This window comes from Aplidium turbinatum, chromosome 1, assembly GCF_918807975.1.
Source record: "Aplidium turbinatum chromosome 1, kaAplTurb1.1, whole genome shotgun sequence".
Taxonomy (NCBI): Eukaryota; Metazoa; Chordata; class Ascidiacea; order Aplousobranchia; family Polyclinidae; genus Aplidium; species Aplidium turbinatum.
Window position 1 is genome coordinate 22867295 of NC_137472.1, and position 72089 is coordinate 22939383.

Consider the following 72089-nt stretch of genomic DNA (forward strand, 5'->3'; position numbering starts at 1 on the left):
ATCAGCAATGTTGTACGCGTCAATGAAATTAATTGACGACGTCAGCGTTAGCACGAATTGCCTAAAAACTTCACGGTGTCAAGTACTGCGTAAGCTCTTAACCCTTTGCTTTTCAACGTTTTTTGGGAAGTTAACTGCTCAAGGGGGGGCCGTTTTTGGATCAAATTCAATCAGCTGTTACGAGTTATCCGCTGATGCTATTTCAACAGAAGTTGCACTGGTGTGAAAGCAAATCATTTGTCTATAAGTTTGAAAACTCATTATTTTAAAATTTTATATGTTAAACTTGATATTTCAATTTTTGCAAAGGTACCCAAAAACGACAATTTTGATTTAACTTGCCGCCTTCAATTAACCGTGCTAATCCGATTTCATGCAAACTTCTAAATAACAAAGAGCTCGATCGAACGCACGAAGTGTGTGTGCGGTGTGCCGAATCATTGCATTGATTAGAATTTACGACTTGCGAGCAAATCTTATTGTAAGCTACTCGCTGATTCTAAAATAGTTACAATCAGAGTAATATTGTTACACGAATTTGAAAAAAAACAAAACTGCGTTTGTTGTCTTACATTTTTATCCTAAACTAATGCATTCCGAAACTCATGGCTAGCTTCTCGTTTTATGGAACCAAATTTCTCATAAGTAACACCTTAGCCTGCTTGAATAGCTGTTTACATCTTCGTTTGTGTATTTTAGGTCTACAATTGAGTTTGTAGTATGAATATTTTTAGTAGAGAGAAGACAATTGAACAAGTTGTTGAAATAATCTGAAATTTCTAAATTCAAATTAGGTGCTTTTGAAATTGTGGATTTGTGTCAAGTCGCATCACAAATATCATGCAGGCCACATCATAAGTCATTTCGCTTACGGGTGTTTATAAACATGACTCATAAATTACATCCACAAAAAATACAGCATTTACATCAACAAAGCTAAGTTCGAAGCTCACTTTTTATTGAAGATTGTGTCAATCAATTTGAAAATACATTTTTAGTCAGCCAGCGTCGAAATAATGCAACAGCGAATTGAGGAACATGCGTAAACAAAGGAAATGTGAAATAACCCACAGTCAGCAAATCTACATAAATTTAACGTTTACAAATGTTGAATCAATGTAAAAGGACTGGATTGCTGACTGGGTCCTTATTGTTTGAAGCACTAAAAATACGCGTAAAAGCGACAACGTCAGCAAGGCAGTAATTATGTTTCTGGCCAAAAAAAAATAACGTTTGACTTCAAAGATAAAAATGATTATAACGAAGCTTCAAAGTTTGTCGTAAAACATTTTACTGAGATACAATAAACATAATCATTTTGTGCCAGATTGTGAGAAGACTTCCTAGATTCTTTCCAACCATTTGCATGATTGCAAATTATTTTCTATAACTTTACATTGCTAAAAAATGGCTTCTTTGTTGAAACAACGTGGTTACAGTTCTATAAAAAATTCTTAGGCCTACTACATTGAAGTAATGAAATTTTTTTTGTGATTTTGCTGATGACGTTTTACAATATCCGAGAAGTAAAAAATAATAATGATGAATTATTTTACAAAACCGTGGTTTGCAAGTGCTTCACAAAAAATTGTTGGGGGAAAATTTACTATTAGACGTAAAACGTTTGTAAAAGAAAAGTGTCGGTTTACGTATTTATAATGTTTATTGCGCTGTTATCGAATTATAAACTGCCTGTAGGCTATTGTCTACCTTTGTGGTTGCCGGCCAGCTTAGAGCAGCATGCAAACTAAGCGTTTATGGTATTTGCATCGTGTTATGATTCTCGAAAACTTCCCACAAGGTCTTTATTTTTATCGTGATATTTTGTGCCTCTTCTGTCCTAAACTTGAAGTTATTGTGCAGCACTATCCACATCGGTTTTTAGACTCAGTCTTCATTGAAAATCTTTTGTGTGGTGCATCATTTCAAGTAGTGTCTTCCCCTAAACTGTTACACAAATCGCCCAGAACCAGGTTGATTATTATGTATCTTACAGCAGTTGAGAGCCCGTTATTGTATGTGTGGAATTATTACTGTAGATGTCTGACTAAATTCATGCCAAAGTCGAGCAAATTCTGCTTTCGGGATCCTTGCCGTTATTTACTGTATTTTTTGTTGATAAGTTTAGGCAGCATTTTTCCAAGATAAATGAAGACATCGGTATTGTTCGTCACTTAGATTTAGTTTTCTCAGCATTATTTATTCATTCTTTGATCCACTAGTTTGTCCCACTTCTGGTATAATCGGATCGTTTATAAATGGCGGGTCTTCACAATAGCCGGCCTCTTATACATTGGCGCAACGTATTCAGATGTTGAATCAATGATGAAGAAAGCTGATTTGTTGTTTGTCTTATGTGACGCCTAAATTTATGCCTCGTCTACAGTACAAAATATTTTGTAATGTACATTGTGTACATTGTACATTTTGTTTGTAGGCCTACATTACAAAATATTTTGTAATGTAGATGAGGCATTATCATCTTTATTTTGCGCTCTTTGGAACAAAACACAGTGCACTGTGAAACAAAAATACAGGACATAACAACAAGTAGGCGACATAAAGCAGTGAAGGGACGCCATCGAGTTAGCTGCTACGTGTAAATGGAGCCTATCTCATAATTTTGAGTGTATCTCACAATTACTGTTTGCAAAAACGCTATTTCTCCGGCTTCTCCCAAAAGCATTTGCAGTGATACATTTCCTCAATTGCAAGTTTTGTCAATGAGAGCATTTCCATAGAACGTTTATTTCGAAACCAGGTTTTCGTGTCTTTATCCAAGAGAAGATTTCTTATTGTAACGTTTTTTATTCGTCAATGAATATTATCTGCTTGAAACAACTGTTTTGAATAGTTTGTGGCCTCCATAGCCTACTATTTTGATCGTGGATTGCTATTCTTCTTTGTAGAGCTGATAACGCAAAAAAGCTTGCTATTATTGTTTCTAATTAACAGCTTTGCAATCACTGGCTTTTCTTTGTAGCATAAGAAATAACGCGCTTTGTATTATTGAGGTCAAACCAAACAAAAGAAAGCAAGAGGATGCTTCTCTCTGCTCGCGCATATCGATGCACGAAGCAATTATGAGCTTATGGCTTGTCATCGCAATGTAATCCATTTCACGCTTTGCTGGAAGTTAGCTAGAAATAGCAAAAATTCACCAAAATCTTGAATTTACAAGAAAACTGCACAACTTTTAGCATCAAATTTAATATCATCAGATCCGCCTGGCAATTTTAGGAAAAGTCAAGAAAAACCAAGTGCATGGCGTTACTGTGCTTCAAATAATTAAAGGAAATATGAGGGGGGGGCCAAATCTGGCCTCCCTTTGAGGAGCAAAGTGTTAAAGAAATTGACGGCGTCAGCGCTAATTTCTAGCGCTATTTTAGCCAAGGTCTCACAAAACGGAAGTATTTGACTTCTAACGAGTTTGGTTTTTGAGACTGTTGCGAGCTTCGAAAGACAATTTCGTCTTTTCTCGACTCAGATTAACCCTTTGCTTTTCAACCTTTTTTTGGAAGTTAACTGCTCAAGGGGGGGCCGTTTTTGGATCAAATTCAATCAGTTGTTACGTCTTATCCGCTGGTGCTATTTCAACAGAAGTTGCACTGGTATGAAAAAAAATCATTTGTCTATAAGTTTGAAAAATCTTTATTTCAAAATTTTATATGTTAAACTTGATATTTCAATTTTTGCAAAGGTACCCAAAAACGACAATTTTGATTTATCTTGCCGCTGCTTAATTACCATGCTAATCCGATTTCATGCAAAGTTCTGAATAACAAAGAGCTCGATCAACCGCACGAAGTGTGTGTGCGGTGTGCCGAATCATTGCATTGATAAAGATTTACGCCTTGCAAGCAAATCTTATTGTAGGCTACTCATTGATTCTAAAATAGTTACAATCAGAGTAATATTGTTACACGAATTTGAAAAAAAAAAACTGCGTTTGTTCTTTTACATTTTTGTCCTAAACTAATGCTTTCCAAAACTCATGGCTAGCTTCTAGTTTTAGGGAACAAAACTTCTCATAAGTAACACCTTAGCCTGCTTGAATAGCTGTTTACATCTTCGTTTGTGTATTTTAGGTCTACAATTGAGTTTGTGGTATGAATATTTTTAGTAGAGAGAAGACAATTGAACAAGTTGTTGACCTTATCTGAAATTTCTAAGTTCAAATTAGGTGCTTTTGAAATTGTGGATTTGTGTCAAGTCGCATCACAAATATCATGCAGGCTGCATCATAAGTCATTTCGCTTACGGTTGTTTACAAACATGACTCATAAATTACATCCACAAAAAATACAGCATTTACATCAACAAAGCTAAGTTCGAAGCTCACTTTTTATTGAAGATTCTGTCAATCAATTTGAAAATACATTTTTAGTCCGCCAGCGTCGAAACAATGCAACAGCGAATTGAGGATCATGCGTAAACAAAAGAAATGTGAAATAACCCACAGTCAGCAAATCTACATAAATTTAACGTTTACAAATATTGAATCAATGTAAAAGGACTGGATTGCTGACTGGGTCCTTATTGTTTGAAGCATAAAAAATACGCGTAAAGCCGACAACATCAGCAAGGCAGCGAATATGTTTCTGGCCAAAAAAAAATTAACTTTTGACTTCAAAGATAAAAATGATTATAACGAAGCTTCAAAGTTTGTCGTAAAAAATATTGCAGAGATACAATAAACATAATCATTTTGTGCCAGATTGTGAGAAGACTTCCTAGATTCTTTCCAAACATTTGCATGATTGCAAATTATTTTCTATAACTTTATATTTCCCAAAAATGGCTTCTCTGTTGAAACAACGTGGCTACAATTCTATAAAAAATTCATAGGCCTACTACATTGAAGTAATGAAATGTTTTATAGTGATTTTGCTGATGACGTTTTACAACGTTCGAGAAGTAAAAAATAATAATAATGAATTATTTTACAAAACCGTGGTTTGCAAGCGCTTCACAAAAATTGTTGGGGAAAATTTATTATTAGACGTAAAACGTTTGTAAAAGAAATTGTCGGTCTATGTATTTATAATGTTTATTACGCTGTTATCGAATTATAAACTGCCTGTATTGTCTACCTTTGTAGTCACCGGCCAGCTTAGAGCAGCATGCAAACTACGCGTTTATGGTATTGGCATCGTGTTATGATTCTCGAAAATTTCCAACAAGGTCTTTATTTTTATCGTGATATTTTTGTGCTTTTTCTGTCCTAAACTTGAAGTCGTTGTGCAGCACAATCCACATCTGTTTTTAGACTCAGTCTTCATTGAAAATCTTTTGTGTGGTGCATCACTTCAAGTAGTGTCTTCCCCTAAACTGTTACACAAACCGCCCAGAACCAGGTTGATTATGTATCTTACAGCCGTTGAGAGCCCGTTATTGTATGTGTGGAATTATTAGATGTCTGACTAAATTCATGCCAAAGTCGAGCAAATTCTGCTTTCGGGTCCTTGCCGTTATTTACTGTATTTTTTGTTGATAAGTTTAGGCAGCATTTTTCCAAGATAAATGAAGACATCGGTATTGTTCGTCACTTAGATTTAGTTTTCTCAGCATTATTTATTCATTCTTTGATCCACTAGTTTGTCTCACTTTTGGTATAATCGGATCGTTTATAAATGACGGGTTTTCACAATAGCCGGCCTCTTATACATTGGCGTAACGTATTCAGATGTTGAATCAATGATCAAGAAAGCTGATTCGTTGTTTGTCTTATGTGACGCCTAGCTTTATGCCTCGTCTACATTACAAAATATTTTGTAATGTATATTTTGTAATGTAAGACAAGGCATTATCATGTTTATTTTGCGCTCTTTGGAACAACACACAGTGCACTGTGAAACAAAAATGCAAGACATAAGAACAAGTAGGCAACATAAAGCAGGGAAGGGACATGTAGCCATCGAGTTAGCTGCTACGTGTAGCCTAAATGGAGCCTATCTCATAATTTTGAGTATATCTTACAATTACTGTTTGCGAAAACGCTATTTCTCCGGCTTCTCCCAAAAGCATTTGCAGTGATACATTTCCTCAATTGCAAATTTTGCCAATGAGAGCATTTCCATAGAACGTTTATTTCGAAACCAGGTTTTTCGTGTCTTTACCCAAGGGAAGATTTCTTATTGCAACGTTTTTTATTCGTCAATGAATATTATCTGCTTGAAACATCTGTTTTGAATAGTTTGTGGCCTACATTGCCTACTATTTTGATCATGGATTGCTATTGTTCGTAGAGCTGATAACGCAAAAAAACGTTTGCTATTATTGTTTCTAATTAACAGCTTTGTGATCACTGGCTTTTCTTTTGTGGCATAAGAAATAACGCGCTTTGTATTATTGAGGTCAAACCAAACAAAGGAAAACAAGAGGACGTTTCTCTCTGCTCGCGCATATCGATGCACGAAGCAATTATGAGCTTATGGCTTGTAATCGCAATGTAATCCATTTCACGCTTTGCTGGAAGTTAGCTAGAAATAGCAAAAATTCACCAAAATCTTGAATTTACAAGAAAACTACACAACTTTTAGCATCAAATTTAATATCATCAGATCCGCCTGGCGATTTTAGGAAAAGTCAAGAAAAAGCAAGTGCATGGCGTTACTGTGCTTCAAATAATCAAAGGAAATATGAGGGGGGGCCAAATCTGGCCTCCCTTTGAGGAGCAAAGTGTTAACCCAGGATACGATAAACAAACTTCAAACTGCATAATTGGATAGACGAACAGCTGCCACAGAAAAAGATTGTTCTTTGCTATCAGTCTGAAAGTCAAAACGTCAAACAAAATTTAACTCTCATTGTGAATCGAGATTTTCCATGAAACGAAAAATAACGCATAGCGCGTGACGCTTAAAGTCGGCGAAATAGTTGACGGCGCTATCGCTTCCGTCAACTAAAAAATAAACTGATGGCGCTAGCCTCAGCGTCAACAAAAAGTTGACCGGGTACAACACTGCTTATCAGCAAGGCAAGAATTGTCGATTAACAACATATTGCAGTACTAGCCTAAACTAAATATTTTATAATACCAGAAAAAGTCTTTTAATTCATATATAATATTTTTCCAATTTATTATAAATTGAGTTGGCACACCGACCTACTTTGCCATCAAAAACTTGCATAAAGTGACACTGCTCTTGAAACCCAATAACGGTGAAACACTCACTAGTGTTTACAGGACATTTACAAACTTAAAATAGGCAACCCTATGCTACAGACATTTTCGAAATACGAAAACAGACGTTTTAATCAACCAATAGAGCAGTGTGGTTGGACATTGCATTGGAATAACTTTAAACGACCCCTACCTAGAACTACAATCTGATTGGTCGGTCGGTGGAATCGTATGCAAAGCGAAAATATGCTTCCAGGAAAGTATTTTTTGCCTTCATGCTCTTTAACTCCTCAAGAAAAGTATTTTTGGTTATATTTGTGCGCTGATACCTTCCGCGGGCCGTAGGCTACATAACAGCGTGGAGGGCCGCATGCGGCCCGCCAGTTAGTGACCCCTGTCTTAGCTGTTAACTAAACAAAACAATTCTAGTTAATTAAGCCTAGGTTGGAGCTCTGCAACGGGAAAGATGGGCAAAATCATTATAACTGTAGCTGTTGCTCGAGAATGTTGGGATTTTTCCAGGGGGGGCGAGGCCACCCTGGCTCCCGGCTGGCTACGGGCCTGCGTCGTTAAATTTTCAAAAAATTGCCGAATAGGGAACTCGCCGAAACGTGCCATTCCGCTGCTAGACAAGTTTGGATCAATCGCTTTTACATCGACAAAACTGCTTTTCTTGCTTTTATTTCAATGCGAAGTCTTTGATTCTTATTTAATTGAAATTATTTCTTATGCTTTATGTCAGTGGAAGAGTGACAGGTGCATTTACAGTAGATTGTCATTAATTGTTTTTTGGGCTGAAAGTTTGTAATGATACGTTACCTGGATTTGATTTGTTAAACTTCATTTGAAGAAAACATTATGTTATTCGCTTATACTCAATTATTTCTGGAACGACAATCGAGCCCTGGAACGGCAATCGAAAGGTCGCTGGTTCGACACCGCTCAAGAGCATGCGGCTGTGTCTTTGGCAGGACACTTTAAGGCATGCCTGAAGGTGGACACGAAGATTAGCTTCCTTGCCTTTCCGTCCACTTAATCTAAATCTTCAACTACCGGGTGTAAGCCTGGATACGACAAAAAAAAATTTTCTCATTTACATTTTATTTAATTTCTTTTTCAATTTACACGGTCATATTTAGCTAGTTTTATGCACAGGGCCGTAGCCAGACCGCAGAGTATGGGGGCCAACTTTTTGTTAGGGGGGGGGCGAAAAAATTTAAATGATTTTAGCATTTTAACCTCTTAAATACCGGTATCCACAAAAATTGCAATATATCAGATTAGTGTTAAGACCAACACTGGTCTCTTATTTTATCCGTTAGTTAAATCACGACAACCATATTACAATGACCAACATAACACAGCAATTGTTGACTTGTTGTATAAATAGCGGTAGCCTACTTGTTATGAGCAAAAACTTTAACTGGCTCGAAGCTAGTGCCGAGGATTTTGATATATATGATTACATTCCACCTATACACCCGTGAGCTAGTCTATTGCAATTGCAGTCGCAGATGTTTAGATGCAAACCGTCTCACAAACAAATCTAAATCGATAGATTTCGATATAGAATGTTTAAACGCCACAATAAGCACCAAGTTGAACGACAAAGTGTTAGAGCGTGCTAGAAGAGAGCGTGCCGAAGGCACGCGTATTCTAGGGGGGTCCGGGGACATGCTCCCCCGAAAAATATTTGCAAATTTACACTCAAATAATGGATTATAGCGCTTTCTGGAAACACTTTTAGGGTAATATTTGTATGAAATTTATTAGCAAATAAACAGCTATTAACTTATTAAAGGTAGCTCTTACACACAAACGGCTAAAACTGCGTCTAAAATTAGAGAACACCAAAAACTCAGCTACACAAAAACTCAATAACTATACAAAAACCCAACAGAGTAAACCATTCTAAAATTGCTCCACAAATTAGATGAAAGAAACGTAAATCGCGTAAATTTTGCGCGATTTACAATTTGCAAATTTATTGCTGTTTTTCTGTGTGTCTAAAACAAGTCCTTGGGAGTGTTAATAGCCAGATGTCTTGGAAAACGTTATAGCTTAAATTTCTACAAATTTTATTATATTTTCAACAAAGGGTTCAACTTCGGAATCCAAAATTTAAAAATTGGGGGGGGAGCATATGGCCCCTTTCGCTCCCTGGCTACGCCTATGGGTAGGGGGAGAAAAATTGTTTAATCATCTTAGCTGTCAACTAAACAAAACAATTCTAGTTAATTGGGCCTAGGTTGGAGTTCTGCAACGGGAAAGATAGGCAAAATCATTATAATTGTAGCTGTTGCTCGAGAATGTTGGGATTTTGCCAGGGGGGCGAAATTTTTTTCAGGGGGGCGAGGCCCCCTGTCTACGGGCCTGCTTGTGCAGCCAAACAGGTCACACTGAGAGTCACTCAGCCATTTTTTTTATGACAAAACAATAGGCCTAGACCTTTTTTAAATTGTGACTGTTTTTGTAATACTATACTGAAAATGTTTTTGCTTGTAGCCTAGGGTTGCCATTGGGCGCTTTTGTGCCTGTTGTATTTCCAGACGTTTAATATAAAATAAACAATAATAATTGTAGCGATAGCCAACCAAGTGAGAAAACCATTTACCTCTTGTTACTTACTGATTCAGTGTATAAAATCAACGCAATATATAGTAAGAAAGAAACGCAAAACAATCAACTGAGGAACGTGGTACAGAACGCTCAATTGATTACACGCGCAGTGCGGTGGTAATCAATTCCAAGGTCTGTACCAGAAAACGCTGAACTGTGATTATGTAGTGACGCTGGTCACGAGTTACATATATTCAACGTAAATAAAATGACGACTATAACAGTGCCCAATTGGGCTAGAGAGAGAGAAAACTTTTATTTTGTTTGTTGCAAGAATAGCACGGTACAATTATACAGAACATGAATGAACTTTTGATTTCTCCAGGCTACTTTTGATTTCTCCAGGCGCCAAAAATTCGCATTGGGTGATTTCTCCTGGCGCCCAATTGGGCTGCTTTTTTTTTAATACAATATAACTTTTTATGTAAAAATTGTATCATGTTTAGGATTTTTACCTGATTCGTAGTTATTTCATTGAGGAGCAGCGTTTTTGGAGGCCTTGGTCAGACAGGGTTACCAATTTGGTATAAAGAATAAAGATGCCAATTTTCAAATATGTGAATGTTTAGGCTTTAATATCTGGCAATCGAAGTGATCCAGGTTTCCTTGAAAATGTAGTCGACATCAGTTCAGTTTGTTTTCATTTCTTACCATCACAACGAAAAACAATAAAGGCTATGTCAAACATAGCAGGGGTCTAGAAAAAGGTAGAAGCGACAAAACACGGACGCTATAACGTGCATGATGCCAAAACAGGACAATCAGTTTAATATATGGCATGGTCGCAAGTTATAGTGGCTCTGGTCGCAACACCTTAATATACTTTTTACAAACTTAGAAAGGTGAGAAAAAAAGGCTAGTGAATTTTTTTTTATCAATTTATTTAAATAAAAAAAAAAACAATGCAAAAAGATAGTTGGTATGTTGATCGACCTTGGTGGGTTATCAAAACTATTGATGGTCTTGAGGGGAACACTCTTGATACGTTAGCTCATCACGAAAAGCAATTAAACCATTTTTTCTATTTAGGTACCGGTAGGCCTACTTGTTTGTAGTTATTTCAACAGTTGAGTGAATGCATGGTTGCCAATCTGTCTGAATTTGAAAAGGTTTGAAGAACTGTAAAAACACTTATAATTTGGGACTGATGATCAATCGCTCTGGAAGAATTTTGTATAATAGCCTATATCTTTGCTTGGGCTCTATTTTGGGCTCTATTTTAGAACCCCCAAAAAATTGGGCTACTTTTTGCATAAGCTTGGACTTGGGCTACAGGAGTGTATTCAATCAATCAATGTTTTATTTGTCAGTAACAGAAACATAGGTACATGTTTGAAATATGCAAATAATATACACAATGCAAAAGTTACACAAGTTCCCATACCGACGGGGAGACAACGAGACGACCATACGGTCTACTAGTCAGTTGCCACCTTACGGAAATGACGATTTTGCCATAATAAGCTTACAAGAGAAAAAAAATAAAACGTTGAAACGTTCCCGCTCTTCAACATACGCACCAAAAAAAAAAACGTAGGGGAGATGTGGGACCAATGAACACCTATTTTTCTGATCCGGGTTAAACCAAAGTCTCTATATTACTAGTCTGGAAGGTCAATGAGGTTGCTATGCAAGGCAGTGTCCTAGCATTTGAGACAGCGCCTCAAGTGGAAGTAGAGTACTTTTGCAAGTTGTAGCCAATAGTCTATAGGCACTAGGCAGGCTTAGCCGAGTAATGTCAACTGCAGGTTGTTAGGCTAAATTCTTATTTGCAGATTACCGCTAAATAGGCCTAGGCTATTTTTTCTTATTACCAGATTATCCTACTAAGTGAGTCTTAAGTTTTTAATATAGAGACCGTGGTCAAATCACAGAATCTGCTTGGAAGGTAGGCTATGCAAAAAAATACAGGCATATTGCCAACTATCAACGGTGAAACTGCATGATATTGTGGTTGCAGACTGTTTTTAACTAATGTAGGATGTTAGTTACAGCTAATATCTAGCATGACTACAAGTAGTTAAAATATGATGTGAGTTTTCAAATTACTAAGGTATTGATTACTTTATAGTTTGAAGTAGTGGTCTTTAAAGTTCATAAGTTTCAATGTACCAAGTATATACTGTTACGGCTGCGTGATCCTCCGCTCCTTGCGTATTTTTTAATGTTTGTGTTTTATCCGGCAACCCTGTTTTTCTTATCTTTCTAAAATGTGGCCAGTTTGAAATCACTTAAAAGAAAGCTTGGTATTAAGTTTAAGTCGTCATTAGTGAAAATGAATAGTTGTATGTTATCCTTATTAAGTCGATCGGAACTGCCACAAGGAAATCTGTACTTGAATTGGTATGTAACTTCACATTTATCTGTTGTATACTATCTGCATTGCTGTGTTACTTGTCCTGGTATCTAGTGTGTTGTGCTAAATCTGTGCTGTGCAAGTATACACATTTAATAGTAAACCTGGTCTAATCAAATACCATGCTGTTGGGCTCATATCCGGCATACCTTCTTTATGTTGTAGTTTGTATGTTATTTGATGTTTGATGCATAGGGTAGCCTATCATTGTTAACATGCCCTGATACAATTTGTCATCTGCCCTATGGTTACTTAGATTTGTTGAAGCCTGAGTTCATTGGTAAATGTTGTTGTAGATTGTTCGTTTGGAAGAAATTCAGTTTTCTCTTTGGGTCTTGGTTTCGCCAACGTCAGGTACATACTTTGTGCGATTTGGTTTACTGTATTTAGATGCAAATGATGCCGTAAGAATAAGACAACTGTAAGAATAGTAGCATACATTGTATGAATTGAACACTGTTTGGTTTATTATGTGCGAGTGTAAATATGTGTGTAGGTTAGGCACCTGTCTTATTCTCGTTTGTTTATTGCAGTTATCGTCAGTCTTCACCTTGACATCAAGCAGCGTGGGTCAGGTGTACGTCGGAAGGCGTACACCGATGCATAGCGCTCAAGTCCGCTTTCCCGCAATGCAGGGTAAACATATGAAAAACAAACAAAATCAATATACACAACAATTCAATTGGCGTGGTTGTACATTGGAGTCCAGAGGAGGCTGTCGCATTAAAAACCTATACTGACAGGCTGGTAAACTGCTGACGCCGTCAAAGCATCTGACGTCAGCCACAATAACTGACGCTGTTTATTATAAGCAGCCTAAACCTAGCTGACCCTAACTTGTTTATTGTTTATTTAACTTGGTATTTGAACATTACCTCTACACGATGGCCAAACATGAGCAGTTCGGTTCACTCTTAGACGAATTCAAGAAATGTTTAAAAACTATTAATAGGTTAAAAGTTACATCCAGTGACAGTGCAGATATTCGATGTGCTGTTGGGAAATTGTATTCGTCATTGGATGCCTTAGAAGAGTCTTTTGTGAGCGCAAGGGAAAGCAACCTGGATGAAGAAGGAAAATTCAAAGAAGAGTTTGAAAATTGTGAGAAGCTTGCCGATCAAGCCAACAAGAGTGTTGAAGAAGCGCTTCAAAGACTTGCAATCGAGTTTAGTTCCAGTGACTCAATGTCTCTTGTCTCTGGTGCCTCAAGAAAATCAAAGCAACCTGTAGGTCCCAAAAACCCATCCACAAAATCCCATCCTATTCCTGAAGGAAACAATGATGGACATGTACCCTTGAAAATTCCAAAAGAAGAAGCCAGATCCACGGCAATAAACCGTGGTCCACATGAATCAAGTTTAAATTCAATGCTGCACAATATTCCTGTAGAATCAGAACACCAGCAGCAACATCGGATCATGTCGTCTATGGAAAATCTGCACATGGAAAGAGAATACAACAATAGAGCTCCCTTATACGCTGAAAGGGCAACTGCAAGTTACCGCATCCCTGACATCAAGATTGATGTGTTCAAGGGCAACATCATTGAATTTCCAGCTTGGGAAACTGCCTTTGATGCCCTAATTGGAGATAGGGTCCATTGTCCTAAACACAAGCTGAATCTCCTTGGTCAATATTTGGATAAAGATGCAAAGGAGCTTATTACCGGTTTGCTTCTACACCAAAGCGAAAATGCGTACTTCATTGCAAGAAATCGCCTGAAAGAAAGGTATGGCAATCCAAGTGCGATTGGTCAGGCGTTTCTTCACAAGCTTTCCTCGTGGCCAAGGATCAGTCCTCGACAGACGGCGGAGCTTCAGCACCTGTCAGACTTTCTGATACAGGTTGCTGAAGTAAAACAGTCTGTTAATGGTCTTTAAATTCTGGACTTCCCACAAGAGTCCACCAAAATCATTCAAAAGCTTCCAGTTTACATGCAAAATAAATGGCGGGAAAGGGTTTTCTATTACAAAAGAACTGCAGGCCAGTACCCACCCTTTGAAGAATTAGTAAAGTTTGTCGAAGTTGGATCAGAAGAAGTGAATATTCCCGAACTGACAGGGCTAAATCCTGAAGTGCTGTCATTTAAAAATGCCATTAAAGACCCCAAACCAGCAAGGACATTTGCCACTACTAGCGAAGAAAGAAATTATAACTGTGTGGTACAGTGCACCTATTGCCAAGGAAGGCACGTCATCAATGATTGTTCTAAATTCCTGGAGATAGGGCGTGATCAACGGCTTCAATTTTTGAAGGACAATTGACTTTGCTTTGCTTGTGGGTGCTGTAGTGACCACCGGGCTCAACAATGCCTGCATAGAGCAGTGTGTCAAATTTGCCGGAGACGTCATCTCACTGGACTTCATTTCGAAAGGTCACCAGATAATCAGGCAACAACAAGGGAACAGTTGCATTCCAGGTGTGTAGAAGTTTGCGAGAGTGAAAATGAAGTCCAAGGATGTGACAACTCTATGATTGTTCCATTGTGGGTTTGTCGCAAGCATAATCCATCTAAAGAAATTCTATGCTACGCAATCCTCGATGATCAGTCCAATAGTTGCTTCATTTCTAATGAGCTGCGAGTGCAATTAGGCTTGGCTGGGTGTGAGACCAACTTGACCCTGTCCACAGTTTACAAAAGTAATGCCACAATTTCAACAAGAAAGTTAAATGACTTAGAAATCGTTAGATTTGACCGCACCACTAAAATCAACTTGCCTGCTGTTTTTACAAGAGATCACATCCCAGCCAGTCGATCCCAGATTCCCAAACCCGAAGTAGCTCGAAAGTGGAACCATCTACAGCCTATTGCCGAGAAAATAGCACCATACTTGCCACAAGTTCCAGTCAGTCTACTAATTGGTAACAACGTTCCGCAGGCTGTTAAACCAAGAGAGATTTTGTCTGGCGAAGACGACCAACCTTATGGCCAACGTTCGTTGCTTGGCTGGGGAATTGTTGGAGTAGTGTGCCATTCTACTAGGAACAGTGTATCAGTCGCTCACCGTGTCAACGTCGAGAATTTGGAACATCAGCAAAATACAAAGCTTAAAAGTATACCCAGCACATTTGTTTATCCCACCAATGCCAAAGAAGTAATCAATCCTTCTCAAATTCGAAAGGTAATGGAGTCTGATTTTATTGATCACAACCTAGACGGTACTATGTCTGTACATGACAGAACATTTCTCAACATTCTTTCTCATGACATCACACAACAAGAAGATGGTCATTATGTCATGCCCTTACCAGTAAAATCTGAACAAGTCATGTTGCCTGATAATAAAGCTCTAGCTCTAAAGAGAATTAATCAGCTTAAAAGGAGGTTTGACAGAAACTCCAGATTCGAATCGGACTATATAACCTTTATGAAAGACGTTGTTTCCACATGTGCAGAAAAGGTGATGGATGATGATCATGGTGCAGATAAAACTGGCAAAATTAATTACATCCCTCATACTGGAGTATACCACCCAAAGAAGCCTGGGAAAATTCGCGTGGTGTTTGATTGTTCAGCAGAATTTCAAGGTGTGTCTCTCAATGACCACTTGTTGCAAGGTCCCAACCTAACAAACAAACTAGTGGGTGTCCTTTGCAGATTTCGAAAAGAAAGGATTGCCTTAATGACCGATATCAAGTCTATGTTTCATCAGTTCTATGTTTCAGAGAAGCACAGAGATCTCTTGAGGTTTCTGTGGTGGGAGGATGGAAATACCAGCAAGCCTTTGCAAGTCTTCAGAATGAAAGTCCATCTATTCGGGGCTACCAGCTCACCAGGTTGTGCGAATTTCGGTTTGAAACAAGCAGCTGAAGATGGGGAAGCGGAATTTGGTAAGGATGTTTCTGACTTTATCAAACACGACTTTTATGTTGACGATGGCTTGACTTCAGTCCCTACCGCTGATGAGGCTGTTTCTCTTATAACAGGAAGTATAGCCCTTTGTGAAAGGGCTGGCTTAAAACTTCACAAATGCTTGTCAAATGATAGATCCGTCCTTGATGCAATACCAGAAGAAAAAAGAGCTGATGGTTTGAAAGCATTAGATCTTAACAAGGATCCTCTTCCTCTTGAGCATGCACTGGGAATTTTATGGTGCGTTGAAAATGATTCATTTCAGTTTAGAATTATACTAAAAGACCTTCCTTTCACCAGAAGAGGGATACTCTCCACTGTTAGTTCCATTTTTGATCCTATTGGGTTCGTTGCCCCTGTTGTTCTGGAGGGAAAGAAGATCTTGCAACAACTATGTCGAGAGGGTGCAAAATGGGATGACCCTATTCCTGAAATGTTAGCTTCCAGATGGCGTAAATGGAGATCTGAGATTAGTGCCTTAAGCACCCTTGAAGTTCAGAGATGCATTCAGCCTGAAGGTTTTGGAACAGTTCAAAAGGTAGAGCTCCATCACTTTTCAGACGCCTGTGAGCACGGTTATGGCCAATGCCCATATATTTGGCTTAAAAACAGTGCTGATCAAGTTCATTGCTCCTTTCTTATTGGTAGGCCTAAGACTAGAGTAGCTCCATTGAAACAATTTACCATCCCTCGGCTAGAGCTCACTGCCGCCTTGCTGTCAGCTAGAATGAGTAAATATGTTAGAGAAGAGATGGGGTATTCAGACGTGGTAGATCATTTTTGGACTGACAGCAAAATTGTACTTGGTTACATAAACAACGAAGCCAAAAGATTTCATGTTTATATGGCCAACCGAGTGCAACAGATTCGAGATCTTTGCAGTCCTGACTCCTGGTACCATGTAGAATCCAAGCAGGATTCATAGTCTAGATATCCCTGAATCCAAGGCCAATCCAAGCGATGAAGCCAGCAGAGGCATGAATACACAACGCTCTTTAAAAGGGTCTATGTGGCTTCAAGGCCCAGAAATTCTATGGGGTGCTTCTGACCTTTCTGCTACTGCAAGGTCCACGTTGGACGAAGCAACCGCAAGCGAAATGCAAAAGGAAATGCGCAAGGCTACTGTCCAAACAACACTGGCTGTCAACGAACGTTCAAAACCAACCAATCAATTTGAAACATCTCGTTTGGGCCGATTTTCTTCTTGGCTGAGCGCCAAAAGGGCTGTAGCAAACTGTCTACTTCTTAAGGCTAAGCTATTACACAAAATTAGGAAGAACACTTCTGTATTCGCTGAAGCAGTATCTGCAAACTGCTTGAGAACCGCAGAGATAGAGATAATCAAAGGCTTGCAACAGGAACATTTTAGTGAAGAAGCATCATTTCTCTCCAGTTTCCAACAGGAAGGTCGTTCTCATCTGACACTTACAACTGTGAAAAGGACTAGCAGTCTTTACAAATTAGACCCCTTTCTAGATGAAAATGGTATCTTGCGAGTCGGTGGTCGAATTAGAAATGCTTCCATTTCTGACCTTGCCAAACACCCGGCGGTTATTCCAAGAAAAACTCATGTAGCGCATCTGATAATTGACCATTGTCACAAGGAAGTCAGCCACATGGGTCGCGGAATCACCCACAATCATTTGCGACAGAGTGGTTTCTGGATAATTGGTGGATCTTCTGCAGTAGGTTACCACATCAGCAATTGTGTAGTTTGTAAGCGTTGGAGAGGTGCTCTTCAAACACAAAAAATGGCGGATCTTCCCAGTGAGCGATTGAGTGAGGAGCCCCCTTTTACGTTTTCCGGCGTTGACTTCTTTGGTCCATACTATCTCCGAGAAAAGCGATCGATCTTGAAAAGGTATGGTGTGGTATTTACCTGCATGTCGAGCCGAGCTGTCCACTTAGAGACCGCCAACACAATGGATACGAGCTCGTTTATTAACGCCCTTAGAAGGTTTCTTGCACGACGAGGCCCAATATATCAACTACGATCAGACTGTGGTTCTAACCTGATTGGCGCCAATAATGATTTAATGCAAGCTAAACGTGAAATGAACGAAAAACACATCGGTAACTTTCTCCTACAGCATCACTGTGACTTAATCACAAATAAATTTAATGTACCTCACTCCAGTCACATGAATGGAGCGGTCGAACGACAGATCCGCACCATTCGAAGTGCTCTTGACCCGATGCTTAAATCGTGTGGCAGTCAACTGGATGACGAGTTATTTCGGACCTTGATGACAGAAGTTGAAAACATTGTTAACTCCAGACCCCTTTCAACCGATCAGCTATGCGACCCAGAATATCCTGCTCCACTTACTCCTAATCATCTGTTAACCATGAAACCTAAGATACTACTTCCTCCCCCAGGAATATTTCAGCGGGCCGACCTTTATGCAAGAAAGAGATGGAAGAGAGTCCAACATCTTGCCAATGAGTTTTGGTTTCGTTGGAGGAAAGAATTTATTCACAATTTGCAGTCCAAAAGGAAATGGTGTTCCAGACGACGCAATCTAAAGACCGGCGACATCGTGATTGTCTCTGACGACGCCGCTCCACGCAATCACTGGCCACTTGCCAGAATTGACTCGGTTATTCCTAGCGATGACGGACTAGTACGCAAGGTCAAACTACGCATGGCTAATGCACATCTTGACAATCGCGGTAAACCGACTAAAACTGTTTCGTTTTTAAATAGACCCGTCCACAAGGTGATTCTTCTTCTACCCACGGATGAGGACTAAGTTCGAGGATGACAGAAGGAGAAGGAGCAACGTATGCTAAGAGAAACAATTGCAATAGGCCTATCTCGATATTCATTGTAAACTGCCGCAGTCGACGTTTAACTTGCGAAATCTGTAAAAAAAAACTGTATGGTGATAAAGCTGTTTTTTGGGGGGCGATGTTACGGCTGCGTGATCCTCCGCTCCTTGCGTATTTTTTAATGTTTGTGTTTTATCCGGCAACCCTGTTTTTCTTATCTTTCTAAAATGTGGCCAGTTTGAAATCACTTAAAAGAAAGCTTGGTATTAAGTTTAAGTCGTCATTAGTGAAAATGAATAGTTGTATGTTATCCTTATTAAGTCGATCGGAACTGCCACAAGGAAATCTGTACTTGAATTGGTATGTAACTTCACATTTATCTGTTGTATACTATCTGCATTCTGCATTGCTGTGTTACTTGTCCTGGTATCTAGTGTGTTGTGCTAAATCTGTGCTGTGCAAGTATACACATTTAATAGTAAACCTGGTCTAATCAAATACCATGCTGTTGGGCTCATATCCGGCATACCTTCTTTATGTTGTAGTTTGTATGTTATTTGATGTTTGATGCATAGGGTAGCCTATCATTGTTAACATGCCCTGATACAATTTGTCATCTGCCCTATGGTTACTTAGATTTGTTGAAGCCTGAGTTCATTGGTAAATGTTGTTGTAAATTGTTCGTTTGGAAGAAATTCAGTTTTCTCTTTGGGTCTTGGTTTCGCCAACGTCAAGTACATACTTTGTGCGATTTGGTTTACTGTATTTAGATGCAAATGATGCCGTAAGAATAAGACAACTGTAAGAATAGTAGCATACATTGTATGAATTGAACACTGTTTGGTTTATTATGTGCGAGTGTAAATATGTGTGTAGGTTAGGCACCTGTCTTAGTCTCGTTTGTTTATTGCAGTTATCGTCAGTCTTCACCTTGACATCAATCAATATACACAACAATTCAATTGGCGTGGTTGTACATTGGAGTCCAGAGGAGGCTGTCGCATTAAAAACCTATACTGACAGGCTGGTAAACTGCTGACGCCGTCAAAGCATCTGACGTCAGCCACATATACAGCAGCTTAATTGAAGGGTTTAATTACTGAATATTTGTGGAAGCTTTAAGCTGAAGTAGGCTTGAAATTAGTACCGTAATTGGCAGATGCCACTTAGCCAGCATCATTTCCAAAAACATTGATTGATCAAGTAATTCAGTTGACACTTATTTTAAAAAAGTGTATAAAGTTGTTTTATTTAGTGATACAACAAAAAGTTGATATGTTTCAATTTGTGGCACTCAAAATAGTCACTCCCAAAAATAATTTGTAAACAAAGAGCATTAGCAAGACAATTTTGAGTATGGTAGGCTACCGGTAAATATGCAGGTTCAGTAATTTAAAGCGACAAAGGTTACAAGTCCTGAGATTTAACTTGTGTATATAGCATCTTAATTGATTATTTATGTACAGACTGGAAATTTGATTGAATGGATCAGTTAAGGCCGTTATGCTGACAAAGGTTATGTTTTGTTTATTTCCTTTGTGTTGTAATTTTCTATTCTTGATTATCTTAAGCATGTCATTTTTTAAAGGTCAATTAGTCTACTTATTATCTTAGTTATGCTTATTTAAATTGATAATGTCACAAGTTAAGCGTAAATGTGGTGGAATAAACTGCTGTTTACCACAATGTAACACTACAAATATGGGATTTTGTTTGTACAAAGTTCCAAGTGGTGAAAACAAAAGGTTTTCTGTTTCAACAGCACAGTGGGAAAAACAGTTTCATCAGGTAAGATCAACATAATAAAATACAGTAGTGTAATTTTATGTTGTATGTCATGATGGTTGACATTAGTAAAAATTAAGAGCTTATGCCTAGTGAATCACATAATGTGTTACACATATAATGTTTTGTTTTTTTTAATTAAAGCAATAAGCATATGGTGCTCACTGCTAATGTTCTCGTATATTGAGAAGATTCACTAATCTGGCATGATCCCTGTGTATAGTTGATTAGTGATGAACACGTGTGCTAATTGTAACATACATTGTTAAATGTTATTTATGATATAGGTCATTGATTTTCAGATTTAGTTGGGGATGTCAATAGAGAGAAGATGCTACTAAGTAAAGTTTCAGATGCTTGTCCTTACCAGCAATAATTCGAGAAACGTTTGCTGCTGGCGCAGAACACTACTTCGGTCGACAACGTCAAAGAGTTGAATGTGATACCGCGCCTGCAGTTCGAATGTTTAGCAGTACCGCCAAAACTTTAGATATGGTAAAGTACTCTGCAGTGAAGGGATCTAATGTCGAGAGTGAACATTAGACTAACTACTCCAGCATACTGCACTTTATTTAAGTTACGGTGTTAATAGAAAGCCTATTTTATTCTTCAAATTAATGTGCTATGAAATCAGCTTGAAAAGCATACGATGAAAGTATGCTATGATGTTTATTGTACAAATCAAAAACGAATAACAACATACAACAGGAATTCTCCTTCAATGTTTGCTTTTAGAATTGCTTATACTTTTCAAAGTGCTACGTAGTGCACTGTTCAGCTTATGCGATTGTTTAGCTGTTTTGTTTCTACTATGTAAGAAGTCTTGTGGCAAAAATATGACTCCTCAATCCTCATACGCATACAGCACTTTAGTTAAGTTTTTTTTTATTTCTGACCATTACAGCGAAAACAATACACGTCAACATAGTAAGGGTCTAGAAAAGTTCTTCAAAAGCGCCTTCGTAGAGGGTTTCTGTATGGATTGCTGTATACCTTGCACAGTCCAAGTCCGGCAATAAGCTTTCTTCACAATATTCTAAATCTTCATTCAACTGTAAAATACAAATAAATTCAGTAATAAATAATCATCTTCAAGTGCCATTAATCTCTCCGAACTTGGGTGACCATTTGATGCCATAGTTCTTTAGCATACCAGCAATGTAATGCATATGTTTTGTGTAAAATAAGTCACGTTCAATTGCTATATTTAGTATGCAAAAAATGGCACCCAAAGAAGGTTCATTACCGGTACCTCAAAATGTAAATATAGCTACGGAATTATTGAATTAATGCACTTCTAAAGTAGCACCATCATAATAGTGTATATTGCATATTATGCTTTCGAAAGCTAACTTTTTCAACCTGCAGTTATGTATTTCATTGGCTACATTTCCAAATTTGATATTGATAATATTATTATTACTATTTATTTGCATCAGACCAATAAGTCCATATTAATTACCATACATGCAAAAAGACAAAAACAAAAAATACAAGAATAATCACAATAACCCGGTTAACAGATAATGCTGTTGCGGAGAATTGTTAACGAGTAAGCTGCAAAAGTATTAAGTGTAGTTAAACATACCCAGGGCCGGATTTAGACCATGAGAGGCCCTAGGCTATTCCATTTGTGAGGCCCCTCCCTATTTTTGAGCTCAGAATTTCTCTCTAAACAACATCACATGTCATTGCTTAATGTTAAAAATATGAGTGCATTAAACTCTTCGTTCTTTTCATTTTCCACATTCATGAGTACAAATTTTTAATTAAAAGAATAAAAATTTAGTTAAGGCAGTTTTGCTTTTAATTTCTTTGATCAAACAACCGTTATTGTACAGTTTATTTACGAGGACATAAGAAATAGTTACAGCCATCAAATAGAGTAAGACTAGGCTACCAATTTTTTTTTCTAGCTTTCGTCAAAGCAAAATCATGCAAAAGTTCATCAAAATTTATCTGTTTAAGTTTGTCACTCTTAATGCTCAGTGCGGACAACCTTTCTTGAGACATTGTCGATCTCAGTTTATTTTTTATGCTTTTGAGCCTTGAGAAAGATCTCTCTCCTGAGCAGTTAGTGACCATTAAGCTTAGAAACAGTCTTAATATTGCTTCCACATTAGGAAAGGCAGTGTTAATTTTTTCCTTGCACATAACTTCATAAAGGTCTCCATGAGACAAGGAAATTATAGATTGCTCTTGGTTTTGTGTTTGTCTCACGTACAAATGAAAATGTAGAAGTTCATCAGTAAGTTTCGGGTCAACATCTTCTAGATAGGGGAACTTGGGAAGGTCGGGTTAGTTGAGCCACTTTTTGCATTTTTTTTTTATGAGTTGCTTTTATTTCTTCATTCACAGTGCTCTACCTTCTGGGTATATTAAACAATATTTGTAGGAAATACAAGCCTTATCGAACGACGACAACCGGGTCCACAGGTGTTTAAAAACTAGTAGTCAAATGGCTCAACTAACACCACGGTAAGGGTTAGTTGAGCCACAGACTGGGGTTAGTTGAGCCTCATTTATTATTTTTGAAAACACAAATTTAACCACGTTTCTTTTCCAAGCCTTAGTTTATATTTAAAGTGATAATATCAATGTATGAAAACAGGTTAACAATATTATTGTTCCAAGAGTCGCTCGTAACTCAACGTATACATCAAATAATTAAGGTATTGCTACGGCATCCAAATAACACCATTTCATTAAAGCTTTTCAATAATCCAAATAATTTTAACGTGTGCTAGTTTGCACTAAAGGTCCTTCTTTAACAGAGACCACAAATAATGTCTCCTTCTCTTCAAATTAACACGTACTTTAAAGGGTAGACGTTAATATCTTAAAATTGATTCAAATATTTTTTCACTATATTTAGATGCTTTAAGTATCTGCTTTACGTGGATCCCTTGTGGACTTTACGCCCATTTAAGGTTAAAAAGTGTCGCAAACCCCCTCTTTTTTAATTTCATTAAAGCTTGACCGAGTTTATGTGCCTTTGTTGAGTTTTATGTAGTTCAAAGAGATTTATTGGACCGTAAACAGACTTATCCAACGGCTGCAATCTATGTAAGGTGTGTGGAGGTATCGTAAGCATTATAACGCCCTTTTTACACTGGCTCAACTAACACCGAAAGCAGTGGCTCAACTAACACCTTAACTATACCGCCATGAAAATGTTAAAATTACAGCAAAACTTCATGGCACACTATGCCGGTTTTTATTCAGTAAGTAGCTTGTTTGGTAAGCTACCAAACAAATTAAATGAAACTGTCTCAGTAACTAAGTATAAAAAAATATTATTGGACATACATCTATTTTAAAAATCTACTTTCCGAGGTCAAAACACAACTTTTTAACTTCAGCACCACATATAATATCAATCGTCAACTCAAACCAGACGGGAGACCACGCATTGTGAAACTTTAAGATCACGTGATGATAAAATGTGGTTACCACACCACATTTAAGAATTAAAAGGGGTGGATCAACTAACCCAGTGGCTCAACTAACCCGACCTTCCCCTACGCTTCCTTTAAAAGTTCTACGCCTCGTACTATTTCTACCTTAGTTGCTTTCAGATTAGCAAGAAAGAGGAACATTTCTGCAATGTCACTATACACATTAGCTATTCTTCTTACATTGGCTTCAAGTGCGTCGAGCATAGGGATAAAGGAATTTATTGGTTGTCCATTTCCATTTTTAGCCAAAACTCTGGTGGGCTAAGGTTATCACTATCATGGAGAGCATTGCATGCTTGAGGCAAAGCTCCCTATTCTTCTTGCAAATCATCTAAATCTTCTTTGTTAACAACAGAAGGAAAGTTGATGCTGCCACTCTCAAAATTAAAAAAAACACTAGATTCTCCAAGAAAACCACTAGATTATTTCAAAAACCACTAGGTCTAGTGGAAAACCACTAGGAGTGGCAGCCCTGATGTCAACTACCGATACTGTTTTTTGCAGAGAAGACTACGGTTCTTTAATATAGAAGCTTCCAGCAGAATGCGCGTAATAATTGCCTTTATTATGATGCAACGACGTAATAATGACTGTTTACAACGTGGTTGAAACCAGTTGTGTATAGAATTTTCTACTCTGAAAAGCTTGATATACTGTATACAGTATATACTTTAGGTAGGGTTTAAACTTGTCAAGTTTTTAAAAGAATTACAAACTTCGAAATCGAATTTCGAGGCCCCTGGACGTTGAGACCCTAGGCTTCAGCCTGCCTAGCCTATTGGTAAATCCGGCCCTGAACATACCTCATCAAAAATATTGTACGATAAGTTCTTCTTCACTCATGTCTTGAAGAGCCTCCAAACATTGTGACAACATTTTAATGACTTTTTAAAACAATATAAAACCTTTCTGTACACTTATTGCTGTATTGTAATAAACATATACTGTATTTATGAACATTCTCTATTTTTATTATGCATATAAATTGTTTTCTATATCATGAGTGGCACACGAGTAACATGCTAAATGTGACATATCTGAAATATAGAAGTGCTGTATTTCCTTTTCTATGAAGCTAGCTGTTATTTTTAGTGAAATTGGCTCAAAATCAACCATGGTTACGGTAGTGAATAAGAACTCATAATATTATATAGGCTACAAATATGTCATGACAAATGCACTTCTTCATTTTGGTGCAAAATATCTTAAGTGGAACAAGAAAGGAGATAACATACGTAACTTTATATTTTTATCAGTAGTAAACAAACAAGTTTTTTTTGCCAGTATATCTGCAGTCTGTAGTGTAAACTGACAAACAATAAATATTCAATGGCAAGTTAGAATAAACTTATTGGGCCTAACCTAGAAAACTAGCCACAAGAATGGGCAATTTTTTGACTGTAATTCACATATTCTTAATGAACAGCAAAATTGTTGATTGTGACAAGTATAGATTTGACCAGTGCATCATAATTTGCACATGTCTGATATAGCCTTATCTAGATTTACATAATGTAATTAATATCTATGTACATTTATAATAGACTTTGAATAGACAAAAGTAGCCTACTGTTTAATCTTGAGTCTAGGTCAATTTCCATTGGCAACAAGTGCCTTCCTTTAAACTAACCAGTGCCTAATATTCCTGGCAGAAAAGTTTATCAACTAACCAGCCTTTCAACAACCTATGTTTTGGTCTTCTGCTTGGTCACAGCGGTAAACCATAATCTTTTCGTGGGAAAATTGTAACATAAGATTCCCGAATCCGTTCGTCTGTATGTAATGACAGAAAAAGAAACACTCCTTCGAAACGTCTTTTCAAAATTGTATTTCTGTAAAAATAGCCTCAAAGCTGTCGAAATTGGATGCAACGCCGTACACCACTAAAACTTGTCACTACAGAACAGATTACTTAGATAAAAGACGGATTTTTTGTCCAGCTAGCAAGCACTAAGCCAACAGTTAAATGTGCGACTAACTCTCAAGCAACCATTTCACGAATGACCAAAATAGATAGCAATATCTCAAATGCACGTAGACAGTAACTGTGACGCAATAGTGAAAGACATTGTCACGCAATTCAAACAGGTGTTGAAAGGCAATGATGCAATATTTCATCAGGTCTTACGACCGATGGTGCAATATTTGGACATTTTCTAGCAATTTCCATGACGTAAGATGCCAGCTAGGTTAAGTAGACCATAACGGTTTTTATATGACGTTTGATTTGGTGAACAATTGGCTGGAACACTGCTGAAGAAGCCAAAATTCAATTCCTTATAATTTGAACTTACATCATCTTTTAACTACTTGTAGTCATGCTAACCCAAGCCTCAGAAAAGTAAACCAAACGAATTTTTCTAGATAAATACTGTAACTAACATCCTAAACATTCTACATTAGTTAAAAACAAGTCTGCAACCACAATACCTTGTACAATTTCACCATTGATAGTAGACAATATGCCTGTATTTGCATAACTTTGGTGCTTTGCTTTCATAATATACTGTACCGCCACTAGGAGCGCTGTTTCACCAGCGACGACAGCTGCCTTTTTCGTTAGCCTTCCAGACTAGTAATATAGAGACCAGTGTTGCCAGATTTTTTGAAAAAAAAAGAGCCCAAAAATGCGCCAAAGTGATTTAAAAGTAGCCCAACTTGCCGTCGCGACGTCGACGATCGAGCGACGAAGGCACAAGCTTTCTAGGGGGGTTTTGGGGCATACCCCCAAGAGTCATGGACAAAGCAACATCTTTGTCCATCATGCTGATTTTTTTTGCGATTGCTGATTGTGTAGATACAAAATGCATACACTGTTACCACATACAAGAAGTAGAATGTTCAATATTGAATCAAGCATTGTTCAATAGAAAAAAACTTAGACGGGACAATGCTATACAGACTTCGAACAAATTCCTATTTTCAAATTCAAGATACAAATGGTTCCATAGTAGATGCTAACGCATAGCATAAGCCCGTCAACTCAAATGAACTACTAAGAACCAAGAACCGACAAAATTCTATCATCAACTGCTGAAGCTTCATTTTCATAAATAGAGCTGTCATACTTCAGCACTGATGACCGGGGATCAAACAGCATTTTTCCAATTGTTGCAGCAGAGTTCTGATCCTCAAAATCGCTGACAAAAGTTGAAGTCCCATACGATTTCGTAGTTTGGTTTTGATCGCAGAAGCTCTCGAAAAGGCTCGCTCAACCAATGCATTGCTGATTGGTATACATTGTTAGTGCCAATTGAGCAACTTCTCTAAATTTATACTCCCCTGCACTGCAGCATTTCTAAACTCGTACACCTTGGTACAAAAAGTAGCCTACAAGCTACAACAATCTATCATTGTTTTTCATCATACAAGGAAGACCAGTTTACATTCATTAAATTTCTCCACTGACATTCAATTTTTCCAACTTTAATTTATAGCTTAGACACCAATAAAAGCTTCAAAAATTATGGCATTAAACGAAAATCATAACTATAATTTCCGATATTCGATACAAGTGCAATTTCGCTTTCGCCACTCGCCAGTCAGTCCTTCCATTTTCCCGGATGAAAATGAATACACCATTAATGTAACAACAGCCAAAGCTGCTCATGGTCAGCGGTAAAATCAATCCTCATGCCGAATCATAAAAATAATGTCATTTTTTCCATAATAAACCGAAACTTTACCAACATTTTCAAAGGCTCGTCGGATTCTACCAATTATTCATTTCTGCCAACTCAAACTTCACTGCCAAACAACTTAAAATTCTGCCAAATTTAAGAGCCGTATCGCGCCAAATAAGAGACTGAAAGTAGCCCAAAAAAGCGCAAGTGGCAAACCAACATTTTTTGGCGCCAAGCCCAACTAAAAGTAGCCCAATTGCAGATAAATCGCCCAATCTGACAACACTGATAGAGACTGTGGTTAAAGCTCACATTCTATTGAAAACTTATGTCCTCAATGTAAGTGACAAAGAAAAGTCTTTGGGATGCCTCAGGAGGCAAGAAAAGCTTTCCAACTATAGTGATAGACATTGTCTATTATGGTGTCATCTTGTTATGTTTTGTCAATTTGTGTATTATATTGTAATCATAGACTCCTTAGATAATAGCCATAGTGTTGAAAAATACATATGATGTTTATTTAATAGCATATTTCGTCACAGACTTCTTTCAAACAGTTTTGCTTTACGATTAAGACGTAAAAATGACCAAAATTCTGTAATTTAACCTTAAAATATAATATTTTGACCTTGAAAATGACCACAGATGGTTTTGAAAGTAACACTATTGAACTCGCGATCTCAAAAACCCAAATAGGGAATCCAAGATTGTGTTTCTAGCTTCTCTAGAAGTCATTTCAGTCCAGAACTCAAGTTAATCATTCAGACTAAAGTTACCAACCCCGAGATCCCAACATTCCAGTCCTTTACTTAAGGAGTCCATGGGTTCAGGTGTGCAAGGGATGAAAAAATACCGGTGAGCGGAGAGATGTTATTGTTAAAAACACAAGACTTTGCCCGTGCAAGTGGATATGAAAACTCGAAGCGGCTGGATATAAACTGGGTGAACAGATGGAAAGCAAGAGAGGAAGTCGTTTGGAAAAAGCTTCATGGCGAGGCAGCGTCGGTCGACCAAGATGGTGTGAATGAGTAGTCTGAAGGAACCACCGTGTTCCTGCTCTTTTAAAAGAGTTCAAACCAGAAGAAATATTCAATGCAGATGAAACGGGTCTATTTTATTGGTGTTTACCTGACAAGACGCACGTTTTAAAAGACGAAAAATGCGCAGGTGGTCAATTGTCGAAAGAAAGATTAACTGACTGTGTTGGTGACAGCTAGTATGACTGGAGAAAAATTACCGCCTCTTGTCATTGGACAAGTGGCAAACCCAAGATGTTTTGAAAACGTAAGAAAACTACCACTTCCCTATGAAGCCAGTTCCAAAGCTTGGATGACCGGTGTCCTGTTCGAAAAGTGGCTTAGTAAAGTAGATTTTCAAATGAGAAAAAGCGACAGAAAACTCGCCATGATCTTAGACAACTGTACAGCCCATCCTGATGTCAATGGATTAACCAATGTAAAACTTGCCTTCCAACACCACCACAAAGACACAACTTATGGACTCTGGCAGTAGCGTAGCCAGGAATTTTGAAAAGGGGGGGTTTTGACGAGCTAGTGGCGGGGGTCTGGGGGTCCTCCCCCAAAAAATTTTGAAAAATTACTTTGAATTTGGTGCAATCTGAGAGCATTTTCAACAAAAATGTGTGTACGAATATTCCCGTAAAATGGTGCTTTTCTTCGGCATTTTTCGGAAATAAAGCTAAGTTTCTATGTTTTCTTGTTGCTAATTCCTGGCTGGGATGTTTGAATGTTTGGTATTGGCAAAACTCGCTCTTTTAATGCAGTTTTGTTTAAAATTAGGCAATTTTTTTTTAGATTGGAAGCATCATTCTCAAGCATAAAGAGACTGAAAGCATCATTCTCAATATCGTGACGTCACAGTACGCGTGCCAAAGGGGGGGGGTTGTAACCCCCAAAACCCCCCCCCCCCCTTGGCTACGCCACTGGACTCTGGTGTCATACGCTGTTTGAAAGCACATTACAGAAAGATCCTTGCAAAACTGCGTCTCTTAGCATTTGAAGAAAAAAAAAAAAACTTCAAGGTTGATGTTCTAGAAGCTATGAGGCTTCTCAGTCAACCTTGGAATAGCGTCTCTGAGGTGACAATTAAAAACTGTTTCAAAAAAGTCAACTTTGTTCGAATGGAAGCTGAAGAAGACGTAGAAGAAACCGAAAACGTCGACAGGGACATTGCAGGAATTTGGGAAAGGCTCCAAGCGTGTGGCTTAATTCCAGAAACGTGTGATTTTACTGAGTATTCCGAAAGTGATGCAAACGTCATAACTCGTGAAACAGTAACAGAGAGTGACATTTTGCATGACATAACCTACATGTACAAACTGCCGCAAAAGATGTCGTACAAGAGGAGGCCGATGATAATGGTGATGGCGACGATCCTGTAAAAGCCGTTTCAACCCCAGCAGAAGCCCTGAAGTCAATCAGACAACTAGATCGATACTTCCGAAGTCACGACGATAGTGTAGCGATCCATTATTGCATGACTGCGTCATATAAGTTTCCCTTTCTTTAATTAAATTGAACCATTTTAACCCATGCGTAATTTCCTAAAGACTTGTATTTTTCCATCTAAACTGTTGAAATAGGAAAAGGGGAACAGGAAATAAAATGATTTGTTCGCATTTGGCGAGAGCTCAGTCAGACCAGCTCAGCTGAGAAAACATTAAATTGATTGTTTAGTGAAAATGTAATAATTCGTGATAATGTTTCACTGTCCTGTAGTTTCACTATTCTGTAATGTTTAAATTCAATTTGTGTTATAAACCCACATGAATACAATTTGCCACAAAAGACCCACAATATTATATGAACACCTTCTGATAACTAAAAATTATAATTCGAATACCGGTAGCCTAATAATTATGTGGAAATTAGTTTATGGAGTCAGATAGCCAAATTAGTTAGAATATACGTTAGACAGACCGAATTTCATTAGACAGTCAAATAACGGATAAATTAACATTTTAAAACATTCTTACAAGCAAAATAAACGTTACCACATTGGTTACCCCGCACGTAAGTAGGTTTTTAAAAGTAAGTTTAACAAGATAACCCAAAGATCAGTGACGATCGGTGAGAGAAAGTAAGGAAAGCAGTGCTTACCTGAGCGAAAACTATGCAAAATATAATGACTGAGTTCTAGGTTTAACTTATTATTTTTATCACGTCTATTTTAACTTGAAAATTACTGTGTTCGTGACTAGAATTACTCGTAACGCTTGTGAGTAGTCTAAGTCCTCACCAAACCGCATGTCTTGCCTATAAATGCCAATTAACGCAAACGCTTCTGTCAAAAACAACCACTGAGGCTTCAGGTAAATCAACTTGCAAAGTTGGTTTCCCCACGTCCAAAAACGTCAAAAAACGCCTTCGTTTTATCCAATCCTCAGTCGTTTTGCAAAACGTCACCACCTGCTCAGCCAATCAGATGTGTTATGGTTAGAGTTGCTTTCCCAGTGACGTCAATGCGTTCAATCGCTAGACTAACTGGTCATACGCACAGAATGGTCTCTCGTCACGTTACACAGCACAACATCGTCAAGGCAAAAAGATTGTTTCTGCTTTTTGATGTCTCCTCGCCATGTACTTTAGCCTACTAGCTTTCATAGTCATGCTTTTGCCATTTTTACAGCGTTGATATAACGTTACTTCGCCAATGAACGTTCAGGTGCGGGTGCAATATTTAGTTCGTTAAGCTTCTATACTCAGGAGGCAAACTTATCCAGCTTTTTGTACAAATTGCTTGCGGTTGTAATGTTTAGGCCTAAGTGTTAGTTTTTGTAGTGTAGGCCTAACTGAATATCTGAGAATGAACATTCACGACGAATTAAATATTTAGACAACTATTATTCCATGTCTAACACTGGATTTTAGTCCTGCAACGTTAAAATTAAGATTGTTCATGACTTCTAAACATTAAATGGATGTATGATCACGACATAGGTGAAGCACAATTTGACAGATTTTTATTTTTGATTTGTTTTGGAAATGCTCTCGGAGCGCACCAAATTGGAAGTGTTTTTCAAAAATTCTGGGGGATGCACCCCAGACCCCCTGCTGAAAGTGTTGCCTTCGGGCTTTGCCCGACGGTTATACCCTTCGTGCCTACTACCTTGCTGCAGAATATTTCCAAGTTGCTTTCCCAACGGTATAAGCCACCGAACGTCACTGCCAAAGATGAAGAATCTGGTAAGTAGATTATTTTGCAAAATAGGCCCTTCTCTAGTAAACAGCCTTAGGCCTACAGTACCCTTAATCCGCCCTGCTTATAGCATCACTTTTTTTTTAAATGCTTTTGATGACCCACAAAGCGAAAGTTCAGGAAACTTGTCACGTTTTGGATTTTTTTCTTTGTGTTAAAAAGTTTAATCGCCCTTGCACTTGTAATTGTAGGACTATTTTCTTTAAAAATAAATTTTTTTTTTCTATTTCGCTTCTAGGTTTTTGTGGCTGTGCAATTTTAAGATAGTGGTACCGTAACACTGTTTTATCGATGTATATTTTAAATTTTTGGGTTTTGCTATCTTTCCCTTTTGTTGGTGTCAAATTCGTATGTTTACTTTGCCGTTTTGCACGTTTTAACAAGGCCAATTGTCCGATTGTGACGTCACACACTGTGGATATAAATTGCTGAAGTACATGACCACAGTTAGGCTGTGCTGCTGCAAAAAAATGTTCAGGTGATACTCTATAAAACACAGAATGCGTTTAGGTAGCAACGCTTAGCGATTCGTGTTTTACACAACCAACCAACTCTACCTAGGCTACTGTGTAAATTCACGCTCGTCTGATCACATAGGCTACATTTCTTGGACCAACAAAATGAACGATTTTATGTAGATTTAACAGGACATTGATTGATTGAATCTTTATCCTCGGACTGAGAAAGCTTCTTGCAGAGCTTACTAATCCTGGAAGTTTCGCATACTTGCAGAGGCTTTGAATCACCGACGCAGGCCCGGTCACCGAGATTGACAGAGTGAAGTTTCCGATTGAATTGCTTTTCATAGCTTAGTGCATTTTTCACTCGGTGCAGACTTACATTTATTACTAAGGCCATTTTAATTTAACTTAAAAATATTCTTTTTTACTTTATTTTTACTGATTGGAATTGCTAACTTGGAAACAAATAAGGCGGTAGCAAGTCAAGTCAATTTATTTTGTTTCAACAGCGCCATATATTAACAACAAGCAGAGTAAATGTAATCATGCATGTCCAATTGTCCATCTAGATTCTAGAATGTCTTTCATCCGTGCTGTATCTGTCTCACAGTAGCACAAAGCTTGATGTTGCTCATCCATTGCTCCCTGATCCATTGCCACACATTGACAACATGAACACCTGTTCATATAAAATTGGTAATAATTAGGGCGATTATTTTTTTACTTGTCAAAAAAGTCAAAAATTCATCAAAATTGTAGCGTTAGGTCAAAAATTGTCAAAATTGTTTACAAACTGCATTGTCATGGTGTCGTAGAGGTTGCACTGTCAGTGAATTTTTCATTTTACACCTTGTAGCCTACTTTGGCGCAGAGGGAAGGTGTAACGGATAAGGCGTTGGCCTTCTTATAAGGCCTAGCTGAGTGGTTACGCAGCCCGTTCAAGATCATGCAGCGCTGGTTCGACTCTCGGGGTGTGCGCTTGAGCAACGCATTTCGAATGGCTCTCCATTCAGCGGTACCAAGTGAATGGAATAATTTCCCAGCAACAACACTTATGAAAATTTCACCTTGTCAATCTCGGTAACCGGCCCTGTGTCAAGAGCCTCTACATTTACAAGTATGAGAAACTACCAGGAATAACCTATCAAGGCTTAAAGGATAAAGATTCAAAACCAACCAAACCTGGTTTGACTCCCGGCTTAAGCTGGTTGTTGAAAACACCGCTCACCTCTACCTAAGTTGTAATAAATTGGGTAGACATAATTGCTGCAGGAAAGGCAGCCGAGAGAAAGAAACTGGCCACCCTACTTTCCTTAATGCCAAAAGCTTAGTAATGAGTAGGCTACCTATCCTCTCATGCCCAACACTTGAAACAAGTATGGGATCACATTTGCCTTTTTAGCCTACTTTGTACTAGTGTAAATGGCCCATTAGGCCTATCTACTTATTGTGAATCATAAGCCATTAGGTGAAATAATTAGGTTAATATGATGTGGTGCTCAACACACCTCAAAATGTGTAAAATTTTTGAAAGGTTGTTTTGCGGCAGCTGTGTTGTACAGCATTTTCTACAGTGATGCGTAATTTAACTACCTGAGTTCTTCATACGTCAAAATTTGTCAAAAAAAAATTTAATGTTAAAAGTTTCAATTTTTTGGCCAAAAAATAATTGCCCTAGTAATAATTCATTGGATGGGCTACCGGTACGGGAAAATGCAACTTTGCAATATAATTAGTATAATATTAGGCAAGGTAAACTTAACAAAGTTAAGATTTTATTTCCTTATAATTTCGGTTGCATTTGTAAAGTTGTTTTCAACGTGTTGCAGGTTTAAGGCCTTACAAACCCATAGGGAAATGCAATGCAAAGCTGAGCACTTATCCCGCTACTGTCGGTGATTTAATTCTTTTGTGTTAAGTAAAGCTAAACAAATGCAGTACGGTATATGATGTCAAATATCTAAATTTGCTTACCAGTCAGTGTTTCCCACTCGATCCTCCTGCTGAGAAACGTCAGTCACATCAGCAAGGGGAAGCTGATTGATCTCTGTGTACTCAGGCTCCCTCAAAACGATAGGGTTCAGGTTCTAGCACACATTCTTCTTCATCATCACTTAGGCTACTTCTTCAACCACCGTACTATCTTCCTCTTCGTATTGGAAACTAACGTCAGAGTCAGAAATTCTCCAATTTAACACATAAAATTTATAGTAACCTACAGCACCTATAAATTGACAACTCTATAAACCATGCATACAATAACGTTGTTATAATTAAAGTAACTTGCGTTCTTCTGGTGACTATAGGCTACCGTACTAGGTTGCGTTCTTCTGGTAACCTAGTAGCCTATAGTCACCAGAAGAACGCAAGTTACTTTAATTATCAAATGCCTGTTAAACCGTTTCACTCTGTTTTTAACGATGTTATAAGTTGAATTCAATTCATTAAATTTTGTTTTTTGCTGCTGGCGCAAACATGTACAGAACGACAAAGTAAACATACGAATTTGACATTGACACCAACAAAAGGAAAAATTCCTTGAAAACGGTAGCTTTGCTTCAAGAGCTATTCCATCTACCGTACATGGTAGGATGCTAGCCATTGGTAGGCCCCAGGCCAGTGGTTCTTAACTTGCTTAATGCCTGCAGCCTTAGTTAACTGCTGATTAGTTCTTTTACCCCAAAGACAACAAGCACTAGGTTAATGGCCTTGTTGTAAATTAGGCCCTGGGGTACAGGTTATCAAAACCTAATAGGCTACTGTAGCCTAATTGTAATTCTAACTAAATACAATAAACTATAAAATCAACATTTTTTCATTAACTTGGCGTCTTCTATAAGCTGGTCGCCAGGAAGAAGCCAAATGTGATCTTTCAGCTGTTGCACTAGTTCCTGGTGGAGAAGGAAAGATTGATGGATATGCACCGGGTTTCAAGTCAAGTCTTTTGGCATATCTCATTTTGAATTGAAGAAAAATTTTGAAGTCTGCTTCTTGAAAATGCAGACTACAAATTCTGTGGTGTGGTTTTGGTCCACTCCTATGACTTGTGGCGTTGACAAATTTATTCCATTTTCTTTTTTGCGTACTGTCTTTGGGAAACCCAAACATATCAATTTACCAACTTTATGCAATGCTGTCATGTCACAGCCAAACACAACACAAAAGTCAGGCATAGTATTTGCTATGATGCAATCAGTGCTTCCACTAACACTTTTACAAAGCTAGATTACCACTTGTATTACCACATTTGTCCTCAGATTACCACATTTTTTGCTGTGATTTTCTTCCTGACTTTAACCGTATTTCGACTTACTTTTACATGAACAAAGTGGCTATTTTTACCCACTTGTTGCCATGGTTACAATCAGGTGTTGCCAGAGTTAGGATTAAAGTTAGGAAGGGTTAAGTTAATGATTAGAAGTAGGAATAAGGTTAGGGTTTTGATTTTTACCCAGAACTAAAAAAAAATTCCAAAATGCAAGTTTTTGTTTTCAACAGCTTTAAACTTTTCTTTAAATTTAACAGCTTTAAATTAGGACTTTAACAGCTTTAAATTAGGACAGAATTCCTTATCTGGCAATGCTATTATTTGGCTATATTTACAGTATATACCGTAGTGTAAAATAAGGTCTAAAACAACGTACTCAGTTTATTAACAGTAGCCTACCGGTTATTAACAGTTATTAAAACGTCTGAAATAAGTAAGCAAAGTACTGTACTGGTACTTGACACCGCAGCTAAAATCTGAAAGACATCTTGACCTTGACTATGAATATGGTCACCCTACGTTCAAAGTCAAAAGTCAGGATGCATTCCAAAATCAAACCGAAAACAGCGGAACATGCTAGTCGCATGTTATTATAAGTAGTTTTTTTTGCATATCTGTTTGATTTCGGAAGACAACAGTTTAAATGCTCTTATTTATTGATAGTATTTTATGTCAAATTTTCAAAATTTACAATTTCCACATTTTGGCAACATTTCCACACAAAATTTCCATATTACCACAAATTTTTCATTACCGCATTTTTACCACAAGCATGATGAAAATTCCACCATTGTGGTAATTACCACAAAAGTGGCAGCGCTGGATGCAATAGTGTTTCTACAATAGTCAAATTATGATGCAATATTGATTTTATGGACATTTAATTTTTAGCAATGCTACTACATTTATAGTACCGTACCTCACCTTTCTCGTAACATTGCTACTACTACTCAACGAAATATCATAGAAACTTAAAAAACGTGTAAAACTATCCTGCAAAACTTCTTGCAAGCGTCCGAACTTTTGATATTGCATTGCTGGAGCTCTCGTCTATTGTGACGTATTCTCGAGCAGTGTTTCCACTTTTAAATAAATAAAATAGTGGACTTGGGTCATGCCAGCGCCATTGAAAACCAATTTTTTTCAGTAATTTTTTTTTAAATGTATTCTTGAATGTTCAGTTTACGCAGTTTAATGCTTAATTCCAGTTTGAAAATTTCATTTACTAGGCCTTTAATTGGTCACGATCATGTGATTTCCCAACAGCACAATATGGGTCTAAGTATGGGGTCAACAGTGAGGCAGAGGTGATGACAGTAAAATCCCTAGGGTCGTCACTCAAAGGTACCAAAGGGCGTTCGTTCACGATCCGAACAGCACTGCCTGTGTACGTAAGCAGTTCAATAAAATTGGGCTTACGTATTGAAGTGTCCAAAATGTGAAAAAAGTACTTAGTCATATCGGCCACGAAACCAAATCTACTAAGCCGAAATCTGGCCAAGACATCTACCAGAGGGTTTAACAAGTCAGGACCCGAAAACATTACATCATTAACACAAGTTTCTCGAAATTCAGACTTGCCATCGTAAACAATACGCTTTTTAATTGTGACGTCACAAAGTATGGTAAATACCACTCAAATCCCTTTACATTTTCTGCTTCACTAGCACGCTCAATATAGCCATTAGATTTAAGATCCTTCATGGTGTCAGTAAGGAAATCACAACGTTCAGGTTGTTTTAAAGCCTTCTTCTTTAAAGCAGCAGCTCTATCTGACGCCAACACAAAATTGTTAGGTAAATCAATATCTTCCTTCAACGGTACAGGTATCTCAAATCGACCATCTTTCAACTCAATATTCGGTTCAACAAGTTCTCTAGCCAAAATGTCATTGCGAGACAATTCACAGGTTTGATTTTGCAACGTCAAATCTTGAATGACTTTGTTCAGGTCTGCTATTTCCATATCACGAGACTCAATTTTAAGCTGAAAGCCAGAAATGACATCCGACTCTGAAGACGTCTGCACTCTGCACACATTTGCAACGCTTTCATCTAAGGGTGACTTACCACCACAAGCCAACCAACCGAGGGGAGTGAGTAAAGCATGCGGTTCACTACGATTTTCACCAACACGCTCTTCTTTAGCCCACATCAAGTAAGCGTTGTCGTTGCCAATCAGTACATCTACAGTACTACAATCATTCAAATGAAACATATTCACGTCATGAAAATGACGAAAACCACTTAAATCCTGCTTATGCGGTAAAGTTTTAACATCGTCAGCCCAAGCTGGGTTAACCACCGAAGTTATATCATAAAACAGTTCATCCGTCTCGAACGACTAGATGTTGAGTTTAACAAGGTTAGCACAAGTAGGTTTCTACAAGCCAGAGTATCCATTTTAAACGACGTTTTATCATACGGTTTAACACCAAGTTCGCACACTAAATCACTCGAAACAAACGTCAACTGCGAACCAGGATCATGCTGACAATAGGCTACACCAACTTCGATTTACCCGTCATTGGATTCAAAACACGAACAGCAGTAACGCGGTTAAAGGCTGCTTTAACATTTCCAATCTTAACATTACGCACAGCAACTTTGGCACCTGCATCATCTTTGCAGATCGAATCCAGAGAATCACGTAGCGTCACATAAAAATCATGCAGAAAAAAATAGTGTGTCCTATCGTTGTTAGGCCCACATTGACGACAGTTGTTTGCGTGATTACAGTCCCTAACCATATGCTGGCGCGAACAATTCAAGCATTTGTCAGCTTTCACAATAACATCTCTCCGATTTTTAGGTGTCAAGCGCAAAAAATCTTTACAATTAGACAAAAAATGATATTCAACTTGACCACGTGACGAACAATAAATACATGCCGGCATGTCTTTACGTCTAGCCACACCACCGCGTGGTGCGACAACAGCAGTCGAGTACTGCGAACTCCCTAAAATCACATTATCATGGGGTTTTACCAACGTCTGCCTAACCGGACATGAAGGCAATTTTTCTTTGCCAAACTTTTTAAAATGCTGCGACTCACTAGAATCGCCCATTAGCATAATGCTAAAATCAGTCGACTTACGCGTTTCCTCCCGTACTACAAATTCAAACAAACTCTGAAAAGTAGGCTCATCAGTGCCACCATACTGATCACCTAAAAAGTCAAGATAACGCTGCTTAGCATCAAATGGGAGTTGCTTAGCCAAATCCAAAACAAAACGTCCTTCTAATTTATCACGCTGACCATAAGCTTGCGCATAAAGCAGACACTGCGACAATTCATCTTTAAACTCTTTCAAATCACTGGAAGAGATCGAAATTAATTTGCTACCATAGCGATACTTTCTAATTTCTGGTTCGGCGAAAAGACCTCCACAAACTCCAAAACGTTGGGACAAGCGAGCTAACGACATTTCTATCCTGTCTTCTTCTGACAAGCCAGAAGTGTCGGAAAGCAAATTAGCAATCGTTTGCGCAGCTGTTCTAACACAAGCTGCTTGTAACAAAGTCAAACGAGCCCCCTTTAAAGGGCGAAGCTGCCATTAAGGCCGTAACACGATTTTTAAAGAAGACAAATGGCATATTATTACCATCGTAACCAATCAAGGCCGCCTTATCGAAAAACGTCCTACTATTTTGGTATTCGAAAAAGCAATCCTGTTGTTGAGAACTCGATTTAGCGGGAGAAGACAAGCTATATCCCTTAAGGGGCTGAGGGGACTCAGTCACATACACAGCCCGATCACGCTCCTTACACAAGTTAAATTCAGGAGACGCGATACGCCTCTCACAACCACCCAAATTACGTGTAGCTGGGCGATCAAAAACTATCGGCGCAGAAAACTGTGAAGGGGGCAAAGCATTACTGCTAATGGCAGCCCCGTGACCTGTACGCTCTGGGGCAGGAGTTCGGCTAAAATTCGCTGGCCTTGGCTTTAGATCCTTCGAAAGATCCTTAGCTGCGGCCCCGAGACCTCCAGAAACAGCTTGAAAACATGTGGATTGTACTGGTCCACTTACAGATTGAACATGCGTCTGGAAAAGGTTATGTAAATTTAACCGCGATTGATGTTCACTTCTGGAATGGCTAGAAGATCCCTTCTTAGAGCTACATCGGGAGCCCACATCTGATCGATATTCAGCCAAAGCTACATCTTTACGCTGTTCAGCCCTCAACTGGGCGTCTTTGAGTGCGAACTCAGCAGCTCTTGCTTCGGCCTCAGCTCGTATGGCCTCAGCTCTCGCGGCGGCCTCAGCAGCTCTCACTTCGGCCTCAGCTTTCGCGGCGGCCTCAGCAGCTCTCGCTTCGGCCTCAGCTCTCACGGTGGCCTCAACTCGTATGGCCTCAGCTCTCGCGGCGGTCTCAACTCGTATGGCCTCAGCTCTCGCGGTGGCCTCAGCAGCTCTTGCTTCGGCCTCGTCTTGTATCTGGAGCTCCTCTCGTCTTAGCTGTAGGTTAATTTGTGCCACTATCCGAGACGAACTCCTAGACATCCTAGTGCTTACATTTGAGGCGCTATCCTCAGGATGTATGTCAGCATACAACATATCTGAGAACTCACTTGCTTTTTGTTCAAAGTTATTTTTTAACGAGTTAATTTCGGGATCTACCCTATCACGAAGTTCTGCCAAAATTGCAGAGTTAAAAAGTTTACTCAAAAAAGCATGGAAATGCCGTAATTCCTCTTGTAAGGTAGATAAGTTAGATTGAAAAATTAACAGTTCCTGCTTATCACTCAAAGAACCTAGAGCTACAGAAAGTTCTTCAATTTGAGTCAAAATATCCCTTCTAAGATGCCGGGCCTCTCGAACTGTTATAGTCGTCATTTTATTTACGTTGATTTTATGTAAACTTGTGACCTGCCTCACTACATAGTAACACTCAGCGTTTTCTAGTACAGACGCTGGAATTGATTACCACCAACGCGTGTAATCAATTAATTGATTAATTATTTAATTGATTACCACTACTGCTGAGGAGCATCTCTAGAATCTTAGACGGCTCCTCAATCGACTTCACTCAAAAGGCCTGAGGTGTAGAAATGACAAGTGTAAGTTTGCACAACCTCAGGTAGAGCATCTCGGATACATTTTGTCCAGGCAGGGCATCTCCAACGGTCCTAAGGTAAACGCCATACTGGAGATGTTTGCCCCCACTGACGTATTTTCTCTTCGTTCATTTTTAGGTTCCTTACAATTTTACTCCAAGTTTCTACCGTTGAACGCTTCCACTGTAGCAGAACCACTATACCATCTCACAAAAAAAGACATTCCTTGGAGATGGGGAAAACAAGAGGAAAACTCTTTTGTTCAGCTGAAGCATTATCTTTCTACTGAAGAGGTTCTTACCCATTTCAATGCGTCACTTCCGGTAGGTATCGCATGTGATGCTTCTAGTGTGGGCATCGGTGCTACTTTGTTTCACCGTTGCCAGATGGCACAGAACGGCCTATAGCAAACGTTTCAAAGATATTAACAGCTTCGCAGAGAAACTATAGTCAAATACAAAAAGAAGCTTTGTCGATAATTTTTGCCCTAAAGAAATTCTATCAATATCTTTTTGGTAGATCATTCATTTTGGTCACAGATCATAAACCATTGCTTAGTCTTTTTGGCCCGACCAACTCGACACCTTCTTTGGCAGCAAATCGTTTGGCTCGTTGGGCACTCTTTTTGTCGCAATTTACATACACTATTGAGTATAGGAAGACGAAGGATCATCAAAACGCTGATGCTTTGAGTCGCTTACCAGCAGGAGGGGATAAAGTTTTCGATGAAGAGGAAAGTGCGGATGACATTGATATCGTCTGCGCTATCGATGCTTTGGATTTGCAGGTCCAGACCCCAAATGCTGCCTCACTACGTAAAGAATCTTCTAAAGATCCTACCATTTCCACGGTAATGCGTTTCATTTATGAAGGATGGCCGGCCAAGTCTTCTCCACAAGACCCGGTCGAACCGTTTCGTAAGTAGGCAGACTCTCTTTCTACTTGTTACGGATGTCTACTTTACGGTTCCAGAGTGGTCATCCCGTCTAAACTTCGTCCTTCCGTCCTTCAATTGTTTCATGAAAGACATTTTGGCATTGAGAGAATGAAGCAGTTGGCAAGAACATCCGTTTACTGGCCAAACATTGACCGAGACATAACGGAACTTTGTCACAAGTGTAGTACCTATGGCGAATATCAACCGCAACCTAAAACCCACGTCCAATCATGGACGGTTCCAGAAGCACCGTGGAGTCGCTTACACATAGATCATGGGTAGAATTCATGGGTTACCATTGGTTACTCAGCATTGATGCTTTTTCTAAATACCCATGTATTCATGCTACTACTTCCTTATCGTCAACAACTACTATCAACCTACTAGAAGAAGATTTTGCTCATATCGGCTATCCCCATACTATAGTTACCGATAATGCTACTACTTTTAAATCCACAGAATTTCAAACTTTCTGTAAGGAGAGTGGTATCGTACACATCACGGGTGCCCCTTACCATCAGGAAACCAATGGAGCGGCGGAGCGCCTTGTACGTACGTTCAAGCAAACACTTTGCAAATCTTCCCTACCCCCGAAGCAGGCCGTCTTGGAGTTCCTACAGCAGTATCGACGCACACCCACTCTGAGTGGCTACTCTCCAAGCCAATTACTCAACAATCGTCAGATTCGAACCAAGATCGACACGCTTCTCCCCACATCGTCTCAAGTGGTACCAAAACAAAACCCCCACAACACGGACGCCTCCGAAGGTACAAAACGACATTTCAAACTGGGAGATCCCTGTTACGCGCTATCATTCACTCCACGACGGAGTCAGGATCCTCGTTGGGTTCCAGCCGAGGTGATTAAGCGACAGGGTAGCCGAATCTTCCTGGTACGTCTGCTGCCACATGGTCCGACGTGGAGGCGCCATATGGACCAACTGCAACCTCGCTATGCATCATCGGAGGACCAGGAGCCGGGAGAAACTCCTGCTCCAATAGTCGACTCCTCCCCTGTCTCCATCTCAGCTCGAACGGATTCGGACGACACACCGACTGTACCGGAATTCGGGCCACACAACCCACGAAGGTCGAGCCGTCGCCGCAAACCTCCGGCTCGTTTCCGACTTTGAGTTTTATTGTTTAATTCGGTGTCTTGTTCATATTTTTCTTTGTGTATAAAAATTATCGGGGGAGGTGTTATAGTCGTCATTTTATTTACGTTGATTTTATGTAAACTTGTGACCTGCCTCACTACATAATAACATTCAGCGTTTTCTGGTACAGACGCTGAAATTGATTACCACCAACGCGTGTAATCAATTAAGCGTTCTGTACCACGTTCCTTAGTTGATTGCTTTGCGTTTCTTTCTTACTATATATTGCGTTGCTTTGATACACTGAATCAGTAAGTACAAGAGGTAAATGGTTTTCTCACTTGGTTGGCTACTACTGTTATTATTGTTTATTTTATATTAAGCTTCTGGAAATACAACACGAACTGACTTAGCCTCATCGTTACTGGGTCCTTCCCCAGAATGGCCTGCCCGACCGCAAAGAACATCATCAGGCTTAAACTCAGTCGAGTCGACGGCGGCCGAGTTCTTGTCGCCACCGAGTGTAGACATATTAAATGTTGGGGCTAAATTTAATAATTAAAAAATTAAGTTACACAAACACACAAATTATTAAGTTATAAAACCTTTAACTGCAAAAACCGTAAAAATACAAAAATATTTTAAATGCATAATACCGTAGTTGTAGCGGTATAGCCTATATATGAAGTCCTAAAGTTTCACAAACTTGCTTGGATTCGTCCACTTGAATCTTCAAGCACAGATCGATTGTCTTTAATCTTTTATCTTGCCAACGAATGTCAATGTTGTTTTTTCTTCAGAACCAACAAAGAAACGCCTTTAATTTTTAGCTTGAAGTTCTTCAGTAGGCTACCAACTGAGAAGAAAAGTCTTTAATTTTCTTGTGCTTTAAGTTTTTCTGCACCAACTGAAAAGAAAACGGCTTCAATCTTTTGCTTCTGTAGACTACCAACCAACAAGATCGTCTTTACTATTTCTTGTGCTTTTGCAACCTACCAACCAACAACTTCGTCTTTATTATTTTGCTTCTGTACCAAACACTAGACAGAGTAACGTCTTTTATTATTTCTGGTCACAGCGGTAAACCATAATCTGTTTGTGGGAAAATTGTAACATAAGATTCCCGAATCCGTTCGTCTGTATGCAATGACCAAAAGAAACACTCTTCTGGAAACGTCTATTCAAGAATTGTACCTCTGTAAAAATAGCCTCAAAGCTGTCAAAATTGGGACGCAACACCATACGCCACTAAAAACTTGTCACTACGATACAAACTACTTAGATAAAAGACCAAAATTTCGTCCAGCTGGCAGCACAAAGCAAAACAGTTAAATATGCGACTAACTTTCAAGCAACAATTTTACGAATGACGAGAATAATTTGCAATATCTCAAACGCACGTAAGCAGCTATGTGACGTAATAATGATAGGCAATGATAAGTTATTCAAGCACCTGTTCAAGCCTGGTCCACACCTGCTCAAGTCTAGCTCACATCTGCTCAAGTTTGGCTTACACTTGTTCAAGTAATTAAAGATTTAACGATCGTCGTCGTCTGAGCTTCTGGCGCCGAGGGTCTATCCTTTTACCACCCCAGCTTCACGATGTTCCCGGACTACACTGGAAGGCTGCTAGAGAGCAGCCAGTCTTTAGTTTCATCAACCATGACGCGCAGACCTTCCACTCCGTTAGGTGGCTTGAAGATGGTACAGTCATTGATGATGTGGTCTGCGGTCTGTTCCTCGGCACCACATTCACAAGAGGAGGAAGAAGCCATTCCCCATTGGTGCATGGTTGAGTGGAAAAGCCCGACGCTCGTACGGAGACGGTTGAGGCGCACCCATGCCTGTCTCTGTAGTGTCAGGCCGATGGGGCGTGTGTCGGCGTCGGGGATGAACAAATAGAGTCTGGTGGTGCTTGACCTCCATTCAAAATTCCATTTATGGTCCGCCCAAGTAGCCGCAGAGATGTCTTGTTCATCAGCTTCGTTGATCAGAAGCCGAGCGGCTGGCACGAATGGGTGTCTTGATTTCAGTCGGCCGGGGGTGCCCGTTTGGGAAGGCAGAGATCTTGTGGTGGAGAAGATGGTTAGGCTCCAGTGCCCGTCAACCGAGGGACAGAGAGGCTTCTTCGCGACGAAGCTCAGCAGGTTGGATGCCAGCGAGAATGGGGAGATTGTTCAATGGTGTGGGACGCAGGCATCCGGTCACTGTGCGCAGGGCGCTGTTTATGGCAGTGTCGATGTTGTGGCAGTGAGCACTGCGGCACCAGACAGGTGCACAGTACTCTGCAGAAGAGTAGACAAGGGCTAGGGCTGCTATTCGCAAAGTGTCAGCCCTCGCCCCCCAGCTAGAGCCTGCCAGGCGCTTCAGTAGTGCAGCGCGGGATGTAAGTTTCTTGCGCAGTGACACCAAATGGTGGCGGTATGTGAGCGATTTGTCTAGTGTCACCCCAAGATACCTTGGCTCGGGGCAGAAGGACAGAGGTTTTTCGTTGTTGTGGACATGTAGCTCACGATCAGCTTTCCGATTGTGTAGGTGGAAAGCTGCCGCCACAGTTTTGGTTTCGCTGAGTTTCAGTCGCCAGTTCTGGAGATAAGCTGAGATGGTTTGCATGTCCTGGCTCAAGGTGTCTTCTAGATTTTCCCACGACTTTGTGGAGTGGAGAATTGCCAGATCGTCCGCATAAGCGTATTTTGCGGAGACCGTGGTTGGCAGGTCGTGGGTGTAGATGTTGAAAAGAAGTGGAGCCAGGACGATCCCTGTGGGACGCCGTTTTTCAGGCGTCTCAGTCTGCTTCGCCGTGGATTGCCGGTGGTGAGGGTGAAGCTTCGATTCCTGACAAGTTCCATAATCATATGGACCATATGTCGGTCAGGAAGCAGGCGAAGCAGCTTGTAAGTAAGGCCGTGATGCTATACAGTATCGTAGGCAGCTGTGAGATCTAGAAAGACAGCGCCGGCCTTCTTTTTTGCCTCAAAGCAGTCCTCGATGTCTTGGGTCAACAGTGTGACCTGATCTACGGTGGATTTTCCGCGCCGAAACCCAGCTTGCTCTTTTGGAAGGAGCGGATCGATGATTAGGTTGACGCGGGCATAGATCAGCCTTTCGAGGATTTTGAAAGGAACGCAGAGGAGGGATATCGGACGATAACTCTTTGGGTCCTCTGGTGGCTTGTGAGGCTTAGGGATCGCAACTACTAGCGCTCTTCTCCAGATTTTTGGAATTGTGAGGTGGTGCAGGCAGGAAGGGAGGAATCTACGTAACCAGGACTTGAGGGCGGGGCCAGCATGGAGCACAAGCTCAGGGCAGATCTTATTCGGCCCTGGAGACTTGTGTGGTTTCACTAGGCCGAGGGCGGTGGCGAGTTCCTCTGGAGTGAAATCTCCAGAGATTGTTTCTTCTTGTGGTGTTACCACTCACCACAGGGCAGACACTTCCTTGGCGACAAGGCTGGATGTCTCGCGGTCCTTTGTCTTGTAGACCCCGTTCTGCAGTAGCTGGGAAGCGACGGCATTTGCAGAAACGGGGCACTGGCGAGGGGAGTTTGCTGAGCACCCAGTGAGGTTGTTGATGATGCTCCATGTTTTGCGGCTTGAGTGTGAGAAGTCGATGGTTTGGACGACTTCATTCCATCGCTCAAGCTTCTTTGCGTCCAGCCGCTCAAGTAGTCTGGTGGCGGCGGTGTTAGAAGCAGTACCCGGGGTGGCGTTTAGGTAGGAGCGATAGAGAGCTTTACACTCAGAGTCCCAGCATGGTGTATAGCTGGTTCGATGGCCACGTGGTAATGTGGCCTTTGCCGCAATTATTACAGCATTGCAGAAGTCCTGGTATGCCTCGTCTACGTTGCATGTTTCAGGTGGTGGTAACTTTGCAGTAGACTCATTGGTCAAGAGGCTGTATTGATTCCAATCGGATTTTTTGAAGTTCCATCGCTTCACCGGTGAACTCGGGACAGGAGCCACAAGTTTTGGGCGATGATAATGAGACGGCCGGTGTTGGGACCGCGGGAACTTCAAAAAAGCCGATTGGAATATAATATTGACCATAATCATAAGTTCCATAATCACATTGACCAATGGTCCATATGATTATGGAACTTGTTAGGAATCAAAGCTTCACCCTCACCACCGGCGATTAGATCTGTGATTGCGATATCTTTATTATGTAACGTATTTTCTAGATCATTCTACTGCTACGTGCAGATCTAGAAGCTTCTTTAAACTTGCTTGTTTACGTTTAATGCAACGTGAAAGAACAATGAGTCCTTATGATGTAACATTACGTAACCTTCTCGAAGTTACTAGACCAAACAACCTGCTATAAATAGTGGTGTGAATTGATGAGTTGATTATTATTATGAGTTGATTATGAGAGTTGTGTTATGAATTGTAGATTGGTAAAAGGTGCAGAAATTAGGCTATTGTTGATTGAGATTTGAAGTAATTGAATACAAGTAGATGAGAATTGGTGCTGATATAAATTGTGTTCGAAATTAGAGTTATTTGAGAAGCCGTTCGTTAAAGTTTGTTTTATTTGTTTTCGTCATTGATTCGTATCGTCAAGTTGTATCTTTTTTGTGAGTCGTGCAAGGCATGGTGCGTTGCACTTGAAATGGCTTTGCCCGTGGTAGGATTTCTTTGTGGGGTTTTCTTTGCCTGCCTTGCTCTTCTTTGCTATGAGCTAAACGCATCAAGACGTGTTCACCTCACGACCATCAGCACTCTTGATAACGCACCATGGCCGATCTTCATAGCAACTGTCCAAAGTCCATACAAATCTTAAATATATCAGTTAAAGCTATTTGGGCTAATAAAGCTATAACCTAAATATATGTTGTTTATTTTTTATTTTTTATAACAGTTTCTTTTTTTATTTTCCCCTTATATCTTAAATTTTTCTGAAGGTGTTGCGACCGTGCCAAATTTCTCAACTTAATAACTTACTTCGGTCACAAGCACGTTTTAACGTTCGCGTTTTGTCGCTTCTACCTTTTTCTCGACCTTTGCTATGTTGACGTGTATTGTTTTTGATATGATGGTCAGAAATAAAAAAACAACTGAACTGAACTGTCCTTCAACAGTTTTCATTATTATTTCACCAGTATAAATATTCGACATTTAATTGACTGCCTTTCAGTAATATCCCATTAAACTACGTCATTGAACCTTTCCAAGTCTCTTTCCTGGTAAGAGATAGAAAGAAACTGTGACAAACTGCATTAGAGATTGGCATGGTTTTTTTGACCTCTGCTATGACCTTTGACCAATTTTCTAGACCTCTGCTATGTTTGGCATAGCCATAGGCCTATATTGTTTTTTTTCTTGTGATGGTCAAAAAAAAAAAAACTGAGCTGTTAAACAAGACAAAGCATATGTGGCCAATTTTGCAAACCCATGTGTTCCAGCAGAATTTGTACATGTTTTGACACCAATCTAAAAATCTGCTGTATTCTTTGGGATTTTTCCAGCTAATGCTTCAGATGACCAGTCAATAAAGCCTATCTTCCTATATTTTGCTCTATTTCCTGTAGGCCTATATTATCACCTAGGAGAAATCTCATTGGAAACTGATCAAAGAGGACTCGAGCAGTTTGGGAAAGGACTTTAGATGGGTGCAAAGCACTTAAGCCTTGAAAAATCATCGTCATCGCATCACAACATGTTACAGTATTTATTGAGTTATGGTTTTCGATGCAATTTTTCTCTTTTTGTGATAGTTTGATCTCTTCTTAACGTAATACTCATGAATTTTTTAAACAAAACAAAAAAAGCCTAAAAAAGCCAAATTTCAGTTGGATTTTTTTTAATCCAAAAAAATCCAAAGAGGTTCAAAAAAAGCCTAAATTTTCAAATTTGACTTTGAAAAATCCAAACTGGCAACCGTGGTGTTGCCAAAAAAAACGACTATTTTTTCCACTTTAAATTAAAAAGTAGCGGATAGCGGGAGTGCGACTGAAAAAAAGTAGCGCCTCTCCCGCTACCGCTACTTTGGAAAAAAAACAGCGCCGCTACTGCAGCCGCTACTCCCACTAAAAAATAGCGCCGCTACCGCTACTTTTACCGAAAAAGTAGAGCGCTACTGCCCACCTCTGATACTATGCGACAGGTATTCTATGCGGCTACTATGCTGCGATGATCCTTTGTCCATTACTAACTTTGTTGGTCTGTCTGCACTGTCTATAAGTACCAAAGGGTCGGTCAACACTCAACAGTCTCAATAGTTTATTGGAAATCGATTTCATGAGAGGTTCATGAATGAAACAAATTACGGTTCATGCGAAGAAATTGAAATGTACACACTATGACGTAATAAGAATAAAGCAAAGGCGTGAATGCCACGGAAATGAATAGTAGTGGAGTCAACAAATTGTTGCTTGAGTTTAAAAAGTTTATGGGGAGTGTTCAAAACATTAGTGTGTTGAAACACAGAAATATTATGTGTGCCAAAATTCCCACAAAGGGTGCAGTGTCGGCAGGGTCGAGAAGACCCGCATAGTTCCTACTGTGCTGTATCCTTCGACAACTTTTTATAATAAGATTGTAGTAACTATGGTATTTATGTAGCAACTTGTAACGTACGTAAGGAACAGTACGTCGGCCAAACTGTGAATAAATTTTCTGTTCGTTGGACAGGTTATCGTAATATCTGGAATAAATTTGACCTCTCTAAGAATAATGACAGTGCAGCTTTACTTAAGCATTTTGCCAATTTATTGATCCGAGCAATAAACCGCCTCTGTCCAACTGTTTCAATGTTACTTTTTTTTGGGGGGGGGGGGAAGAACAAGCACCTTCTCGTGGTCCCTCCCGTCAGTACCATATCTTTAAGAAAAAATATATGCGAAGCGAAGCTTGTTACACTCGAGCAAAACAGGCCCATGTTCAGCGCAGGGTGGATAGGGAAACGCCCTTCTCAGGGCGCGGCAGCTCCTCTGTCGAAAAGTACCGACGACCCACCGTACTGCAGCTGAACACCGAGGGCATTACGGCCAGCAAGCTCAGCATCATCGAGTATCTGGCCACAAAACATCAGGCCCTCGTTATTCTCCTCCAGGAGACCCACTGCACATCTGTGGATAAGTTGGTATTACCCAACTTCACACTCGCAGGCGCAACCATCAGCAGGAAACACGGCCTCGCCAAGTTTGTCCATGAGCAACTGAACTGGACGCCAATAGACCAGTCCAGTGCCCAATCGGAGATAGAGTGGTTATGCATAGACATATCAGGCTATCACATCATCGATGTCTATAAGCCACCACCCTCACGCTTAACACCAACAGCCATCCCAGTGTTCCCCCAACCCAGCCTCTATGCTGGCGATTTTAATTGCCACCACGTTGACTGGGGATACAACACCACCAACACCGACGGAGAAAGCCTGGCCTCATGGTCAGCCAATAATAACCTCACCTTACTGCACGATCCCAAGGGTGCAGCGAGCTTCTTCTCCGGACGCTGGAACACTGGTACAAACCCCGATCTGGCTTTCGCTAGTGATGACCCCGATAATTGCCAACCGGACAGACGTGTGCTAGAGAAGTTCCCCAGGTCCAAACATCGACCCTCGATTATCACGGCTCCAACACTCATAACTGGGAGTACTATAGCCTCCTCACCAATGAAGCCACACAGTATCTCCCATCCCCTCACACCAACAACGTGGAAGAAGCCTACCAGGACTTTTGTGATGCAATAACATCAGCGGCAAAACAATCCATCCCCGCGGCCGACGAAAGACCTACATACCGTGCTGGGATAAGGAGTTCGAAAGACTCTACTCCGACTTCCTCCACGCCCCTCAGGGCAATGACACCAACAGCTCAGCCACAGCTCTGCTGGCAAGGCTGGACTTAAAGAGGAAGGAGCGCTGGACAGAAGCCGTTGAATCAATCGACTTCACGCACTCCAGCCGCATAGCATGGAGTACACTGAACAACCCAACTGGCAGATCATGTGCCTCTCGTCAACAATGTCCCGTTTTAGCAAATTCCATCGCCTCACAACTTGTGGAGAACGGGAAATACAAGTCGAGAGACCGTGAATCAAATAGATCCGTCTTGCAAGAAATGACGGACCTTTTGGAGGGTAACAACCCCAGGCGGGGACAACATCTCGGGTGAGTTCGCCCCGGAAGAATTATCCGCCGCCCTCCAGCACATAAAGCCTGGTAAGGCCCCGGGCCCTGACCACCTATGCCCGGAGTTGATACTCCATGCTTCTGCCTCCTTAAAGTCCTGGTTAAAAGACTTCCTTTCCTGCTGTTTGCGCCACCTGAAAATTCCCAGAATCTGGAGAAGAGCCCTTGTGGTTGCAGTTCCTAAGCCAAAGAAGCCCCCAGGGGACCCGAAGAGTTACCGTCCAATCTCACTGCTCTGCATCCCCTTCAAGATCCTCGAGAGACTCATCTACGCCCGTGTCGAACCAATAATAGATCCGCAGCTCCCCCGTGAACAAGCTGGTTTCCGACACGGACGATCAACCGTAGATCAGGTCACACTTATCACCCAAGACATTGAGGACAGCTTCTCGGCTAAGAAGAAGGCTGGCGCCGTGTTTGTTGATCTCACGGCTGCCTATGATACCGTATGGCATAGCGGCCTTACCTGCAAGTTACTCCTCTGCTCCCTGACAAACACATGGTCCATATGATGATGGAACTTGTGCAAAACCGCAGTTTTACCCTCACAACCGGTAGCGGTCATCGAAGCAGACTACGCCGGCTTAAAAACGGCGTCCCACAGGGCTCAATCTTGGCTCCTCTCCAGTTCAATATATACACCTACGACTTGCCCCCCACCATCTCCAGGAAATATGCTTACGCAGACGATCTGGCACTCCTGCACACAGCAGGAAACTGGCAGTTAGTGGAGAGGATCCTCAGCCAAGACATGCAAACACTATCAGCATACCTCCAGAAATGGAAGCTACAGCTCAGCAAGTCAAAGACAGTGTCGGCGGCCTTCCACTTTAACAACCGGGAGGCACAGCGTGAGATAAACATCAAGATTGATGGGGAACGCCTGCCCTACTGTGCCGAACCTACATACCTCGGCATAACCCTGGACAGGTCACTCACGTACCGCCGGCACTTTAAGTCACTGCGCAAAAAACTATCTACACGCGTCGCACTTTTGAGGCGATTGGCGGGTTCCGGCTGGGGAGCTGGTGCTAAAACTCTTCGTACAGCTACCCTAGCCCCTGTTCATTCCACCGCTGAGTACTGCGCGCCGGTCTGGTGTCGTAGTTCTCACACCCACCAGATTGATACCGCCATCAACGATGCACTGCGTATTGTGACTGGATGCCTGCGTCCCACTCCAACCGACTGCCTACCCATCCTAGCAGGCATCCAACCGCTGAGCTACGCAGTCAAGGAGCCACGATTTCTCTCGCTCGCCGCGCTTTGGACCCCGACCATCTCCTCCATGCAACATTCAAGAGACCACCACCTATACAGCAGCGGCTGAAATTATGACGCCCCTTTGTTCCTGCCGCACAACAACTCCTTAAGAACGCAGAAGAACTTGGTTTAAGTGCGGCACACTGGACGAACCACATGTGGAACACGGAGTGGAAAAATCACACCTCCACGCTTCGTGACTTCATACCCGACGCCGATCCCCGTCCACCAGGGATGTCCCTCGCAAGGCTTGCGTGGGTCAGGCTAAACCGCCTGCGAACTGGCGTCGGCCGCTTTCGTTCGGACATGCACAAGTGGGGCCTGGCTCCTTCATCAGAATGCGAGTGTGGTGCCACGGAACAGACCGCAGACCATGTCATCCACCCCTGCCTAACCAACCGGCCTCCTCACGGTGCGCATGGTCTGAGGGTCCTGGACGACGAGACTGCTGAGTGGCTGAAGATTTCCTGCCCTCCAATCTAGCCTAGAAAGATCGCTCATACGCCATCATCATCATCATCAGTGTTACTTTTCTTGAACAACCTAGTTTAGACCGGCTTGAGGCTTGTGAGGACAAGTGACTTCACAAGATCAAAACCACCTTCAATATTGAATCCATGCATTTAACTGCAGTGAAATAATTTGTCTATTTTCTACCAATCAATTTCCTTTTGACCTAGTGTTGATTCCACTACTATTCATTCCCGTGGCATTCACGGCTTTGTTTTATTCTTATTACGTCATAGTGTGTCCATTTCAATTTATTCGCAGGAACCGTAACTTGTATCAATCATACACCAGCTCAGTGGCCGAGTGGTTTCACCTTGGGCTCTGGTGCTGGTAGATCTGAGATCGATTCCAGGTCAGGTCAAACCGAAAACTTTAAAAACGATACCGATTGTGTTCTATCCTGGATAGCGCAGTGAGAATGAGTCGGGTAATAATGTGATAACATCGTAAACCTGATATAAATTAAAAATGAGCCCTGTCGCTAAAAGACCTTAGCTGTTGTAGAGCGACAATAAATAAAGCCATAACATCATCGTATCAATCATACGAGACTGATGATGTGAGGGCTATAGTCCGGTGTAGCAGTCCAAGAGTTACTGCAGGCCAAACGTTACCAGGGTTGCCAAATATTTCATTTACATTTTACTTAATTTTGTTTTGAAAGATAATTAAATTTTTAACATCTCAAAAGGTCAGATTAATAATTGTAAGTATTTTGTAATGTTAACTGAAAAGCTTGCATTAGTTTGAGAGCAATGAATTGATTACACTTAGTTAAAATAATTTCCGCTTGTTTATCGTTTGCGAAAACGCCGGGCACCCCTGGTAACTTCTGGACTGACAGGAACTTCCAGACTGCAACGCCGCAGAAGCAGTCCAAAAGTTACTGCTATTGTAAGTGGATGTGCTTTTTCGAAATTTGTCTGGGAAAACTTGTAAATGGATTTGCTTTTTCGAAATTTTTTTGGGAAAACTTGTAAATGGATTGAAAATTTTGCAATTAAAACTGTTTTTTAACTGCAATTAAAATTCTGCAGTTTACACTTCACTTGATCAGTAGATTAAACCTTCTGCAAGTATGCGAAAGATCAATCCCAAGGATAAATATTCTCACCACGAAACCATTATTCTTGACTTTAAGTTTCGTATCACGTGTTTTCGATGGGAGTCCAACGGAAATTCATTGGAATCTCAAAGTACTCAACACTTTCGTAAAAGTTAAAGCCTTCCCCGCGTGTGAGACTGTGACTACTTACTGAAGGTTGACGGAGTTTTGACTACCGGTTGGCCTAGCCTACATGTAGCCTGAGTTACTTAAAAACCAGACCAAAAATAGGCTCAGTGCTTCATTCACTAGAAAAGTTTGATTTTAACTTTCATGAGATACATAAAATATAGTCAAAGACTATGTTCGTCAACTACAATTCAAGACAAGCGGCTAACACGTCAGCCTTCAAATGCAAACTTTGCACGATGTATTAAGGCAGTGGTTCCCAACCGGGGGGGGGAATTCCCCACTCGGGGGGAATTTTGCAATTTGCAGGGGGGAATTTGGTTCAACCTTTTTTAGCTTTTAAGCCTAATCTCTCGTATACGCTAAAAAACTATCTAAACTCTTTAAGTGCAAATTTGATATCGACATTGTTCCTCTGTACAAAACCTTTAAAATCAGTAAATATTTTTCGCTGAAATCTCCCGTTCCGCAGTCTTTTCGTTCCAACATTGTCTACAAATTCACTTGTTCGTGCGACACGAACATGACATACATAGGTATGTCCACAAGACACTTGGTAACAAGAGCAATGGAACACCTAAATTTAACAGACATCAATAAACACAGTACAATGAAAGACCACATTTATGCCTGCAGTATTTGTTCCAACATCAAATTTACATTAGATTCATTCAAGATAATTCGCAACTGTCAATCAGAGTTTGAAACTAAAATTCATGAGGCACTCCAAATAAAGCAGCACAACCCCAGGCTCAACAAACAATTATTCGCTGGAGGGGCATCTTTTTTGTTGAATTTGTATTAGCTTACGTTTATTTTATGTTATGTTGTCCGCTCACTATCTTGTCTCATGACCACACTCCCGCATAATTATGACAGATTGCTACCACCTTTTGTGTTTGTTCGTCAGTTGTTGCTTGTACGCAGGTCAGTGCAGTTTTATTGAATTTCAGTCATTTATTATTAACATTTCACGAATAATTGTTTTGTTTACATGAATTAAGATATTTTCCTGAAGAGGGCAGAAAGTTTTGCCGAAAACGTTTGAAATTATGTATCTATTTCATTTCTGTATTAATTTTGAATTATGCAATTCAATGTTATTAAGTTGTTATTGATTGTCTGTCTATAACTCTCGATTATTTAAGCAACTGTAGACTGACGTGGATGTAGACCTTCAAGTAGGCCTACTTCTGTTTTATGCAAATGCTCGATGGCTTTCAAGAGGAAACGTAACCAAGCGAGTGTTTGAACTCAGAGACGAACTTAAATTACTTTTTGAACTTCAAAGGAAATTAGAATTTGTTTCATTGCTGAAAGATGGATTAGATGCCTTGCTTATTTGGCTGATATGTTTGTTACGGACAATTTTCATATCAAACGTCATATAAAACCGTTCAGGTCTACTGAATCTTGGCGTCTGACGTAATGGACTATTGCTGAAAATGAGCAGATTGCAAAATCGTTTGCAAGACCTGTAAAACATTTGCAGCATAACATTACATCATCGTTAAATTGGGATGGACGACAAATGGCTCCTCGTGCCCCATCCTGTGAGTACCATCTGCTTTCAACCAGATGAAAAACGAAATTTGTCAACAAAGAGCCTCCACTCGGACGGCACAGCTGCAAGGGGCAATTGATAAGTTCAGACGCCCCACCATTCTGCAGCTCAACATAGAAGGCTACACAACAAGCAAGACCAAAGTTGTGGAGCAGCTTGCCCATACCAACCGGGCACTCGTCATCCTCCTCCAGGAGACTCACTGCACTTCTGCAGATAGGCTAGCTATTCCCAACTACACGCTAGCCGGGTCTACCTTAAGCAGGAAGCACGGCATTGCCACGTTTGTGCATGAGAGCCTGAAGTGGACGTTTGTCGACCAATCTCCAACTGATGCCGAGATTGAGTGGGTGTGCATATGTATCTCAGACTGCAACATCGTCAACATCTACAAGCCCCCACCCTCGCGAATGTTGCCATCATCCCTTCCAACGTTCTCCTCCCCCAGTCTCTACGCTGGCGACTTCAACTGCCAGCACATCGACTGGGGCTACAACAACACAAGCAGCGACGGATAATTGCTGGCTGACTGGGCCTCTACAAACCATCTTGCCCTCCTATTCAATCCAAAGGAACCAGCCAGTTTCCACTCCGGCCGCTGGGAAACAGGGACAAACCCTGACTTGGCCTTCGCGAGTGTCGACAGCTCTCTTCCAGACAGACGTGTGCTTGAGAAGTTTCCGCGGTCCCAACACCGGGCGTTCCTCATCATCGCCCCAAAACTTGTGGCTCCTGTCCCGAGATGGTTTGCATGTCCTGGCTCAAGGTGTCTTCTAGATTTTCCCACGACTTTGTGGAGTGGAGAATTGCCAGATCGTCCGCATAAGCGTATTTTGCGGAGACCGTGGTTGGCAGGTCGTGGGTGTAGATGTTGAAAAGAAGTGGAGCCAGGACGATCCCTGTGGGACGCCGTTTTTCAGGCGTCTCAGTCTGCTTCGCCGTGGATTGCCGGTGGTGAGGGTGAAGCTTCGATTCCTGACAAGTTCCATAATCATATGGACCATATGTCGGTCAGGAAGCAGGCGAAGCAGCTTGTAAGTAAGGCCGTGATGCTATACAGTATCGTAGGCAGCTGTGAGATCTAGAAAGACAGCGCCGGCCTTCTTTTTTGCCTCAAAGCAGTCCTCGATGTCTTGGGTCAACAGTGTGACCTGATCTACGGTGGATTTTCCGCGCCGAAACCCAGCTTGCTCTTTTGGAAGGAGCGGATCGATGATTAGGTTGACGCGGGCATAGATCAGCCTTTCGAGGATTTTGAAAGGAACGCAGAGGAGAGATATCGGACGATAACTCTTTGGGTCCTCTGGTGGCTTGTGAGGCTTAGGTATCGCAACTACTAGCGCTCTTCTCCAGATTTTTGGAATTGTAAGGTGGTGCAGGCAGGAAGGGAGGAATCTACGTAACCAGGACTTGAGGGCGGGGCCAGCATGGAGCACAAGCTCAGGGCAGATCTTATTCGGCCCTGGAGACTTGTGTGGTTTCACTAGGCCGAGGGCGGTGGCGAATTCCTCTGGAATGAAATCTCCAGAGATTGTTTCTTCTTGTGGTGTTACCACTCACCACAGGGCAGACTTCCTTAGCGACAAGGCTGGATGTCTCGCGGTCCTTTGTCTTGTAGACCCCGTTCTGCAGTAGCTGGGAAGCGACGGCATTTGCAGAAACGGGGCACTGGCGAGGGGAGTTTGCTGAGCACCCAGTGAGGTTGTTGATGATGCTCCATGTTTTGCGGCTTGAGTGTGAGAAGTCGATGGTTTGGACGGCTTCATTCCATCGCTCAAGCTTCTTTGCGTCCAGCCGCTCAAGTAGTCTGGTGGCGGCGGTGTTAGAAGCAGTACCCGGGGTGGCGTTTAGGTAGGAGCGATAGAGAGCTTCACACTCAGAGTCCCAGCATGGTGTATAGCTGGTTCGATGGCCACGTGGTATTGTGGCCTTTGCCGCAATTATTATAGCATTGCAGAAGTCCTGGTATGCCTCGTCTACGTTGCATGTTTCAGGTGGTGGTAACTTTGCAGTAGACTCATTGGTCAAGAGGCTGTATTGATTCCAATCGGCTTTTTTGAAGTTCCATTGCTTCACCGGTGAATTCGGGACAGGAGGCACAAAACTTCTCAAGCACACGTCTGTCTGGAAGAGAGCTGTCGACACTCGCGAAGGCCAAGTCAAGGTTTGTCCCTGTTCCCCAGCGGCCGGAGTGGAAACTGGCTGGTTCCTTTGGATTGAATAGGAGGGCAAGATGGCTTGTAGAGGCCCAGTCAGCCAGCAATTATCCGTCGCTGCTTGTGTTGTTGTAGCCCCAGTCGTGCATGCCCCAGTCGGCATCAGTTGGAGATTGGTCGACAAACGTCCACCAGGCTCTCATGCACAAACGTGGCAATGCCGTGCTTCCTGCTTAAGGTAGACCCGGCTAGCGTGTAGTTGGGAATAGCTAGCCTATCTGCAGAAGTGCAGTGAGTCTCCTGGAGGAGGATGACGAGTGCCCGGTTGGTATGGGCAAGCTGCTCCACAACTTTGGTCTTGCTTGTTGTGTAGCCTTCTATGTTGAGCTGCAGAATGGTGGGGTGTCTGAACTTATCAATTGCCCCTTGCAGCTGTGCCGTCCGAGTGGAGGCTCTTTGTTGACAAATTTCGTTTTTCATCTGGTTGAAAGCAGATGGTACTCACAGGATGGGGCACGAGGAGCCATTTGTCGTCCATCCCAATTTAACGATGATGTAATGTTATGCTGCAAATGTTTTACATAGGCCTACCACATTTTCATCACCCAAAAAGAGGACATGTTTAGTAAGCAAGTAAAATGCCAGTGGATTTTTACGTTTAAACAATTTTTACATCTTCTTAGATGATTATAGGCCTATGTAGCAAAAGTGACAAATAAAAAACATAACATATTTACATTTATTTGTCAGATTCAGTCAATGAACATTTTGCTCTACATTTGATTTTCTCCACAGAAAACATGCGTTTTTTATTTGCGTTTTGAGCCATAGCTTATTGCAGATGAAGAATTTCTCGATCTTTAACAATTCTTTAAGAAAAATCTATAGTTCTTCAATTTTTGAGCTATTCTGTCCATTATCTAATGTAGCCTACCATCATTTAAAAAAAGCTAATGCAAGCTAGCTATCAGGTTTAAGACGCCTTTGCACTAGCTTTGGTATAGATCGAACAGTTTAACATCATCCATGCCAACATTTTTCTCTGACAGATACTTCCACACACCGCTGAAAAGCGTTATCCTATTCTTTGGTGTAAGACAGCATAAGCAATAAGCATCCAGTCAAAGGATGTGAACTCGGAAAATAAAATTAGTGGTCCATTCATCCAAATAGGCAACACAAGAGTCGAACAATAGAGTCGAACATCTGACATGGTCTTCGAGTAACACTGCCTTCGTTTGCCACAGAAATACATGTATCCATCATATCCACAGCAAGCAATGAATTGTCAACTTCAAAGTCAATAGGTAAACACTTTTCTTAAACACGGATAGCCTACTTCTGCCACAGCTCACAAAAAACATACTTTTCCTTTTTGGTATCGTTGCTTAGCCTTATTTAGCTTTCACCAAGGTCACATAAAAATAAAACCTTGTTGAAAATGATAGCAATGCAAAAAAGAGGACATTTGAGCATTTTCAAGTGTCCTCGGAGGACAATTCATTTTTTATAAAAAAAGAGGACAAATCCTCCTAAAAGAGGACATATGGTAGCCCTAGTTTTACAGGTCTTGCAAACGATTTTGCAATCTGGTCATTTTCAGCAATAGTCCATTACGTCAGACGCCAAGATTCAGTAGACCTGAACGGTTTTATATGACGTTTAATATGAAAATTGTCCGTAACAAACATATCAGCCAAATAAGCAAGGCATCTAATCCATCTTTCAGCAATGAAACAAATTCTAATTTCCTTTGAAGTTCAAAAAGTAATTTAAGCTCGTCTCTGAGTTCAAACACTCGCTTGGTTACGTTTCCTCTTGAAAGCCATCGAGCATTTGCATAAAACAGAAGTAGGCCTACTTGAAGGTCTACATCCACGTCAGTCTACAGTTGCTTAAATAATCGAGAGTTATAGACAGACAATCGATAACAACTTAATAACATTGAATTGCATAATTCTATGTTATTAAGTTGATCATTGATCACGACTACGTGAGAACAAGTTGTTCTCACGTAGTCGTGATCCTAGGAGCTGAGCGGATTCTTTGGTAAGATTTAAATCTCGTGTTAGGTCATTCAGCTCAAGCTGTGTAAGAGGCTTCGGTTGGCTTGTACTTTGCTCTGCATCCCATGTGTCTTGTTCACTTGCTTCGCTCTCTGCAGATGAAGAACACTCCACTTCACTTATTTCTCCAGGTGGTTCTGGAACAGGAATACCAGGGCCATGTGATACTGGTTTCATGGCTGAAGGAACATCAGGGTACTTCACATGTCGTTTGTTCTTCCGGTTTATTCCTGAAATGAAAAAGAACACTGATACTCTTAAATCAAACAATAAATGAAAATGCCTCCATACAGTATAAGTATCAGCATACCTTGTAAGTTGGTCATGCAACAATAACAATCGGTGACATGGTCTTTTCCTTCTCTCCATACCATAGGAATACCAAAAGGAAGGCTCTTTTTTTTCTTTAGGCTCCATAATCTCACGGTTTCAACGCATGCTCTACAACATATGTGCGGAGCAAATGCCTTGTCCTGATCGCCTAGTTTTACTCCAAAATACGCATAATATGCTTTCTTAACAAACTGCGTAATTTTTGCTCGGCGACTGTGCAGGGTGATCTTGCCACGAATATAACAGAACCTGTCTGGATCATTTTTGCACTTTCTCATTGTACTGTAAAAACAAAACTTATCATTATCACACAAACGTGCCTATACTGACGTGCACATAAGTCTTTACATAGCTAATTTCCAAATAAAATACAATAACTATCAGCTAAACTGCACACTAACCTAGCCTGTAAAAACCAGTTCAGATGTTTAACTTTTCAAGAATCAGGTGCATTCGTTATGTTTTTCTCATTGTGATGTCACTGAAGTTTCATCAAAACTTAATTCAATTGCTAAACCATTTTTATGACATCACAAATCTCAACCGCAAGACGCTGAAAGCTGAAGTTGTCGAAAATTTCAAATGCAATTTGCCAAAAAACTATACCTGATGGAAGAAAACGGCTAACAGTTTTGGATTCAGCATCAAAAAGTACAGTAAGAACCGTCAATACTGTAGTAACCTTAAAATTAACGCAGCACAGTGAATTTTCTCGTTAACGCTCTAGTCTAGGCAAACTTACTAGGCTTAAAAGCTAAAAAAGGTTGAACCAAATTCCCCCCTGCAAATTGCAAAATTCCCCCCGAGTGGGGAATTCCCCCCCCGGTTGGGAACCACTGCCTTAATACATCGTGCAAAGTTTGCATTTGAAGGCTGACGTGTTAGCCGCTTGTCTTGAGTTGTAGTTGACGAACATAGTCTTTGACTATATTTTATGTATCTCATGAAAGTTAAAATCAAACTTTTCTAGTGAATGAAGCACTGAGCCTATTTTTGGTCTGGTTTTTAAGTAACTCAGGCTACATGTAGGCTAGGCCAACCGGTAGTCAAAACTCCGTCAACCTTCAGTAAGTAGTCACAGTCTCACACGCGGGGAAGGCTTTAACTTTTACGAAAGTGTTGAGTACTTTGAGATTCCAATGAATTTCCGTTGGACTCCCATCGAAAACACGTGATACGAAACTTAAAGTCAAGAATAATGGTTTCGTGGTGAGAATATTTATCCTTGGGATTGATCTTTCGCATACTTGCAGAAGGTTTAATCTACTGATCAAGTGAAGTGTAAACTGCAGAATTTTAATTGCAGTTAAAAAACAGTTTTAATTGCAAAATTTTCAATCCATTTACAAGTTTTCCCAAAAAAATTTCGAAAAGCAAATCCATTTACAAGTTTTCCCAGACAAATTTCGAAAAAGCACATCCACTTACAATAGCAGTAACTTTTGGACTGCTTCTGCGGCGTTGCAGTCTGGAAGTTCCTGTCAGTCCAGAAGTTACCAGGGGTGCCCGGCGTTTTCGCAAACGATAAACAAGCGGAAATTATTTTAACTAAGTGTAATCAATTCATTGCTCTCAAACTAATGCAAGCTTTTCAGTTAACATTACAAAATACTTACAATTATTAATCTGACCTTTTGAGATGTTAAAAATTTAATTATTTTTCAAAACAAAATTAAGTAAAATGTAAATGAAATATTTGGCAACCCTGGTAACGTTTGGCCTGCAGTAACTCTTGGACTGCTACACCGGACTATAGCCCTCACATCATCAGTCTCGTATGATTGATACGATGATGTTATGGTTTTATTTATTGTCGCTCTACAACAGCTAAGGTCTTTTAGCGACAGGGCTCATTTTTAATTTATATCAGGTTTACGATGTTATCACATTATTACCCGACTCATTCTCACTGCGCTATCCAGAATAGAACACAATCGGTATCGTTTTTAAAGTTTTCGGTTTGACCTGACCTGGAATCGATCTCAGATCTACCAGCACCAGAGCCCAAGGTGAAACCACTCGGCCACTGAGCTGGTGTATGATTGATACAAGTTACGGTTCCTGCGAATAAATTGAAATGGACACACTATGACGTAATAAGAATAAAACAAAGCCGTGAATGCCACGGGAATGAATAGTAGTGGAATCAACACTAGGTCAAAAGGAAATTGATTGGTAGAAAATAGACAAATTATTTCACTGCAGTTAAATGCATGGATTCAATATTGAAGGTGGTTTTGATCTTGTGAAGTCACTTGTCCTCACAAGCCTCAAGCCGGTCTAAACTAGGTTGTTCAAGAAAAGTAACACTGATGATGATGATGATGGCGTATGAGCGATCTTTCTAGGCTAGATTGGAGGGCAGGAAATCTTCAGCCACTCCGCAGTCTCGTCGTCCAGGACCCTCAGACCATGCGCACCGTGAGGAGGCCGGTTGGTTAGGCAGTGGTGGATGACATGGTCTGCGGTCTGTTCCGTGGCACCACACTCGCATTCTGATGAAAGAGCCAGGCCCCACTTGTGCATGTCCGAACGAAAGCGGCCGACGCCAGTTCGCAGGCGGTTTAGCCTGACCCACGCAAGCCTTGCGAGGGACATCCCTGGTGGACGGGGATCGACGTCGGGTATGAAGTCACGGAGCGTGGAGGTGTGATTTTGCCACTCCGTGTTCCACATGTGGTTCGTCCAGTGTGCCGCACTTAAACCAAGTTCTTCTACGTTCTTAAGGAGTTGTTGTGCGGCAGGCACAAAGGGGCGTCTTGATTTCAGCCGCTGCTTTATAGGTGGTGGTCTCTTGAATGTTGCATGGAGGAGATGGTCGGGGTCCAAAGCGCGGCGAGCGAGAGAAATCGTGGCTCCTTTACTGCGTAGCTCAGCGGTTGGATGCCTGCTAGGATGGGTAGGCAGTCCGTTGGAGTGGGACGCAGGCATCCAGTCACAGTGGTCACAGCGGTAAAACATAATCTCTTCGTGGGAAAATTGTAACATAAGATATCCGGATCCGTTCGTCTGTATGTAATGACCAGCGACGTTCGGTGGCTTAACCCGTTGGGAAAGCAACTTGGAAATATGCTGCAGCAAGGTAGTAGGCACGAAAGGCGTAACCGTCGGGTGAAGCCCGAAGGTGTGTTGCCGAAGGCAACACTTCCAGCGGGGGGTCTGGGGTGCATCCCCCAGAAATTTTTGAAAAACACTTCCAATTTGGTGCGCTCTGAGAGCATTTCCAAAACAAATCAAAAATAAAAATCTGTCAAATCGTGCTTCGCCTATGTCGTGATCATACATCCATTTAATGTTTAGAAGTCATGAACAATCTTAATTTTAACGTTGCAGGACCAACATCCAGTGTTAGACATGGAATAATAGTTGTCTAAATATTTAATTCGTCATGAAGGTTCATTCTCAGATATTCAGTTAGGCCTACACCACAAAAACTAACACTTAGGCCTAAACATTACAACCGCAAGCAATTTGTACAAAAAGCTGGATAAGTTTGCCTCCTGCGTATAGAAGCTTAACGAACTAAATATTGCACCCGCACCTGAACGTTCATTGGCGAAGTAACGTTATATCAACGCTGTAAAAAGGGCAAAGGCATGACTATGAAAGCTAGTAGGCTAAAGTACATGGCGAGGAGACATCAAAAAACAGCAACAATTATTTCGGCATTATGATACTGTGCTCTGCACCGTGACGAGAGACCATTCTGACGAGTTAGTCTAGTCGCTCTAGCGAATGTTCGCATTGACGTCACTGGGAAAGCACAACTAATCATACCATAACCATAACACATCTGATTGGCTAAGCAGGTGGTGACGTTTTGCAAAACGACTGAGGATTGGATAAAACAAAGGCGTTTTTTGACATTTTTGAATCTGGGAAAGCAAGTTTGATAGTTGCTTACCTGGAGCCTCAGTGATTGTTTCTGACAGAAGCGTTTGCGTTAATTGGCATTTATAGGCAAGACATGCGGTTTGGTGAGGATGTAGACTACTCACAAGCGTTACGAGTAATTCTAGTCACGAATACAGTAATTTTCAAGTTAAAATAGACAATTTTCACCAAATCAAACGTCATATAAAAACCGTTATGGTCTACTTAACCTAGCTGGCATTTTACGTCATGGAAATTGCTAGAAAATGTCCAAATATTGCACCATCGTTCGTAAGACCTGATGAAACATTGCATCACCAACTTTGAACACCTGTTTGAATTGCGTGACAATGTCTTTCATTATTGCGTCACAGCCACTGTGTACGTGAGTTTGAGATATCGCAAATTATTCTAGTCATTCGTAAAATGGTTGCTTGAAAGTTGGAAGCATATTTAACTGTTTGCTTAGTGCTTGCCAGCTGGATAAAATTTCCGTCTTTTATCTAAGTAATCTGTTCTGTAGTGACAAGTTTTTAATGGTGTATCGCGTTGCACCTCATTTTCGACAACCAGGTGGCTAATTTTACAGAAATACAATTTTAAATAGACATTTCAAAAGAGTGTTTCTTTTTCGGTCATTACATACAGACGAACGGATTCGGGAATCTTATGTTACAATTTTCCCACGAACAGATTATGGTTTACCGCTGTGACCATCAATAATAAAAGACGAGTTCTTGTCAGTTGGTAGGCTGCAGAAGCAAAAATAATAAAAGACGTTGTTGTCAGTTGGAACTTAGAAAGCACAAAATAATAAAAGACAAAGTTGTTGGTTGGTAGGCTACAGAAGCAAAGAATTAATAAAAGAAAATCTTGTTGGTTGGTAGTCTACAGAAGCAAAAGAAAATTAAAGACATTTCTTCTCAGTTGGTACTGAAGAACTTCAAGCTAAAAATTAAAGGCGTTTCTTTGTTGGTTCTGAAGAAAAAAACTACATTGACATTAATTAGCAAGAAAAAAGATTAAAGACAATCGATCTGTGCTTGAAGATTTAAGTTGACGAATCCAAGCAAGTTTTGTGGAACTTTAGGACTTCATATACTCGTAGGCTTACAACTACGGTATTGTGCATTTAAATTCTTTTTGTATTTTTACGGCCTTTGCAGTTAAGTTTTTTATAACTTAATTTTGTGTGTTTGTGTAACTTAATTTTTTACTTGTTAAGTTTAGCCCCAAGATTTAATATGTCTACACTCGGTGGCGACAGGGACTCGACCGCCGTCGACTCGACTGAGTTTAAGCCTAATGATGTTCTTTGCGGTCGGGCAGGCCATTTTGGGGAGGGACCCAGTAACGATGAGGTTAAGTCAGTTCGAGAGGCCCGGCATCTTAGAAGGGATATTTTGACTCAAATTGGGGAACTTTCTGTAGCCCTAGGTTTTTGAGTGATAAGCAGGAACTGTTAATTTTTAGATCTAAGTTTTCTACTTTAGGAGAGGATTTACGGCACTTCCATGCTCTTTTGACAACAATTTTTAACTCTGCAATCTTGGCAGAACTTCATGATAGGGTAGATCCCGAATTTAACTCGTTAAAAAGTAACTTCGAACAAAAAGTAAGTGAGTTCTCAGATAGGTTGGATGCTGACATACATCCTGAGGATAGCGCCTCAAATGTAAGCACTGGGATGTCTGAGAGCTCGTCACGGATAGTTGCACAAATTAACCTGCAGCTAAGACGAGAGAAGCTCCAGATACAATCTGACGCCGAAGCGAGAGCTGCTGAGGCCGCCGCGAGAGCTGAGGCTATACAAGTTGAGGCCATACGAGTTGAGGCTGCCGCGAAAGCCGAAGCGAGAGCTGCTGAGTTTGCACTCAAAGACGCCCAGTTGAGGGATGAACAACGTAAGGAGGTAGCTTTAGCTGAATATCGATCAGAGGTGGGCTCCCGACGTAGCTCTAAGAAGGGATCTTTTAGCCATTCCAGAAGTGAACATCAATCACAGTTTAATTTACATAACCTTTTCCAGACGCCTGTTCAATCTGTAAGTGGACCAGTGCAATCCACATGTTTTCCAGCTGTGTCATAGAGCCAAGGCCTGCGAATTATAGCCGATCTTTTCCCCCAGAGCGTACAGGTCACGGGGCCGCCATTTCCAGTAATGCTTTGCCCCCTTCACAGTTTTCTGCGCCGTTAGTTTTTGATCGCCCAACTACACGTAATTTGGGTGGTTGTGAGAGGCGTATCGCGTCTCCTGATTTTAACGTGTGTGAGGATCGTGATCAGGCTGTGCATGTGACTGAGCCCCCTCAGCCCCTTAAGGGATATAGCTTGTCTTCTCCCGCTAAATCGAGTTCTCAACAGCAGGATTGCTTTTTCGAATACCAAAATAGTAGGACGTTTTTCGATAAGGCGGCCTTGATTGGTTACGATGGTAATAATATGCCATTTATTTTCTTTAAAAATCGTGTTACGGCCTTGATGGCAGCTTCGCCCTTTAAGGGGACTCGTTTGACTTTGTTACAAGCAGCTTGTGTTAGAACAGCTGCTCAAACGATTGCTAATTTGGTTTCTGACACTCCTGGCTTGTCAGAGGAAGACAGGATAGAAATGTCGTTAGCTCGCTTGTCCCAGCGTTTTGGGGTTCGTGGAGGTCTTTTCGCCGAACCGGAAATTAGAAAGTATCGCTATGGTAGCAAATTGACTTCGATCTTTTCCAGTGATTTGAAAGAGTTTAAAGATGAATTGTCGCAGTGTCTGCTTTACGCGCAAGCTTATGGTCAGCGTGACAAATTGGAAGGACGTTTTGTTTTGGATTTGGCTAAGCGACTCCCGTTTGACGCTAAGCAGCGTTATCTTGACTTTTTAAGTGATCAGTATGGTGGTATTATAATGAGCCTACTTTTCAGAGTTTGTTTGAATTTGTAGTACGGGAGGAAACGCGCAAGTCGACTGATTTTAGCATTATGCTAATGGGCGATTCTGGTGAGTCGCAGCATTTTAAAAAGTTTGGCAAAGGAAAATTGCCTTCATGTCCGGTTAGGCAGACGTTGGTAAAACCCCATGATAATGTGATTTCAGGGAGTTCGCAGTACTCGACTGTTGTTGGCGCACCGCGCGGTGGTGTGGCCAGACGTAGAGACATACCGGCATGTTTTTATTGTTCGTCACGTGGTCAAGTTGAATATCATTTTTTTGTCTAATTGTAAAAAAATTTTGCGCTTGACACCTAAAGATCGGAGAGATGTCATTGTGAAAGCTGACAAATGCTTGAATTGTTTGCGCCAGCATATGGTTAGGGATTGCGTTCATGCAAACAACTGTCGTAAGTGTGGCCCTAACAACGATAGGACACGCTATTTTTTTCTGCATGATTTTTATGTGACGTCACGTGATTCTCTGGATTCGGTTGGGAAAGATGATGCTCGTGCCAGAGTTCCTGTGCGTAATGTTAAGATTGGAAATGTTAACACTTTGCTCCTCAAAGGGAGGCCAGATTTGGCCCCCCCCTCATATTTCCTTTGATTATTTGAAGCACAGTAACGCCATGCACTTGGTTTTTCTTGACTTTTCCTAAAATTGCCAGGCGGATCTGATGATATTAAATTTGATGCTAACAGTTGTGTAGTTTTCTTGTAAATTCAAGATTTTGGTGAATTTTTGCTATTTCTAGCTAACTTCCAGCAAAGCGTGAAATGGATTACATTGCGATAACAAGCCATAAGCTCATGATTGCTTCGTGCATCGATATGCGCGAGCAGAGAGAAACGTCCTCTTGTTTTCCTTTGTTTGGTTTGACCTCAATAATACAAAGCGCGTTATTTCTTACGCTACAAAAGAAAAGCCAGTGATCACAAAGCTGTTAATTAGAAAAAATAATAGCAAACGTTTTTTGCGTTATCAGCTCTACAAAGAAGAATAGCAATCCACGATCAAAATAGTAGGTTATGTAGGCCACAAACTATTCAAAACAGTTGTTTCAAGCAGATAACATTCATTGACGAATAAAAAACGTTACAATAAGAAATCTTAGGTAAAGGCACGAAAACCTGGTTTCGAAATAAATGTTCTATGGAAATACTCTCATTGACAAGCATTGCAATTGCGGAAATGTATGACTGTAAATGCTTTTGTGAGAAGCCGTAGAGAAATAGCGTTGTTGTAAACAGTAATTGTGAGATACACTCAAAATTATGAGATAGGCTCCATTTACACGTAGCAGCTAACTCGATGGCGTCCCTTCCCTGCTTTATGTCGCCTACTTGTTCTTATGTCCTGCATTTTTGTTTCACCGTGCACTGTGTGTTGTTCCAAAGAGCGCAAAATAAAGATGATAATGCCTCATCTACATTACAAAATATTTTGTAATGTAGACAAGGCATAAAGTTAGGCGTCACATTAGACAAAAAACAAATCAGCTTTCTTGATCATTGATTCAACATCTGAATACGTTGTGCCAATGTACAGTATAAGAGGCCGGCTATTGTGAAGACCCGCCATTTATAAACGATCCGATTATACCAAAAGTGAGACAAACTAGTGGATCAAAGAATGAACAAACAATGCTGAAGAAACTAAATCTAAGTGACGAATAATACCGATGTCTTCATTTATCTTGGAAAAATGCTGCCTAAACTTATCAACAAAAAATACAGTAAATAACGGCAAGGATCCCGAAAGCAGAATTTGCTCGACTTTGGCATGAATTTAGTCAGACATCTACAGTAATAATTCCACACATACAGTACAATAACGGGCTCTCAACGGCTGTAAGATACATAATAATCAACCTGGTTCTGGGCGGTTTGTGTAACAGCTTAGGGGAAGACACTACTTGAAATAATGCACCACACAAAAGATTTTCAATGAAGACTGAGTCTAAAAACCGATGTGGATTGTGCTTCACAATGACTTCAAGTTTAGGACAGAAAAGGCACAAAAATATCACGATAAAAATAAAGACCTTGTGGGAAATTTTCGAGAATCATAACACCATGCAAATACCAAAAATGCGTAGTTTGCATGCTGGTCTAAGCTGGCCGGCAACCACAAAGGTAGACAATACAGGCAGTTTATAATTCGATAACAGCGCAATAAACATTATAAATACGTAAACCGACAATTTTCTTTTACAAACATTTGACGTCTAATAGTAAATTTTCCCCCAACAATTTTTTGTAAAGTGCTTGCAAACCACGGTTTTGTAAAATAATTTATCATTATTATTTTTTTTACTTCTCGGATATTGTAAAACGTCATCAGCAAAATCACAAAAAAAATTTCATTACTTCAATGTAGTAGGCCTAAGAATTTTTTATAGAATTGTAGCCACGTTGTTTCAACAAAGAAGCCATTTTTTGGCAATATAAAGTTATAGAAAATAATTTGCAATCATGCAAATGTTTGGAAAGAATCTAGGAAGTCTTCTCACAATCTGGCACAAAATGATTATGTTTATTGTATCTCCGCAATATTTTTTACGACAAACTTTGAAGCTTCGTTATAATCATTTTTATCTTTGAAGTCAAAAGTTAATTTTTTTTTTGGCCAGAAACATAATCGCTGCCTTGCTGATGTTGTCGCCTTTACGCGTATTTTTTGTGCTTCAAACAATAAGGACCCAGTCAGCAATCTAGTCCTTTTACATTGATTCAACATTTGTAAACGTTAAATTTATGTAGATTTGCTGACTGTGGGTTATTTCACATTTCCTTTGTTTACGCATGTTCCTCGATTAGCTGTTGCATTGTTTCGACGCTGGAGGACTAAAAATGTTATTTCAAATTGATTGACACAATCTTCAATAAAAAGTGAGCTTCGAACTTAGCTTTGTTGATGTAAATGCTGTATTTTTTGTGGATGTAATTTATGAGTCATGTTTATAAACACCCGTAAGCGAAATGACTTATGATGTGGCCTGCATGATATTTGTGTTGCGACTTGACACAAATCCACAATTTCAAAAGCACCTAATTTGAACTTAGAAATTTCAGATAATTTCAACAACTTGTTCAATTGTCTTCTCTCTACTAAAAATATTCATACTACAAACTCAATTGTAGACATAAAATACACAAACGAAGATGTAAACAGCTATTCAAGCAGGCTATGAGAAAATTGGTTCCATAAAACTAGAAGCTAGCCATGAGTTTCGGAATGCATTAGTTTAGGATAAAAATGTAAGACAACAAACGCAGTTTTTTTTTTTTCAAATTCGTGTAACAATGTTACTCTGATTGTAACTATTTTAGAATCAGTGAGTAGCTTACAATAAGATTTGCTCGCAAGTCGTAAATTCTAATCAATGCAGTAGCTTACAATAAGATTTGCTCGCAAGTCGTAAATTCTAATCAATGCAATGATTCGGCACACCGCACACACACTTCGTGCGTTCGATCGAGCTCTTTGTTATTCAGTAGTTTGCATGAAATCGGATTAGCACGGTAATTAAATAGCGGCAAGTTAAATCAAAATTGTCGTTTTTGGGTACCTTTGCAAAAATTGAAATATCAAGTTTAACATATAAAATTTTAAAATAATGACTTTTCAAACTTATAGACAAATGATTTACTTTCACACCAGTGCAACTTCTGTTGAAATAGCACCAGCGGATAACACGTAACAGCTGATTGAATTTGATCCAAAAATGGCCCACCCTTGAGCAGTTAACTTCCAAAAAAACGTTGAAAAACAAAAGGTTAACCCTATTTCCTGTGGGGGGGGGGTCGGTGGGGACTTGCTCCTTTTCAAAGCAATATCATTAAAGAACTACGCGATCCACAGCTTTATAATTTCTTGACTTTTCCTAAAAATTATTCAAGTATTTATTCCGCTTTAAATGACGTTGCTATTGTCTATAGTTTTAGAGATATGGCATGATTTTCATAACATACTCTGATATTTTAGCTAGCTACTAGCTAGCCCTTTTTTTTTCAAATTATACGGATTAATAGGATTACTGAGCGCCGCCGTGCGTGAAACTGCGACGCAGATATCTCATGAGTTGGCTTTGTTGTAAAGCATTCAACCGTAATGAGTCCGCCTTTTGTTTGCAAACTCGAGTTTTGAGTTGCTTTGATTAATCTTTTAATTACATCTGAGTTGCTTTGAAATTATAAGAGAGCATCCGATAAGCTATACTGAAAAACTGTAATTTTACGTTGTTTTCTATGGCGAATACATTTTGTTTCTAACTTATAACAAGAAGCAGTAGGACAATTCTTGACAAAACTCTGTTTATCTCATAAAACAAACAGACTGATGTGGTAAGTTTCTTGATTTCTTGTCGGAAAGCAAGGAGTGCGTTCTTGACCCGCCAATAAACTTTTCCATGTACCTGTACACTTATATTCACATGAATGTTGTGAAAATGTTTTATGAAAACGAGAGATTGATGGATATTGAAAAGAACTTGACACAGACTATCTAAACTGCTTGGCTTTTGTGGAAAAACACGCGCAGCTAAATTATTGTGCTTTGACAAGCATTGTGCATATTGTATCATCACTGAATCTTTACCTAAATGGTAATTTTGCAGTTGCTTGAAAGATTACAAAATTATTTTTTTATACGAGGATTGAAAAGTTTTGATATATCTCAGCAGAAACACTATTAGGACCAACTCAATAATTTCAAACTTTTCATTCAAATGTTGGTCTTCAAAAGCTTATTTTCACAAAACGGTGTAGGCCTATATCTTTTTCTCCATAAATTTAGACGTTTGTGTCATTTGGAGCAAAGTTGTTTGTTGGGTTGAAAGAATCTGAAATCAATGCCTCGTTTGTGTAACGTATCGTAACGTAATCTATCAGTCAGCGCTTTTGTGCCTTTTTGTTTTCGAATACATTTCCGTGACAAAAGATTGGCTTTTGTAATAACGCCATCAACCATAGAGTTGTATTCTCTGACTGCATCTCAAACGCTATGCCATACTCAGCAATTTTTCTAAAGCATTGTTACACAAAATGCATATCTGACAAAAGAAGGGAAATACGTTGAATTGAATTATATTTTATACGGATCGTTTTCCTTGTCCTTGAAAAAAAGAAAGAACGATTTTTATCGTTTGTCATAAAAATATGTATATTGAGGTTCACCTTGGTTTGCAAAATGAAAATCACCCCAAAGAATTGCTTGAAGTGATTTTTGCAGCTATTTGATCCTTCGCGATGATATCAATTATAGTTTCCATCAGATGAAACCTGTTCAAACTATTTTTTTAAAACTATGGTTCATTCAAGAATATAATACTTTGTAAATATAGCTTACTTCATTTTTGCGTTTTTACTTCGATTTTTTCACAAGCAAGACTTTACA

General features: G+C 40.2%; 3 protein-coding genes across 3 annotated transcripts; 2 read left to right on the forward strand and 1 right to left on the reverse strand.

The window, feature by feature from the left end:
- The first annotated feature begins 14572 nt into the window (after positions 1-14572).
- LOC145788330 (uncharacterized) lies at positions 14573-16879 on the forward strand. Its single transcript, XM_082600111.1, has one exon. It carries the CDS (start codon positions 14573-14575, stop codon positions 16877-16879), a length of 2307 nt encoding a protein of 768 aa, XP_082456237.1.
- Positions 16880-18021: 1142 nt separating this feature from the next.
- Positions 18022-18708, forward strand: LOC145768639 (uncharacterized). The gene has a single exon (XM_082580192.1). The coding sequence runs from the start codon at positions 18096-18098 to the stop codon at positions 18705-18707; it is 612 nt and encodes a 203-aa protein (XP_082436318.1). The 5' UTR covers positions 18022-18095; the 3' UTR covers position 18708.
- Positions 18709-59477: 40769 nt separating this feature from the next.
- Positions 59478-60187, reverse strand: LOC145788340 (uncharacterized). Its single transcript, XM_082600120.1, has 2 exons — positions 59878-60187; positions 59478-59797 (listed from the first exon to the last, which is right to left on the reverse strand). The coding sequence occupies exons 1-2, from the start codon at positions 60176-60178 to the stop codon at positions 59478-59480; spliced, it is 621 nt and encodes a 206-aa protein (XP_082456246.1). The 5' UTR covers positions 60179-60187.
- Between the last annotated feature and the right edge of the window lie 11902 nt (positions 60188-72089).

Coding starts and splice junctions, on each gene's coding strand:
- LOC145788330 (XM_082600111.1), top strand. CDS start 14,573: ATGATTGTTCCATTGTGGGTTTGTCGCAAGCATAATCCATCTAAAGAA.
- LOC145768639 (XM_082580192.1), top strand. CDS start 18,096: ATGAATGGAGCGGTCGAACGACAGATCCGCACCATTCGAAGTGCTCTT.
- LOC145788340 (XM_082600120.1), bottom strand. CDS start 60,178: ATGAGAAAGTGCAAAAATGATCCAGACAGGTTCTGTTATATTCGTGGC. Junction 59,798..59,877: donor TTGCATGACCAACTTACAAG/GTATGCTGATAC, acceptor TTTTCATTTCAG/GAATAAACCGGAAGAACAAA.